The sequence below is a fragment of the Tinamus guttatus genome, unplaced genomic scaffold (genome assembly GCF_059628265.1).
Source record: "Tinamus guttatus ecotype Peru unplaced genomic scaffold, ASM5962826v1 Tinamus_guttatus_pri_ptg000048l, whole genome shotgun sequence".
NCBI lineage: Eukaryota > Metazoa > Chordata > Aves > Tinamiformes > Tinamidae > Tinamus > Tinamus guttatus.
Window position 1 is genome coordinate 14,483,592 of NW_028288582.1, and position 71,810 is coordinate 14,555,401.

General features: G+C 40.3%; 2 protein-coding genes across 3 annotated transcripts; one reads left to right on the forward strand and one right to left on the reverse strand.

Moving 5' to 3' along the window:
- Positions 1-7,451: 7,451 nt before the first annotated feature.
- GPR65 (G protein-coupled receptor 65) lies at positions 7,452-8,562 on the reverse strand. The gene has a single exon (XM_010224972.2). It carries the CDS (start codon positions 8,400-8,402, stop codon positions 7,476-7,478), a length of 927 nt encoding a protein of 308 aa, XP_010223274.2. The 5' UTR covers positions 8,403-8,562; the 3' UTR covers positions 7,452-7,475.
- Positions 8,563-18,908: 10,346 nt separating this feature from the next.
- Positions 18,909-50,892, forward strand: GALC (galactosylceramidase). Of its 2 annotated transcripts, none has more exons than XM_088539724.1 (17): positions 18,909-18,977; positions 19,225-19,293; positions 20,892-20,955; positions 22,893-23,006; positions 25,550-25,689; positions 28,024-28,062; positions 32,496-32,623; positions 39,641-39,796; positions 40,701-40,825; positions 42,098-42,225; positions 42,656-42,745; positions 43,879-43,968; positions 45,105-45,249; positions 45,786-45,966; positions 47,439-47,602; positions 49,289-49,365; positions 50,310-50,892. In XM_088539724.1, exons 4-17 carry the CDS (start codon positions 22,913-22,915, stop codon positions 50,451-50,453), a joined length of 1,701 nt encoding a protein of 566 aa, XP_088395850.1. In that variant the 5' UTR covers positions 18,909-18,977; positions 19,225-19,293; positions 20,892-20,955; positions 22,893-22,912; the 3' UTR covers positions 50,454-50,892. The 2 variants fall into 2 exon arrangements, with proteins under 2 accessions (XP_088395850.1, XP_088395849.1); XM_088539723.1 differs by lacking the exon at positions 32,496-32,623 and adding an exon at positions 36,127-36,257 and having other exon boundaries at positions 18,910-18,977.
- The last annotated feature ends 20,918 nt before the right edge of the window (positions 50,893-71,810 follow it).

A 71,810-nucleotide genomic window follows, 5' to 3' on the forward strand; every position in this document is an offset into this window, starting at 1 on the left:
ACTAAATGCTTAAATTTGTCTCTGATGTTCCATGAAACTAAATTATCCTCTAAGTGTGAATGCTACATGACACAAATAGTGGTGAAATGTGCTACTCACACAGAGCATGGGGAGTTACAGCAGCTGCAAATCTCAGCCTTGCCTCCTCAGTCTCACCACTTCACCTCCTTTCTAAGGATGTGAGTCAAGGCCACCCCAACTGGCCCAACAGGATGAACTGTATATCCCTCAATGTCTCAACCCGACGGTGCCACATGTAATTAAATTTAGGGGAAAGAGAAGATTAGGTACAGACCTCTCCTTTAGACAGCAGCTCTCTGGCTTTACTATTTGCCATTGTATCTTCAAAGGAACACATTGCTCTACCAAAAGAAGTAGACCTAGGAGACATTTTTTTTTCTAGTACATTAATGTATTCCTGAGACAGGGATGGGGTCTATATGCAATCGGGCATAGGAATTTGAGATAGGAATGCTCTTGATGTGGTTTTTCATGCAAGATGGGAAAAAGAGCTATTTCTTTGCAAATTAGCTGTTAAAAGGGAGGAAGTTTTTAAGGATTTGAAATTAAATTTTAAGTATTTAAAATCTAATTGCTGAAGAGGATAAGAACATAGTTACTCGGTCATAGATCTGAGGATATTACCACCAGCTCTAGAAGAAAGCTCAGGAAAGTCATTACCTATGATAAATAAAATTCAATATCTAACCTGAAAGGCAGTGCGCCACAACTAGGTGACCTGTAACTAGGTGAGCCATAACAAAAATGGTGATAAGGCATGAGCTGCATTCCTGACTTATTTAATTCAGTTTCATATTTAATGAAAATAAAACGAATTGTGAAGTTTTTACATACATTTTTATGTGATAGGACATTGGGGTAGTATCTGGCTGAAACTGCTTTTATACAATCTGCCACTATCTCAATGTTTCATCCTGAACAGATTTTGACCTTAACAGAAAAAAGAAAAAAAAAGCAACAAAAGCAAAAAAAAAAAACAGAAAAAGAATCTTTTGTCCCTACTATCAAGCCTTTAGCCAAGTAGTTGCTATAGCAATAGTATTTCTCAAAATGCTATATTTAAAATACCAGCTCCTGAGAGCTACCTCGACTCTCGTGAGACGTGGTCAGCCATGTCTTGCACATAGCTTTGTAATATTGGTTTATCCCCCCCAAGCTTTTAACACCTAAGCTGATACAAGCTTTTTTTATTATTTGCTGCTGCTTATTTTTTCCTGAAGCCCCGGTCCAGAGGGGAGCTAATGCACTTCTAGGATATTACAGGATATGAGGTGAAATAGCTTTGTCACTATTAATTCACAGTTGAATGGGCAAAAACTGCCCGTGACAGCTCAGGCTGGTGACCTCTCAGTGAACATCACCCTTGTGGCACAGCAAAAAAGAAAAAACAAAGGAACCGTTCAGATGAGGCCAAAGCGCTTTGCTGCCTTTCCCACTGCCCTCATGCGCCGAGGCACCGTGTGGGTTCAGGCCGAGCCGCTGTCTCGCAGGGCATGAGGCCACCAGGAGCTGCAATCTCTGGCAGAAGGACAATCTGAGCAACTGGTGGCCTCTTGCCCTGCATGAAGCAGCTGCACCTGGCTTCTGTTAGGGCACGAACATGATTCACTTTCCTTCCCTCCTGCCCATGCTCATGGCAGTGCCTTTGCCCTTTCCCTGTCTCTGCAAGTGTCTAGTCTGTGGTCCCATGGCTGTCCAGCACCCCGGCGCTCCCTCCTACCTTCCCTCTTTGGGCTGTAGAGAGCAGGGAAGCCCATGAGCAAGTCACTGCTTTACCCTCTTAGAAAACAGGCCATGAGACAAGAGATGACGCCAGTTATACCAGGAAATAATGTATAAAGTGGCACATGGTGAAGTTGTGTTGCAGTGCTGCTTGATTTACTGTCACAAAATGAGGAGTGAGAACTGCTGAAGATCATCACATTGCATGAAGATCATAGAATCATAGAATGCTTAAGGTTGGAGGGGACCTCTAGAGGTCATCTAGTCCAACCCCCCGCACACTCAGGGTCACCTAGAGCACGTGGCACAGGACTGCATCCAAGCGGGTTTGGAAGATCTCCAGAGAAGGAGACTCCACTACCTCTCTGGGCAGCCTGTTCCAGTGCTCTGTCACCCTCACTGTTAAGAATTTTTTTCCTTAAGTTCCTGTGGAACTTTTGGTGTTTCAGTTTGTGGCCATTACCTCTAGTTCTGTCAGTGGCCACCAGTGAAAAGAGGCCAGCACCATCCTCCTCACTCCTTCCCTTGAGGTACTTATAGACACTGATTAGATCCCCTCTCAGCCTTCTCTTCTCCAGGCTGAACAGGCCCAGCTCCCTCAGCCTCTCCTCATAGGGCAGATGTTCCAGGCCCCTGATCATCCTTGTGGCCCTGCGCTGGACTCTCTCCAGTGGCTCCACATCCCTCTTAAACTGTGGGGCCCAGAACTGGACACAATACTCCAGATGTGGCCTCACTAGGGCTGAGTAGAGGGGCAGGATCACCTCCCTCGACCTGCTGGAGACGCTCTTCTTAATGCACCCCAGGATCCTATTGGCCTTCTTGGCCACGAGGGCACACTGCTGCCTCATGGTCAGCTTGTCGTCCACCACGATGCCCAGGTCCCTCTCTGCAGAGATGCTCTCCAGAAGGTCGGTCCCCAGCCTGTACTGGTGTCTAGGGTTATTCCTCCCCAGGTGCAGGACCTTGCACTTGGCCTTGTTGAATTTCACCAGGTTTTTCACCGCCAAGTTGTCCAGTCTGTCCAGGTCCCTCTGGATGGCAGCGCAGCCCTCTGGGGTATCGGCTACTCCTCCCAGTTTGGTATCATCAGCAAACTTGCTGAGGGAGCACTCTGTGCCTTCATCCAGGTCATTGATGAATAAATTGAACAGGACTGGAGCGAGGACTGACCCTTGTGGGGCACCGCTAGCTACAGGCCTCCAACTAGACTCTGCACCACTGATCACCACCCTCTGAGCTCTGCCATCCAGCCAGTTCCTAATCCACCTCACTGTGCACTCATCCATCCCACACTTCCGGAGCTTGCCCGGGAGGATGTTGTGAGGGACGGTGTCAAAAGCCTTGGTGAAGTCGAGATAGACGACATCCACTGCTCTCCCCTCATCTAACCAGCCGGTCATTCCATCATAGAAGGCTATCAGATTAGTCAAGCAAGGTTTCCCCTTGGTGAAACAATCAGAATTACACTAGTGGAAACAGGAAGCGGAATATTTTAATGGTGTGTCAAGTTCATGCTTCCCTTCACCTCACTCAGCTACTCTGCACTTAGATGGGTTGAACAGTCAAACTAAAACTGAATAGGCAAGAGTCTCTGACCAGCTTCAACCACATGAGTCAGGACTAACCCCAGTGAGAGGAAGAACAGGGACATTGCATCAAAAAAGCGTAATGATCTGCACTAGGAATACAGTGAGCAGGTCAAAATGTCCTAGGAGAGGCAAAGTAACTGAAATCTGAAAATCAAAACAGCTGAGTCACTCCAGTTCACAGGGTGACCCCTTATGAAGGTGAGCTATACTTTTTGAGATGGGCTTTGGGCAAATGGATTCTGCTCTAGAGCATTACTGATATATAAGCTCACCTCTGCTGTTCCTGTGCTGACAGTAATACAATTTGGTGCTGATTTTTCCTGCCCTGTGAATGTAAACTAATTTACCACCACAGCCCTTTCAGTTATCCGTGTGCGTGTTTTGTTGGTTGGCAAGTAAGATATAGGAAGAACAATGACTCCCTGAGGTTAATCATTTTAAGCAATGTCCACCAAGAAAGACAGAATTTCAACATGTATTCCTTCAAGTCATTAAATACACCTTTGGATTTTATAGGCACTTCTCTATAAGGAATCTCCTTGCTTTAAAAAAAAAAAAAAAAAGGCATGCAATTGTCTTAATTCAGCCTCAACTCCATGTTACACATGGGAGTAACACTGAAGGTGTAACATGGAGTTCAGGCTGAATGAAGACAATTTTCATCATCCTTTTGTATGTAACAGGCTGCTCTCCTATAACGTTGTGTGATTTTAAAAAGAATATAAATGCTTATTTCCATATGGTAAATCTGGTCCAGTTGAGACAAAAAAATCTGAAGAGAGACTGAAAAATCTGCATACTTTTAGCTATGTAAGAACAATCACACAAATGCTCAGATGATTTGAAGTGCAGCACATTGTACCTCATATGTCAAAAAGTCTTATCCCTCCAAAAGGCTGAAGTCTGTGCAGGAAAACTGGTCATTTCAAAACAACCTAATGGATTAGGTACCTATGTTTTAAATACCTATGTAAATAAAGTGATAGCATCCCTGACAACCTGAGCTTGTTCATGAAGCCTAGCTTACTTGCCTGTTGTCTTTATTTTCCTTTATCTTGAAGTGAATTGAGATGCGCAACACAGAATTAATATAGAAAGTGATTCTATAAATAATGTCTCTATACAACATGACCTGATCCAAGATACGGCTTTCATAAGCAATGGCAGAAAATTTTAAACTTATAAAATCTCAGAGGTAAAAGGGAAATGAAGATCTTTGCATGGTGCCAGGGGACAAAATTTAGCCTTAGCTTCCACAGTCTCTTCCCCTGTCTCCTCGGGATGTGGGCTCCATGTGACCTATGGCCAGACGGCTGGGAAAAAGACAAGAGGATTCCCAACGGGGGGCTCCCCTTCTCAGCACACGATCTGCTTTTAAGCTCAGGTCTCATGTTCCTGAGGTCTGTTTCAGCAATGCTGTGATTGACCTTCTACCTCACAGGTCCTGACCTTGCCTTTCTGACTTGACTTCCTGGCTTGACCTCAGACCTGCTTTGTCACTACGGATTTTTCCACTTATGAAGAGACTGTTGGCTGACCCTAGTTACCACCACTGAACTTGTTCTACCTAGGTGATTGTGGCTCACCTTGTTGTAGGATTATACTTTGCCCAGTACCTCACCAGTGCTGCCACTAGACACCTTTTTGCAGTCCTCTGATTATTGCATTCTTGGGTTTGTTCTTATTAACCCACCCCAACACAGCGGGAAGAGGTTTGATGCTGATATGTTGCAAGTGGCCTTGTTCTTTTGCTGATGGTGACTCACAAATGTCTTCAGAATGAGCAGCAGTTTGCATTATCTTGTGCCTCCTAGAAATCAATATTTGGGATGAATCTTGGACACAGGGTACAACAAAGTTGCAAGAAGAAGATCGATTCCTCTTTTATTCTAGTGCTGCAGTGAAATTTCACATTCCATAACAAAAGGCATTATATTCTAACGTCAGCATAGGAACATAGCTGTGGTCAAGTAACCTGCACTGCTAATAACATGTAAGAAGGGATTACAGGAGAAAGCACATTAAAACAAAACAAAATCCAGCAGACAAGTAAATGGAAACAAAGAAGGGAAGGGAACACATTATTTTGGAGAAGGTGTCCACCAAAGTAGTGACAAGCATGTTTATGAAATTCACAGGATCATAAGATAGCTCTGGCTGGGAGAGACCTGGTCTCTATTTCAACCCCATATTCGAAGCAAGGTCAGCTATGAAGTCAGACTGGGTTGCTCAGGGCATTACCCGGTCAAGTCTTGAAAGCCTCCAGGAATAAAGAGTGCACAGTGTCACTGTGCAACCTCCTCCAATGGCTGGCAGTCCTCACGTTGAAAAGTTTCTCCTTATATATAGCCCAAAACTTTCCGTTTCAAATGTATGTGCATTGTTTCTGGTCCTCCCACCTAGCAGCATTGCAAAGAGCCTCCATCATCTCTGTAGCCTCTGTGTAGGGTATTGCAAGGCTGCCATGCAGACCCCCTGAAATCTCCTTCTTATTTACAGACCAAAGAAGCCCAGTTTCCTCAGCTTCTCCTCACAAGTTCCCCTTTCAGAAAGTATAAATAGACACGACTGTGAAATTGTGAAATCAATAAATGTGGCTTTTTGTGATGGAAAAACTTACAATTTATATGGATAAGTATCTTCATAAGAATTTCCATGTGCTTGTGACCACTGTGTGCTAGGGAAAAAAAAAAAAAAAAAAAAAGCAGCATCCTTAACTGCCCTTTCACCAGCTTCAGGGATAAGTGCCGACCACTCAACAGTGAATTATACAGCAATTGTAGGGGCCTGTGCAGGTCCAGAGCCCTCAATTAACATCTGTACTTTTACCATGTGCTAGCTTCAACTCTTCTAAAAGTGTATTCTTTTGCTGTCATTCTTATTGTTTGCTTTTATCTTTTTTTTTTTAACCTGGCAGATTAAGCTCTAGAAAATTGTAATTGAGGCATCCATTCACAGTTAAGTAAATTGACATAAACCTCTTGCTCTATTGACTCAGCAAACATAACTACACTCCAGATTTCAGTCATAGTCAGCAAGACTGAAGATTGGTCTTTTATCCTGTAGAGATTTGAAACCTCACGTTTCAGTTCTTTCCTCTCCCCTCCTGCAAATACCGGGGAAAAATTTCACTAAGCAATCGGTGGCTCGAGTTTGAGTTTCTTAGCAATGAATCTTCGACTGTGTGAAACCCAATATTCATACTGTAATAAAACCACATGACATAGAGTCATTCACCAGAACATACATTTTCCAAAGAATACAAAAGCTGAAAAGCTTATGAGCAGGTAAGTACCTGTCTACATGAGGCAGACCACTTTAAGAAGTAGCTGATCTTAAGGGTACGCAGCAGGAAGACCTGAGTCACTTCTGAAACACAGAAACAATCCTAGCAGCGTAAACTGCACCATCAAATTAAAAAGGATTTATTATATACCCTCTGTAGCTGCTCCTTTGTCAATCACATGAATGATTTCTGTATGTGTGTGTGTGTGTGCACATGCGTGCTTTATTAATTTCTGTCACAGTGCTGATTTAAAGGAAAGCCTGCCAACGGCTCCTTGCCAGGTAAGATTTGGCTTTCTGTTAAAAATGGAAACAAATGACTGTGTAGAGGAGTCCAGACTTCCTCCTGCTCAGTGAATGCTCATCACAAGGAGCTGCTAGCAAGCTGAGGTAGGAGGAGGCCTCTGTGAAGGCTCATTGGTAATTTTGTCAGTACGTCATTTCATGTTTCTTGACCGTAAGTTTGTTTATTGACATTGATTTATGTACCATGTCTCATTTAAAGATATGTTTTGATGCTCCACTGATTTCTTGACCCTGTAATAAGCCATTATTAACTTCAAGAGAACGCAATAGTCTAACCTCCCTTTCATCTTTAAGATCATGCACTCGTTCTATCTATATGGGAAACCCTCCAATAAAATACCCCTCTTTGCCCAACAACATAACTAATTTCCCTTAGACTAGTGTCTAATCTGCAGGATATCTCTTAGCTGCATGTGTTATCTTTATCTTTATCGTTGCTTTGTACTCTCTGACATTTTTGAGGGAGTCTCACCGGAAATTCTGGAGGTGATCGGTGCACTGCTCTTCATAGCAGAACTACACAGAGCATTGCCTTTTGCTTGGTTTCCCTCATGCTTTCCTAAGGCAACATTTGAGCAAATTCAGAATGTCTTTTCTTGCAGTTTCACTCACGAAACAGTAAAGAATAGGATCAGCAATGCAATTCAAACTTGTTAAGGCCTGTGTGATTCTGTAAATCTTATACATCAACTGGACAAACTGTGGATCAGCGCCATAAGGTTCTTTGATGCTACGAACAAGCAACACCACATGATAAGGTGAGAAGAAAACAATGAAAGTAACTGTGATGTTCAGTATTAGTTTCCTGATTTTCTTTTTTTCTTCATCTACTGTGGCTTGATTATACCTCACTGCTTGGTAGATTCTATAATAGCAGAACAAAATGATCATCAAAGGGGCTAAGTACCCCGAGCATATCCGGAATATATTTAGCTGTGCCTGCCACCATTCCAGGGGGTATTTATCGTAACATAATGTGTGATTAGTGGAATTGCAAGGATCATTGAAGGTTTCTTTGTTCACCAAGATGACTGAGTTCACGATGCTTTCCAAAACCCAAACAGTTATGCTGACAATGACGGAAAATCTTCTTGTACGCAAATGCTGGAGTTTCAAAGGGTGAACTAATGCCAGGTACCTGTCAACAGAGATGCAAGCAAGGAATGCAGTGCTGGTGTAGAAATTCATATGCATAAGGAAGGCGGAAATCTGACAAAGTAAGGCAGAGAGCCTCCAGTCATCTCCATGCCAGGCATAATCAATCCACAGAGGCAGAATCAGAGAGTACAAGAGGTCAGCCAGGGACAGGCTGAAGAGGTAGACTGCTAACTCATTCTTCTTCCTCACCTGAACGCAAGATGTGTAGAGGAATATGCAGTTGATGGGAATGCTGATCACCATCACAGTGCTATACACGAGTGAAAACAAATACTTATCCAGAGTGTGATCATCATGGCATTTTGTAGTGTTGTTCATTGTCCGCCCTAAGTAATCTCTTTGGCCTATTTCCAGCCCAGATGCAATAAAAAACCTTCTGTGGTCTGACTAGGCATCATCTGTTAGTTTTCCAGCATCTAGCTGTTAAGATTCCATCCATTGGATTATAGCATCTTTCTGTTACCAAAAAAAAAAAAAAAAAGAAAAAGAAAAGAAAAAAAGTTAGTTATACCAGCAGCATTTTTACCAGTAACATTATTGCTCGTTTTAATGTGTTTCCTGATGGCTATCTGGCTATCTTTTTTTAGAAGACAGATACTGTGTGCGTAGAAGATCACAGTTTTTAGACATTTCTGGAGGGACACATGCAGAGAGAAAAGAATCCAAACCTCTCAGGAGAATAAGGTCAATCAGGTGCAACTCTGTATAGCAAAAAGTGGACACACAGCTGTATCACTTTCAGAGGGTTAGCATCTTACAATTCCAGCTCCTAGGGGAAAGTTGAAAGAGATCAGAAAATATATTACAGATAGTGGAGGGGACCAGATGAGGGTTTGGGCCATGCCAAGCTGGCAGATTTGTTCTTCCCACTGCCCTCCTCTTTTCTGAGTCAATGGAGAGAAGAATTGAAAGAGAGGAGTTTAGGTATCTCCTTATCTTGGGCTTTTCTCAGAAGAGCAGAACATGTGGCTGGTATGTGTCTCTAATGCTAATCATTCTTTTGCTTTGTCATATCCTCACACTTTCCCTACTTCCTCTCTCCTAGGCAAGCCCTGAAGAACTTGCAGACAAATACACGATTCCAGTAAAGAGACTGCATTTCCTGGGAACTGTCATGTGAAACATGGGGTCACGGGTGCACAGGAGAACCTATTAGGGTGTCACTTAGCCTGATGTGAGACAGAGAATCTCTGTGAGCACAATTTTTCATTTTTTCTTCTTTGCTCTGAGATTGCCTTGCATGAGTTTGTAAAAATCAGCATCAGCACCCTGGATGTAAAACCATCGTCAGTTAAGCCTATCTTGTGCACTATCAGAGATCTGTGGATATCAACAGCTTTGATGTGAAAATACAAGCAAAATGGCAGGCCCAAGCAAAGCCCTGGGACTGAAGGAGAGCTCATGGAATTGGGCAGCACTAGGAGAGATGACCTTTAAGTAGGAAAGGGCATAAAACCTTAGCTATGACAGCATTTGTACTCACTACCACAGCTCTGATATTCAGCAGTTCTCTCCTCTAAAGACTGAGGCTTCATTCAAGCAATGGAAAAATGGGCGATATTTGTTGTGGTCCCATTCTACTGCCAAATAGAATTACTTCAGAAAATTCTCTCCTGAACGTGCCTGTGACTCATCTGCGGTTTGCACCTAGACTGTCAGCGGAGGAGGTGCAGAAGCTGCAGCATGAGTAGGTTGCAGGATAACTCTGTCTAGAACTACTCCCACGTGGGGAACAGCTCGAAGTGCCAACAGCTCTGGCGGCAGGGGTTTTCCCATGTGGTAGGCAAACTCTTCCTGCCCTTTTTGTGTTTGAAGTGCATATATGGAAGTTTGTGGATTTGTCGGAGAAACCTGAGAAAGTTTACTGCGTGTGGACAGGTTGCTGCACAGACCTTTCTGCTGTAGTGGAACTTTCACTGTTATTCAGAAAGAAAAAGGAGCAACGGAAGAAACAGCCCAAAAGCATTTACCAACCACTGCCTTATCTGCCCAAGCTGGCTGACTTTTCACGGGTAGAGATAAATTTGCTCATGGGATTGAAAGAAAAGGAAAATTCTTGAGAAAGACTTGTCAGTTTGGTCTAATGAGCAGCTTTGCTCTCTTACCTAGATGATGACTGATAAAAAAAAAGAAACCACAGTGACTGCATTAAAAACAAGAGTAAGATACCTGTTTTTTTACCATGTGGTTAATAAAACCACATGTTAAATAGGACACGGTAGGCTTATCAGTATATATAAGTATGCCATCCAATCTGAAGATTGGCCATTTCTGACCAAAAGTGATGCAAACCTGTGTAGACTGACCAGATGTGTGAAAGATAAAACATGCATCTCTTTTCCAATTACATTTTTGCATCTTTTTCCTGACAGGTCTTTTGATATCTGGCAGGGAAACGTGCCCTTTAAGAAGCATGTATGCAATGCAGGGAGCACATGGGGCAGTGCTTATACTAATCATATGATCAAGAAATTGGAATTCCTCTCCCTCCCTCACAAACTCTCTCTCCATTGTTAATTTACTGGCTACATTACAGACATTACATGCTTACCAGATCACGACTTGTCTCCACATAACAAAGCACAATTCCTCCTACAGTTAGCTCTATCGGCTCTTTATTACCTAGATCAAGAAGCTGATTTCTTTATGCCTCCCATCTTCTTTTTCTTTACCTTTCTTTCTTAACATGCTATTTCTACAGGTTTTTCTCTAATAATGTCATGAGCCTACGTCTATAATACTGCATCAGTCAGAATTAGACTGCATGTTCTTTGGGTTGAGGCCTTGCTTTGCTCTTCTGCAATCTGATTCAAGGAACTAACAGTTTATGGTATCACTGGATCATGGTGGCCTGGCACACTGAAATTGGAATTCAAAGAACAGAGCTGGGACTAGGTGGGATTCAGCACCTCAGGATTTTTTTCTGTCCTGCATGCTCAAAAGCCCTGGTGCCCCATGGTTTTCTGTTTTTAATAGCATAATCAATAATTTCTATTAGCAAAGGAGCATGATTGGCTAGGAGGCAGCCTAAATTCCCCAGGGAATCCATGTCCTTGCTCCGATGACACATTGATTCTATTTATATGAGGACATGCTTTCAATGAGAACAATAACAAGAAGTGTGTCATTCTGGCACGTATTGATGACCTACACTGGTGTGTGCCAACAACACAGCAAATGCAGTGTATCATGGGGTGTGTTGTAGCTCCACGCACAGAAACATAAAAGCAGAGAGGGCTTTTTGCTCCTGATTACAACTATTTCATCACATTTGCTTGGGACCGTGTCTCAGGGAAAGCTCTCTCTACTGAGGTAGTCGCTTAGAGATTTGTCTTACCTGACTGATGTGAAACATACACAGATTTTTCTCCTACATATTGAGTGCTCCTATCTCATTTTGCCCAGGAGTTTTATAGATACTCTGTGTTTTATAATTTTTGATATTTTTTCCCATTAACTGTTAAAATTTCTCCAAAAACCTATCAAGGAATTTCTGTTTCAAGATTCAAATGGTCTAACATTTATGTTCCAAACTCACTGTCATTCAGAGGCCTTCCCCCTTACTTCTTAGACTTGGTTTTGAATCAGATAGATTTACAACACAAAAATACATAGCATTTTCTTTTTTATTTCCTGTTTACTTCTTTTTCTCAATTAATTCTTTCTGCTGGTCAGACTATGCGATGATTAGTCTCTTTGTTACTTTGCGACAGAAAACTCGCTGTTCGAGAACTCTAGAAAAATAACATGCAGCTAGCAGTCAGAAATAAAATTTAGAGATATAGACTAGAAAACATTATGCTTCAAGGAACGTATGCAAACAAGACCATAAATGAACCCTGTGAACATTTTCAGAGAAAAAATATTCCTTATAGATAATATCTGCATTGATGTATTCTTACAGTATTTATCTCAGATTGAAAAATAACTTTAGATAAGTCTCTCAACATATGACATTTTGCAAGTGACACAGTTGGCATAAAATTATCCTTTCATAAGCACAGTCATAAAATGGGTATTCCATAATATTATTCATAACTCACTTTCTAAGAAAAGAAGAAGGGTTTTTTATCATTTTAGATAAAACAATTCTATAATCTAGGTAACCAGGAAAGATGGAGAAGAATCCATAGATTTTGTGTTAGTAAGAGAAAGGTTTAGTTGTTAATTAAAAAAAAAAAGTCTTGCGCTGGCCAATAATGAGAAGCTTAACAATCTTCAAAGAATTCCCTACTAAAAATGTTGCTAAATGTCCTAAATTTCGAATTTAAGTTCTTAAAAGGGATGAGTTGCCATAAGCAATATTCACTGCAATTTGGTAAGCTTTTGCAAGTACTTTGTAGAGAAGATTTAGGGGCAAAAAAATGTTGCGTGAACTAGATCTGCGAAGCAGCTGCTGTAGTGGTGCAGTTGTAGAACAGCCAGAAGATGGAAGAACAGACGTTTTCTTGATATCTGTTTTGTTTCAAACCAATTTCAATGGTAGATTAATTTGTGTCATTACACAAAGTTATGGAGCCAAGCTGATTTCTTCAAGTACAAGCACCTTCCATAGCTGGATCTTTAATGACCAGATCCCAAAACTTAATTCTGAAAGGCCTCACAGTTTGGGAAAGTTGAAATATACATCTTCAAATAACATGAGCTCTATCCAATATTTTGTTTAAAATGAACAATGCTTTTCGTCATGCAACACTAACTTTCACCCACGGTTCTTTCTGACACTGAAGAAGCCAAAGAAAGTCTAAAAAAGATCAATATATTATTGAATAAAGCATAAAATTCTGTTAATATGACTTACACACGAATAGAAGAAAAATGCATTTTTTCAGATGTAGCTCACACAGGTGAGTATTGTTGTATGCATAGAGAAAAAAAAAGCTGTACCAATTATTTTTGGAATTCTAAGATGCTATTTTTAGTGCAGTTCATTTTTCTGTTAACTGATGAGTACTAGTGATGCACTTCTTAATGCAATACAAATCACAGAATCACAAAATGGTTAAGGTTGGAAGGGACTTCTAGAGATCATCTAGTCCAACCTGCCTGCTCAAATATTGAAGAAGATGAGCAGAAAAGCTGCTGGAATCCTCTGTAAGGCTTACACTGAGGCAATTTTGTAGTGAGGACTGTACAGCTCAGAAAACTGAAAACTCACCCCCTAATATTTTTCTTCTCCCTCTTTCTCCCTCTCTCCCAAGCAATAGATATTTCTGTCATACAGAGCAATACCAATAGAACAATAAATCAAGTTGGGAAGTCTTCTCTCATCAGATTTTTCAAAATCATTCATGCTTTTGCCTCAAATTTCACTTGTGCTGGCATGGGAGGGAAATATTCCCTCCCTCCAAGCAAGCTCTTCCAGGCCCTTTCAAGTCCCTTAGTTCTGCTGTATGATGTGAACACCAGAGCAAGGGAGAGGCAGCTTGAAGCCCTCATGCGAACGCAAGGTGTCCATCTGCACACTGACTGTCCTACACCTACCTTGGTGGCCATGTGCTCCAGCGTAGCGGTTTCATGGTGACACCATCGGCAGCGTTCCCCGGGTCTGGTTCTGCGCCGAGAAACAGCTTCATCAAATACAGTAACAGGAAGCTGCACTTGGCAAGCCAATGAGGCAACAGCTTTCACGTCTTCTAAGGGTTTTTTTCTTTTTTTTTCTTTTTATATCTGGTTAATCTTGGGAGAAAGAGGGCAACATAAATGAGTGAACGACAGCACCAAATGACTAGGACTTTTTTTTTTTTGGTTAAGTCTGCCAAAGCTATTTAGAAAATGATATCTAGCTACACAAACACAACATACTGCAAACCTCTTACCTAAGGCTTAATGCAGCCTACAGAAGAAAACAGCTCCACAGAAAGCAAGCACTGCTTTACTTAAATCTGTCCAGAACACAGAGATGCTTTTGGCAAAGGGATTTTACCACTTGCCTCTTGCAACAAATTCACCCCCAAATCAAATAAGAATCCATTAAAAACATATGATAATGACTTCAGGAGTTATCTGAATAGAATTACTTATTTTCAGAATCTGCATTAGTGTCCTTTCTTCCTACTGGTAGGAGCAAGCTTGTGAAGAGCTTTAGTCAATTAAGGATCCTTAATTAAGGATAACAGAATTTTATGCACTTCAGCAGTTTTCATGCTTATATATTCTTATATAAACTGAATCTGGGGCTAGATGGTGCTTTCACGGGAGTAATTCTTTTAACAGATAATCCTATTCAATGAGACCAGTGAATAATTCTTAAATCAGCATAGATCCTCTTTTCCCTTGGTGATCAGAATAATTTAGTATGTGGTCTGATTTTCTCATAAATACTGTGTGTGTTGGAATGATTCACTTCTGCTAAGAAACTAGGCACAATGACACTTCAAATATGTATATATTGGGCAACACAAGAACTGGCATACTAAGGAGAACTGAAACTGATGGCCAAGTTTAAAAGCTCTGAAATTGAATAAACAGATTGCTCTGAAAACAGTATCAGGACATACTTTAACCACCAGATGCACCTATTTGCTTCCTTTTCTTTCCAGCCAGAGCATGACCCTTTCAGCCACAGATTTTCTCATGATACGCTTGGGTCAATATGAAATCGCAGAATGATTATGGTTGGAAAAGACCTTTAAGATCATCGAGTCCAACTGTAAACCCATCACCAGCATCCCTGCTAAACCATGTCCCTAAGTTCCTCATCTACACGTTTTTTAAGCACTGACAGGGACAGTGACTCCACCACTCTCCTGAGCAGCCTGTTCCAAGGCTTCGCCTCTCTTTCCATGTAGAAATTCTTCCTAATGTCTAACCTGAATCTTCCCTGGCACAACTTGAGGCCATTTCCTCTTGTCCTATAGGTAGTTATTCTGGAGAGATCAACCCCTGCCTCACTGCAACCTCCTTTCAGGTAGCTGTAGAGAGAAATAAGGTCTCCCTTGAGCCTTCTCTTCTCCAGACTAAATAACCCCAACTCCCTCCAACGTTCCTCATGAGGTCTTTGCTGCAGCCCCTTCCCCAGCTTTGTTGCCCTTCTTTGGACACTGAACACAGCATTCGAAGTGCAGCCTCACCAACCCCAAGTACAGGGGGACGATCACTTCTCTGGTCCTGCTGGCTACCCTGTTTCTAATACAGGCCAGGAGGCCCTTGGCTTTTTTGGCCACCTGGGCACACTGCTGGCTCATGTTTAGCTGGCTGTTGACCAGCACCCCCAGATCCTTTTCTGCCACGCAGCTGTCCAGCCATTCTGCCCCAAGCCTGTAACGCTGCATGGCGTCGATGTGACCAAAGTGCAGGTCACAACTTGGCCTTGTTGAACCTCATACAGTTGGTTTCAACCCACCAATCCAGCCTGTCCAGATCCCTCTGCAGAGCCTTCCTACCCTCATGCAGATTAACTCTTCCTCCCAGCTTAGTGTCATCTGCACATTTGCTGGGAGTGCCCTCAATTCCCTCATTCAGCTTGTTGATAAAGATATTAAACAGACCGGTCCCAACACTGACCCCTGGGGAAACACCGCTCGTGGTCGGTCGCCAGCTGGATTTAACTCCATTCACCACCACCACTCTTTGGGCCCAGCCATCCAGCCAGTTCTTCACCTAGCGAAAAGTCCATCTGTCTAAGCCATGAGCTGCCAGCTTCGCCAGGAGAACGCAGTGGGAGACTGTGTGAAAGGCCTTATTGAAGTCTAAGTAGATCAGGTCTACAGCCTTTTCCTCATCCAACTAAGTAGGTCACCTGGTCATAGAAAGAGATCAGGTGGGTCAAGCAGGACCTGCCTTTCATGAACCTATGACGGCTAGGCCTGATCATCTGGTTGTCCCCCATGCTGAGTAATCACCCTCAAAACGATCTGCTCCATAAAGCACAGGCTGACAGGCCTGTAGTTCCATGGATCCTCCATATGACACTTCTTGTAGTTGGGCACCCTACTGGCAAGTCTCCAGTCACCTGGGACCTCCCTTTTTGAACAGGCCTGTTGATAGATGATGGAGAGCAGCTTGATGAGCACTTCCATCAGCTCTCTCAGAGCCATCAGCTGGATCCCATCTGAGTCCGTTGACTTGTGAGTACCCAAGCTGAGTAGCAGGTCATTGACTGTTTCCTCCTGAATTATGGGGACCTCACGTACACCATACATGTCTTCTAGCTCAGGGAGCAAAGTACCTTGAGGATAACTGATCTGACCTAAATATGATGTAAAATAATCAAATCATTCTACACTTGAGATCTTTTCTAAGCATGTGTCATGACCCCCACCAGCCTGGTGAAAGAGAGATTTATAGCAACTTGGATGGGAGATAGCTTAGATCCATTTCTAAAATAAATTTCAGTCAAATCTGAACGTTCTCTAGTCATTAGACAAGAGACTCTTTTTATCATTTCCCATCTGCCTTTTCCTGACACGGTCCTATTAGGAACTATGTCTGCTGGACTAGTTTTGCTCTTCTGTTCATGGTTCCTACACCGAAGTGAGGCAGAAGTAATTTTTATCCTTATTGAAAATAGAGAAATTTAGTGGACGCATTTTCATAGCTCTACTCTGTAAGAGTTGATGGTGGGTCTGAGGGATCAAAAGATGTTAGAGGGAGAAAACTCTATTTTATATATCCCTGGAAGTAAAGCTATATGTAAAAACAACAACAACAAAAACCTATTGACTGCATCACTATGGAACAATTTTATTTATGATAAGAGCAATACTTCTTTTTCACTGTTGTTCTGAGATCTAGATATGCCCAGTATCTCAAATCATTCCTCTCAGTACAAGCGTTTTTGTTTAATATGGGGTTTCAGTGGTATGAGAAAGAACATCTGAGATAGATAGAAAAGCATTAACATGGGAAACTATCTTATCTACAAAAGAAGTGATGAACATTTTGTTGAAGTCCTTAGTAATTTTAGTGGTTATATTTGGGTTCACATAGGCTCCAGATCATATATTATAGAAACAAACACAGTTTGCAGATAAAAAGCAAGGTTGAGTTTCCCAAACCAGAATAAAGTTCTTGTACTCCCATCACAAGCTATTCCTTCTACAGAAAGAGACTCTAAGAGTGTTATTCAGCACCAACTGAGAAGGGTGGGGGCTCTTCAGCACATCATAGGATGGCAATATGACTGTGGAAAGCTGACTCCTTTAAGCTGCTTGGAGTGAATAAGAGAATGAATTCCACAGACGAAGTCTTCTACTGGGATTATGTTGACCTACTCATTTAAGAAATTGCCAAAAGTAACCAGTTTATCTGTCATCACAACAGTATTTCCTGTGCATAAATTCCAGGTGTGCAAAGCTGTACAATCTGCTGGAATAAACATGGATTAGGAGCCATGAGCTGGTCTGGATGAAGTCACTCCGTCCCACTGCATGTACTAATGACATCGTGCAGCTTGTTTGGGTGTGAGCAAGTTTAGTAGATATTGCCTGATATCGCCTGATATTGTAAAATGCAAATTGCTTTACGAGTGTTTGGTATTGCTAAAAAAAGAAACAGGAAGCGCCAGTCAGTAAATGTCATCACCCAGACGCTTAGATTTCTCATCAACATGGTCAAGTGAGGCAGTGGCTGGTTTAACAACATCCTTCACGGAAAGAAATGTGTGAAATGAAGGCTTTTCTGTCACTCGGAAAAGCAGACTGCATGATGTCAGTGACAGCTCCTCCTTGTGTCTCAGTTCTCCCTCAGCACTTCAGCTGCCGTTTCTGCAGAGTGGTGATGCCAGTGGTCAGAAAACCCTGCCCTAGGGATTTTTGTAGGGTGATCACTCATCTCCTGAGTTCTTCTGGGCAGTGTTCTTGAGCAGTGAGCTGGGTGAAAGCCATGGAAACCTGTCAATGCCTCTCTAGCCAGTAGCATGGCAGTTGCTGGCACTACGTGCTGCCAAATAGATGTTTCTGCCTCGTTAGCAGTGCAAGTCCAAATCTACTTCCAGGAGGCCTCCCCAGGTCCTGATGATGCTGCCGTTGACCCTGGTGCTAACTGGTATTTCCAGGGGAAGCCCTGGGGCTCTCCTCTGTGGGACGTGCCTCCTACACGGGCGCTCCCTGCGGCACTGCCTGCTCCCCAAGCAAGACCAAAGGTCTTTCCTGCAGCCTGTGGGAGTTTCCTCACAGAAAGTGCCTGTGTTGCCTCTGCTGCGAATGATCTGGAGACAGCCTGAGCAGGGGCTGAGGACTGACTGGGGACAACAGCGGTTGGAAGGGGCAGGTGTGGGGGAACTGAGCTGGTGGCAGTTTGGAAGGGAGAGGTTTCATGGGAAACAGCTCCCGGAAAGACACACGTGTCTTCCAGAGGCCCCCAAGAGGGGAAACCATCAGGGTTTTACAACAAGGCCGCTCGTTCAGTAACAAACGAAGACCCGCTGCTCACCGACACTTCCCAACACGCGAAAAACGCCCGACACGCCCCGAGGCACCAAACCCAAACCTAAGATGGACCCTAGGTGGCTTCGCTTTCTCTTTCCTGCCCCATTCCAGCATGGCGGCGCGCTTCCCGCACCCGAGCCGCTTCCCTTGCCCTTTCTCAAAATGGCAGCCTCCGGCTTCAGCCTGCGGGCGGGGCGGGCTCGTTCCCCGTAATAAACGGCGGCGCAGCGCCCAGCGCGCCGTCCCTGCCAGGTGACGGCCAGGTGGGGCGGTCCCGGGGCAGGGGGTGGCGGCAGCAGCGGCGGCGCCGCCGGGCGGGGAGCAGAGCGGAACGGCGGCGATGGCGCGCGCGGCCTCGGCTCCGCTCTGGGGCTGCCTCCTCCTGCTCGGCTGCCGCTGGGGCCCGGGGTCCCGCGGCAGCGCCGCGGCCGCCGTCCCGCGCCCCTCGGCCGCCTACGCGCTGGACGATGCCGGCGGGCTGGGCAGGCGCTTCGACGGCATCGGCGCCGTGAGCGGCGGCGGGGTGAGCGGCGCCTGCGGGTCGGGGGAAAACGGGGCAGGGCGGCCAGGTGCGACCGTGGTGGCATCGGCGGGGCCTGGGACCCCGCGAGGGAGTCCGGGCGGGAGCCGGGACGGGGCCCTCGAGTGCGAGCAGAGCTCTGGGTGCTGCCCTTGTTGCTGTGCGTATAGGTACGTGCGAACGCCTGGAGTGACGACCTGCGCTTGCTTATAAGCGTTTGGGTTTTCATGTTTTCTTCTTTTCATTTTAGGCCACTTCTAGGCTGCTGGTGAACTACCAAGAACCTTATCGCACCCAGATTTTAGATTATCTGTTCAAGGTAATGTTTGTTTTGCTGCTCTAGTAGTCTTGGTCTGTGCAGAGTTTCTTACTCTGATGGTGGGACAAGGCACTTGAGAATGAATGAGACAAACTGCTTTGGAAACCGTTGCTTTGATAGTGATTTTTGACTTGACATTTGGACATTGTGGAAAAGCAGGTGAAAGAAATACACTGTGCCATTGCCTGCAGGTTATAGAGCAGCTTTTCAGCTGCAGGGTGGTGTGGTCACGTAGGACCGGTGATCATGATCATGAGCTGTGGATCTATCAGCTTTAGTCTGGTCAGTAGTTCACCCCTTGGGCTGGTAAAGGTCACTTAGCTACTAATCTTGTAAACAGCTGTGAAACACAAGTCTGATATATGTTAAATACTTTTTTCAGTATTAGTTTCTTATACTGTTGTGTTTAACATGCATGCATTTGCAATGTAAATATTTTAGCCTTTTTTATTCTTTCTCCAGAAGAACAAGTTTTTCTACCTCTTTGCAGAGTTTTCCCTGGTGTAGGAAGTGCTGTATACAAACAGCAAGAGTAGCTAGTGGCCTGGTATGATTCCCTTTCTGAAGACAGAGAGGAGTTACCTGCTTTAAGAATGTCGGTTGCCTACATCAAATATCTAATAGGTATTATGATGGAACTTAATTGTGCTGAAGTAGTTTTGATCAGAACCTGAAGTGTTTTGCTGTTGGTTTAGATAATCAAGCATACTTTTTCAAATTAGTACAAAGATTCCTCTTATTCCTACTTTCAGCATATCTTGATTATCTGTCTGGGGTTAATCAGTTAGCATTAAATTCTTTTTTGTCTAAAATTTCTTTTTTGTGTTTCTTTTTTCAGGTCATAACAGTTGTGTGAAGTGGGTCTTTAGGACCATAAACAATGTTGACTTGTTGGACTGCAAAGACTTGTGTAATGTGAAAACTGTTGCCTAGACTCCCTGTTTCAATAGGATTTCAGTAGTTCCAACCTGGTCTCTAGTATAAGTGCAGTACTTTAGGGGACATATTGGTTTGTAAGCTGCTTTAGTTGCAAAGTGTAACTTGTGGAGTTACCCAAGTTAATATAAAATAAGATTATTGCAGTGAACAGTAATGGCTTGTCTTGGTTTTGATGCTATAAATTGCTCTGTTGAAAGAGGATGTCATGTCACTTTTAAATAGCCATAATCCACAGGACTGGAGGGAAGTCATTTACTGTGTGGTTTAAAAAATGGATTGTAAAGATGTTGCATATGAGAGGGGAGCAATAAATGTATTTTAGGAGACAGAAGTGTGTTACAAATCTAGGTTTTCTGAAGGAATCAATAGGCACTTGGTCCAATAAGATGTAGCAGAGAGGTCTTGAGAGTTTTTAGACACGTTCCTTTACCAAAACCTCTTGAAGTATTATGAGATACACAGGAGGAAGCTTTGCTTCGTTCTTTGTGTCTTGTAATCTGTCAGTTAACTTTTGTTTCCTTTGGGAGAGAAATTTCACATATTGTACTTGTACCTGTATGTTAAAAACAAACGCTGGTGAATTTATGTCAATTTCAGTATTGTACACTTCTTTATAGTTGTCAATATAGGAATCTGTTTCTCTCTTCTTTCTTCTCTAGCCAAATTTTGGTGCTGCTTTACATATCCTGAAAGTAGAGATTGGAGGTGATGGACAATCGACAGGTATGGATTCTGTGGGAGCAGAGTTTAACATCTCATTCCACTGATGTAGTAAACAATGCCTTTAGTTTAATCTCCTGGTCCTGTACACTTCACTTTAGCAGAAGTATAGTGATATGCCCTATAGTATGCTTGGAATTGCACAGAAATGCCAGAAATAATGTGTTAGTGCGTAGAACAGAAATTCATACTCTGGAGACTTTTTGCTCCGTAACTATGGTTAAAGGTTGTGTCCTGGAGCAAAATGAGATATTTTTACTCCTCTTTTTTCCTCACTCCCTACATCAGGGAAGCTCAAATAGCATTGATAATTGCTGAAAATTTCCCAAGCAATATAAGCTGTGCAAAATCTGTTTAGGGCGAGGTAGTTTGTCACTCAAAAATGTAAATATCTAAAACTAGATGATTAGAAGCAATTGCATTTCTTCTAATTAATGAGCCACTCCTTTGTGGTGCTGACTGATGATATACACTGTTTTTCTTGGCTCCAGTTTAGAATGCAAATATACTCATTTAATTTGCCTAACCTTCTATATTTTCATGCAGAGTAAACAGTGATGCATGGTTAGTAACAACTTGTCTCTTTGTGATGGAAAGCTGAGAAGCAATATCTAGAGTACTGTTCATAATCCCTCCCTTTCTCCTCCTCTAGAATCTCCTTTCTAGAGAATCAACATAAAGCAGACTTGGTTAGTAAATAGAAAATATAGCATTTTTTAGGACTTTTTTTTTTAAACTGGATCTGTCTAGTTATGTATTTTTCAATTACTATGAACATTTTCTAAAACTAAAAAAGTATAACATTGTTTAAGAACTTAGTACTCAGTCAAAAAATTCTGGTCAGAGGAAAATGAAATTTTATTTACGCATGCACCATCCTTGTCAAACTTTTTCTGCTAGCTGAGGGGGATGTTAAGTATGTGTCATGACTTTCTAGCTTTTAGAAGGAGAACAGATGTTAGGAAGCATCTGCCTTGTCATGCTCAACTTCAGATCTTGTTTTGACTTCAGCATTGTGATCAGGAGTCTGGATTTGGAACTTACTGGTTGTTTAATGTCTGACAAATAGAGATTGCAAATAATCAAGCGTAGTTAAAACAAAAATAAAGCAAGAGTCCTATTTTATGTGATGAAATTACATTGTTGTAATTTCACAACAGTGTCCTTTCAGCAGTCTTCATAAAATTCATACTCTGGTTATTTGCAACCTTTAGGCACCTGGTTTAGCATGAATAATTGTTGCAGTTGTGTGCACAGGTATTAAGTGACTTTTATGTATAGGGACTAACTTCCCATGAAAAACCACTGCACTTTTCTAGTTTGTTTACCTCTTCTCTAATAAATTCATTGCATAGCCCTTAAATCCAAAGGCTCTTCCTGCAGTCACAGAAAACCACAGAAATGATAAATGAGATTGTTAGCTATAAAAATTCAGTTTCTTGTCACAGCAAAACTTCAGTTCTCTTTTTTCTTCTGGGCTTGTCTTTCACAGAGAGAACAAACTGTAGACAGATTTCATCTGTTTATTTTAGATACAATTGATGCTTTTATTTGCTATGTGTATTTTTTTAACTCCTGATCCTAATACTGTAGCTTTCATAGTGGTTGTAGCTTTCATAATGTTTTTTTGGATGAAGATAATAATGAACATAGATTATATGGCAAAGGTAAATTCCTTAAAAAAAAAAAAAAAAAAAAAAAAAAACATAAACCGAAAAACACAATTCTTACAGTTGTGTTGTACTTCATCTAAAAATGAAGGGTAATGTTTCTTGCCTGTTGCCTCCCAGTATTCTTTTTGGTTTGAGTTACAAGGAATGTGTGAATCATATTGGAGTTATGTGCTTGCATGCTCTAGCAGCGAGCAATGCAGGAAACACGACAATATATAGAAGCTAATGACACAGAAGCTAATTGTGAACTGCCTCTTTCCTTCCTAGATGGTACTGAGCCCTCCCACATGCATTATGAAAATGATGAGAACTACTTCCGGGGCTATGAATGGTGGCTGATGAAAGAGGCTAAAAAGAGGAACCCTGAAATTAAACTGATTGGTAAATTGCTTCAAATAGACTTCTGTGGTGTTTTTTTAATTTTTTTAAAATTAGTCAGTTGCATACCTGATTCAGTTAGCTTATTAGTTTTAATGGACAGATACCCTTATGTTGCAGCAGAACAAGTAGAACTTAAAGTATTTGGTCAGCTTGCTTTTGTTTTGTTTAAAGATAGTCTGTTTAGCATAACATCCTGTGGCACTCTAATTACATGCTTCTACTAAGTGACATTAATGCTTAGGCTTTATCACACAAATAAAGCAATCAGCATAAAATGATATGTCACAAAAGCTGCATTTCTGAATAATAATAAATAATGTCTAAAATAGTTTTGGAAGGTGGGGGAGAGACAGTAAAATAAACTTACAGAAAAGATGTAGCATAAACATAACTGTATAAATACGTTTATATGTTTTTATTACAAATCTATGACCTTGCTCCTCCCATCCCACATCTTGTTGGATTTGTTTGTATTTTGTTCTTACCTGAGTTCTGAGAGGACCTTCCTCTCTGCCCGAGTTGTGCATGTCATGTAAAATAAAGTACGGAACATGAAAGAAGGGGAGCAGTTTTTTCCTCTTACTACAAAAAGTGTTCAGTAATGAGCCTGAATATAACTCAGCTGGTTTACAGTGAGATGCCAGATGGCATGTACTTTCCTTCTGAAAAAGGAAGTGAGATCTTTCTCACAGGTCATGATAGATCTCAGTTCTAATGAATCTCAGGCACAAATGTCAGCACTTGCTCCCATTGCTGATTTAAACATTTTTTTTTTTGTTTGTCCATCTATAACTTTGAACTATTTGTCCCAAGCTAAAGGCTGGGCTTTTCAATGTGCTGAAGTTGTCAGTCAAATTCTAGTAAACTCTTCTCATAAATTCTAAAGTTAGCTGATGGATCAGATGTGCTGGGATACTTGCATTTGTCTTAGCTTTTAAGGCAATAAAATTCACCTTCAAATTTAAATACAAGTGTTCCATGCTATTGCTAATGCCTTCGTGCTTCCCTTTTGTATGTGTTAATAGTGGTTGCAGAATTTACTGTAACCTTAAGTAAGTGCTTTGGTGATAGCAAGCCCTAATTCAAGATGCTCAGCCATGTAAATGTTGATGTTTTATATAATTAAGAGAAGATGCACTGCGTAATTTGATTGTGCCCATCTAAGTTATTTGGTCTTCATCTTAAGATGCTCTAATGCTGATTTTTCCTTATGTAGTTTAGCAACCAGAGAAGAAATAAATGTGCCTTGCAACTTTCTTCTGATTTTCATATAGTTAACTTGATTATTTGTTAAGTGTTTTACTATGAAATGCCAGTATGAATGACTAAGCTGCACAAAAGAATTTGTCCCCATGAAAGCTTTTAATGTATGCACACCTGTAAGTAGTGAAATATCTTGATTGCTTTAGACTCTTAAGAGTTTATTTTCAGGAAATGAAAGGTTGTCATTGGTTGTCTTTGTGAAACTTTTGATCATGTGATTCATCTACATATGCAAATTTCCTGCTTTTGCAAGGATAACTATATTGCCTTATCCCCGAACAAAACTCGCTTTCTGTGTAACTGTGTGTGCTATTCTGGCTTCACCAAATTATTTAAATCATGTGGTATGCAGTTAAACCCATTCCTTAGCAGTTCAGTGTCAGCAATGTTTGAAAAAAGCTCTTCCCAGATAAAGAACCACCATGCTTCTGTCTCCTAACGAGATATGCTGAACAAAAGCATAGCAAGTATGTGAAAAAGATGAAGGTTTCATTGGTACTGGCTGTTGTGCTTTAATTTCTGGATTATCTAATCCCACCCCTTCTAGACAGCAGGTTCTGCTTTATGCAGCAGCAAATCATAACTTCATGCAGGTTTTGCTGGTTGAGTTACTGCAGATAAATACCATTAATCTTACCATTTGAGATTGTTAAGATCCTGGCTTGGAGGAAGCTATTAGTAATCAAAGGAAGGAGGGTTGGTCTGTGAGTGGGTTTGCCTTTGAGCCTATGGTGTCTTAGAGTATCAGCTGAAAGCACTGGAGAATCTGCTAAGGGAAATCTACTGCTCTGCAACATCTAGTAAACTGCTGATCCTCAGAAATGCTTCTTCATGGTACAGATCTTTTCTTCCTTTATGATCAGATCAAACTTCTTTTGAAAGTTATATTCAGAACAGTGCAGTGTTTGGTGTTCAGCATTGATTCCTTGTGTGTAACTTATAAACTGTTAAAACCTTCATTCTTAAAATAAGCTGTTATCTTACAATCGCAAGCTCTTAGGCCTGTTAGAGCTAATACAGCACAACAGAGAGCTTGGACACAGTGAACTATTCTCTAGTAATGCTGAGTTTAGTTTTAAAAAGAAATTTGATTGTAATTAATGTCACAATCATTTTGAGTTAAAGTATGTTTTATTGTATTCCTGTAAGTATATGAACTTGAAGTGCATATGTGCCCCTTCTGTTAGGCAGAGCAATCTACAGCTACTTGGTGAAGCTTAGCAAGTAGTGAAGAACATCTCCTTAATGACCTTATTAATTTGCTGCTTCTGTTTTAACAGGATTACCATGGACATTTCCTGCATGGATAGGGAAGGGTGAGAACTGGCCCTATGACTATCCAGATGTTACTGTTTACTATATTGTTTCCTGGATATTAGGAGCTAAACAGTATCATGATTTGGACATCGATTATATTGGGGTTAGTAATGCAAAATTGCCTGCATAATTTCTTTTTAATTTTTGTTTCCAAGTGCTTGGAGGATTATGGTGGAGTGGGGGAAGGGAAAAGGAGGGAGAACAACTGTGTAATTTCAGGGTGTTTTTGCCTCCCAGTGCAGGTGGAAAGGCAGAGATTGTGTTACTTGACAATTACTTTACCTATTAATGCAGAAACAGTGCAAAATAGCAAGATTCCTGCCTTCCCAGTTCTAGAACAGAGTTGCCCAAGAACTTGAAAATTCTGAAATCTGCTCGAGACACTGGCTTGTCACTTTCTGCTGTGCTTGTTCTGCCTGAGTTTCAGGGATTACCAGCTGACAAGGCAATTTAAGTAACAAATGTGAAGGTCAGCTAACATGACTTCTTTGTATAAAATATGGCCACTGTTTTGCTGAAGGGCAAGCCCATATGTCTTATTCCATTTAACCGTGTTATTTATAGCAGCTTGAGGTTTATGAATTGCAATACAGTGTAATTATTTTATGGCGTTGCAGCACAGTATGCAGGTAGTAATGTCTGAGAAAACTGCCCTAACTTGGATGTGAGAGGAAGGATGCAGACAGTCTGGGAAAAAAGTTGATTAATAGGCTGCGAATCAACTTTTTTCCTTAACTAAGAAAAATCTAGGTGGATAAGTGTCCTCTAAAATCAGTTCTGTGCTTACTAAGTCATTGACTTCAGGCTATTGAATGGTGAAGTGAGAATTGTGTAAGGGCAGAAAAGGTAAAACTCGGAGTGAAGCAATGGTTCTTATCCCTTAAAGAAAATCTCCATACTGTAATGGGGAAGGTATGTGTGATACCTATCTCTGGATTGTGTTTCCCTTGATGCTGCAGACTTACCTCATCTATGTAAATCTTGCACTCTGGGTGAAACACTGATGTTCTTGAAAATCAATTAATTTGGTGGGGGTGAGGGTGCTGATTCAAATTTTCTTGTTGCTGGGCTCTTATCGTAGAAGGTATGGTAAGTTCTGGGTTCCCTGTTGTTACTTGGCACAATATTTGGTCTTTTTAATTCTATATTTCTAAGAAAGATCGAGTTCTGCTTTCATGGATAGTGCTCTGTTAGTGCATGCTATCTGATTTCTTTGTGGGTATAATGTGAAGCACAGAGAAAACAGTCAAGTCTTCAAAGACTCAGAAACCGTTAAAACATTTTAAACCATGTTGTGCTTCTACACTGTAGCCTTTACGGCTCTTCTGACTTGCAGGATGTGCTATGAAATATATAGCATGAGTTGTTATATGATCACCTGAGCTTTTCAATAGATAACTTTCTTTTTCAGAAATAAGCCAAGCATGTTTGCATTTGGGGAAAGCTGTAGAAATATCCTTTTGGTGCCTTCATCCTACAAAGAAACAGCCCTCTAACTTTCTGATCTCCACTGACTTGCGTGTGGTTTTTGGAAGATGCAAGATCCACACTGAGAGTCATTGCCTAGAGATGGCCATGAGGAAACACTGAACTCTAGGCATATTTGAGAGGCAGGCTTTTCACTAGGCTCAACAGCAAACAGGCATCAACATCCCCTTGTAAGAAACTGTCCAAGGGTCTGGGGATCTACATCTCTAGAAGGATGCTTCCAGCTTTTGCTGGTGAATATGAGGCATTGTGCTCAGGTTGTGGTCAAAGGATAAAGTAAGGAGGCTCCTGAGACTGTATTTTTTTGGCCAGAGTATTTGGTGAGAAGAAAATTTGACATTTCAGCTCTTGAACTTTGATCTATTTCAGTAGTCACTCCATAAAAGATGGAAATCCAGAGCAGCAGAATCTGGAAACTATTTTGTGTGTTGGTTTACCTATGCAATGAAGACCATCATCATGTTCAAATAAGAATATAGTCCTGTGTGAATTGGGGAATTAGGAGAAAAAAAACCCACCTAAAACAGTGTCTTTGAATAATCTCTTGAAACTGTAGATAATCATTCAATACCCAGGAGGGCTAGGATGAGTGTATGGCAGCAGGGCCCATTCTGTGGGGCTGCACCTTGAGCTGTGATGTGTCTCCCAGTGACCACCAGCTGTTACTGCACTGCAGTGTGCAACGCTGCTCTCCCTGGGCTCTTGCAGCATTACAGGTTTTTCAGCAAAAAGGCAGACAGTGGATTTTGCAGTCAGATAAACAAGCACCTGTTCTGAGCTTTCATGCAAAATTTTTCTCCGGGAGAGCTAGCAACCAGCTGGGGCCCTCTCCTCTAGCAAGCTCCAGCTGTGGGATTCATTACTGATGGCGTCAGCTTGTGGGTGAAGTCTTTCATTATGTTCTCACACATCCTGTTTTGCTAAATAGCTTTTTACTTTTGCTTTATAGATATGGAATGAAAGGTCATTTAATAGCAAGTATATCAAGGTATGTATATTTTCCATATGTCTCTGAAGTAAATGTGTTATTTGCAGTTTGGCCTATACAAACAGTTAACTTATCTGAGTTTGCCTGGAGTAGGGACCTTAATTGATTGCTGAAAGTACTTCACTTACTGAATTCTTTATTTTTTAGAGTAGTTACAAGTTATGGAGTGCTAACAGGATTTAGATTTCTGGGGTGTGTTAATCTTTTTTTCTCTTCTTCCTCCCCTCCCAATCCAATTTGTACCAACTTGGAGACAATTATGGAATAAGTTAAAGATCTAGAACTTAGAGTTACACTTTAGATAATACCTTTACTGCCATTAAACTCAATGTTCTTGTTATATTATTTGGTTGCCTTTTCTATAAATGTTATGTGTTGTAACTCTGCAGAGATCATCACACCTGGTGCTCAATAACACATATTTCATATATCTAATTTTAAGATATTGCTAACCCTCCCTCTTCCTCCCTCTCCCCCCAGACTTCTGTTTGGGATGTGGATATGTTGTTTTGAAATGGAATTTTAAATATGTTCAGTTCCTTACTGCTGCTTGGAGATTAAGATGCAAATGCATTACCTCTCCTTAAAGCAAATTAGCTGAACGAAGCATGTGGAATGATTGCTAATTTTTTTTGTAGAACTCAACATGTATTGGATCCCATCTGCTTATAGTTAATCAACTAGTTGCTATTACAAAGAGGTTTCAGTTCTTGCAGTCGTGCATGCTGAGTGATGTTAGTCACTTGGTTTTGGCAACTTGTCTGCTTATTTTGTCCAATGATTAATTTTAGTAGAACAGTAGAGGAAATTATGTATAACATTTAAACATGGCCCTCCAATTAGAGCAAAAAGTTGAGTATATTTCATGAGGCTGACATTCTGCCTACTTGCGAAAACATAGAATACAGTGTACTTGGTACAAAGAAAAATACCATTTCTCCGGTTGTGTGAGGGGGTTGTGTGTTATTGTTAATATGTTATTGGCCATGTATATTAAACTAATTTACCAGGCTATTGTCAACACAGTGACCTATTTTCCAAGACTTACCTCTTCTGGGACCAAATTCTGTTATCTGTGCTTCATTCCACAGCTCCTTTCATAAAGTTATTTTTTTAGGCTCCCATTTCCTTAGCCTACTTGACCATAAGTGTCTTTTGGATTTGGTTAGCAAAAGTTCAGTGATAAAGCTCTTGAAGGACTTGCAATATCCATTCTGAATAAAACACAGATTTACAGAAGTGTGAGACAGAGAATCTTAGCACCTCTGTCAAAGTGTCTGATTCTTTGGGCATACCCAGTAACAAAACTCTGGATGTGTTCAGATTTGCTTGTAAATTTACTTAAATTCCTGTCTAAACTGATTCAGTGTGTATGCCTAGAATCTTCTTAAAATATGCTATCATAATGTGGGTGCCTGACCTTTTTTTAAGGTTAGCAAAAGAGTTCATAGTGCTATCCCTTTATTAAAAAACAAAACAGAAAATAAGTTTTCTAGTGTTTTTAATTTCTTGTTTTTTTTCCCAGCTTGGGCTATGCAGGTTTCGGGGTTTTTTAGATTGCATTAAAAAATAGCTATAGGATAATGGAGAAATCACTGAGGATACTAATAGTCTCTGAAGGGTAAACCTAATTGTAGGTAAGTTATGGTGATGGTGCAGAGGAGGAATTGTGTGTGCACGTTTGGTGGGAGCGGGCTTCAAGTACAAATCCCATATTATATGTCAAAACCAGGCAGACATGAAAGTACTTGTAAGCAAGCCCAGAATAAGAATGTTAGAAATATGGAAGATAAGTAAATACTTTTTTGAACTGTGATTTTTTTGACTGCATGTTATATTACCTGGAAAGCCTATGAAACTTGGACTGTTTGTAAAAGGAATTATTGAAGAGATTAATTTCACTAATGTATCACTTGATTAATGTATCACTAATCAGCTTTTTAAACTTGTTTCTTGGCTTCCTGTGCACACTGTGCAAATAGGAGTACTCTACTTTGCAGCACAGTCCCATATAATGCTGCTTGGAAGCCTTCTCATCTCTTTGCCTTGGTTCCCTAGTGCGGGCAGAATGAATGTGGAGAACAGTTTGTTTGTGGAAATGCAGCACTGTACTGGTTAGCTTTTCAAGTACTGATTGGGGAATAAGCTTTTAGCTTTAAAGCTAAAACTTTAGTTTAAAAAAATCATCCTAAAACCACCGAGGTATTTACTAAAAAGTGTCACTTTTTCCCCAGTATGTTTTTGGACATATGGCTAGTATATGATATGGCTTTTCATTTAATCTGTTTCTCTTCTTTCTGAGCAATGTGATAGTTCTGTTTGCAGTCAGCCATTTAGAAAAAGACTTACTTAAATGTCTACTGTTATTGCCTGTAATGTTTGAATGAATTATATAATTAGCTTGAATTCTTGTTTATCTTATGGAATTTTTACTTCTAAGAACAGCCAGTTGAATTACTTTGTCCACCAAGGCTCTAGTGCTGTTTCTTATTAAGTTAAAGGAAAACAGAGACACTAAAATTTGAAAAATAAATTTATAAACAACTGAATCATTTCTTTTACAATACTGTCATCTTGGACTAACCCTAAAAAGTAAAGAATATTTTTAAAGACTTGAGAATGGGGTAGGGGAATGTGGGAACCCTTCTGCATATGTTATGGAGTTTATGTGAGTGTCTACAGTTCTGTGTCTTGGACATTATTTTTCTAGGCAGAAGTTCTGCAAGACTAAACTTGTTTTGCTTGAACCATCTCTCTGGTTAGGTTGCTTTCTGACTGTATAACCTATAAATCTTGCTTTATGAGCTTTGGATGTGTAACTTTGTCCTGATCCTGGCTTCTTCAGAGAGCTAATGGTCATCTTCCTCTCTTAACAATCATTCAGTTATTTGAGTATTGTTGTCGTGTCTCTTCTCAATCTTTTGTTCTTAAACACTGGTCTTGACCACCTTTCTTTTTAGGTCATAGGTTATTGAATTTTCTCTTATGTGGGGCCATTAGAAATAATCCAAAAGGTTACTGAAATAGCTGCACAGAGAGACTACAGGCTTCTGCTGAGGTCTTAACTGTGTAAAAAGTCCTTCCTGGTTAATCAGTGTATTATGAATCCTGCCCTGCTTATGCAACCCGCTCTTTAGCTCATCCTTCTCTGAGCAGTAAGATGGTGCTATTTTTCCTTAGGGAACTACTAGAATCCTCAATCATTTCAGCAGAGCTGAAGCAGAGTATCCCTCGCTTTGTACAGAGCAGAGCTACATCTATTAGAACATTTCTGCTGTGCCAAGTCAAAATCACTTACAAATAAATTCCAGGCTATTCTTGTAACTTGTCAGATTCTTCCTTGCTTGAGATCCTGCACAAATTTGAGGGATGTACTTCCCGCCAGTCTTGAAGAAAAATATTAGTGTCATATCTGTCACAAGGTTTTCTGAATCTTCCTTTAGAAATTCTTCCTTTTTAGTGGATTGACCACTGCCACTTGTCTATTTGCAGTACATTGTAAGGTAGGGTATTCAGTCTGGACTTCAGCTACAAAAATATTGTGGGAAACAGCTTCAGAAACCTCAGCTCCCTAGGGTTTTTGTTAGTTAATTTTGTCTCTAAAAATCATTTGTTTTTAGAAGTGTGGTTGTTCCATCTGTACATCTTCTACAATCTCTTTTTGTTCTCCGTCACATCAAACACATGCATAGTGTGTGTGTTTTGTGAGTGTTTTTTGTTTTTGCTTTTTTCCCTAATGCTCTGAATCTTGAGGCCTGTTATCAATGCTTGGACTTTTGCTTTGTGTCACTATTTGAGTTTACATCAAAATAGAAATACTCTTTCTCCTTCACAGTGCTGGAACATTATTAGAAGAAATCATTTAAAGAATTAATTTCTACCAATTTTCAAATGACTAGGAAAAAATCTTCTTTATGTGTCCATGCATACATGTTTGCAAGGGCTTCTCTATTTCAAAACTTCAATTGCATTTTCTTATATGCTTTTGAGGGGGGTGGATCAGGCTTAACTTTTGCTCCGGATCACTTGTGGAGATATGTCTGTCTCCACACTCCAGTCAATGTCATTATTAGGGTAACGTAGCATGATTGACTTTCAGATAAAGCCATATACAATGAATTACTTAAATGCAAAGAATGGAGTCAGTATTTTGAGAGTGACTGAATGCAGTGTTTGTGTTTAGGTATGTGTGGTGTCAGAAATAATCCAAGTCTTTTCTTTGTGTAGTGGTATCTCAGATGATCCTGCCATTTTAAAATAATGCTTATGTTAACAAATTTGTTGTTATGGCTTTCCTTGAAAAATGCTTTTTTCTTATCATTTTTCTCTGAAAACATTTGTTCCCGGTTACTCCTTAAATTGTTTCTTATCTTATATTTCATGTTGTCTCATTGATGAAGGCTGTAGTTTAAGTGGTGTTGTCTATTGCTAAGGTGCTTCGACAGTCTTTGGACAGACTGGGTCTAAGGAACGTTGGCATCATCGCTGCAGATGGAGATTGGAGCATTTCAAAGGAGATGATAGTTGATCCCTATCTTAATGATGCTGTTCAGGTAGTTGGGTAAGTGTGGGAGAAGAGGGGAGGAGTGTTGCACATTGCTTCTTTATTTTTGTAAACAATTCTTCACCTCCATTTTCAGAAATTCTGTATCCTAATTCCATATTTTCTACCTAAACATCATTTGTGATCATAACATTAGTGGTGACTGACTTTCCTGCTCTCCCCTCTCCTTTCTGTTCAGTGCACATACAAAGTTTTTTTACCGATGTTTCATCATTTCTTTCAAGTCTTAAATTCCAGTTCCTCTTTCTATTTTAGCAAATTTTGGGAGACCTTTAGCACATCTCTAGGAGTTGCAGTTCTGGCAAATGGTAACTTGATTCGTGTTCCCTTGTTCCACAATACACTTTGTTATTACCTTTCTTTAGTCAGCTGGCTTGATATCTGTTCTATTATTCTTGCTTTCTTGCCTATCTCTGCTTTCTTAAAAGTACGAAAGCACATTCATAGTGCAAATGAACTAAGCATGTCTACATTTCTTCACTTGTATTTTTGTTATCCTGCATGCCTATCTTCCTGTGATAAGGATGTGGTTGTGATCCCCAGTGTGATGTTTATCCTCATTAAGCTGTAAGGGTGTGTTTTGCACTCGTACTTGTTAAAACAAGTGTACAAAAGGCATTGCAGGTCAGTCAAGCAGAGATTTTTCTTAAGAAACAGCTTTTTTAATGTATCCAGCATATAAACATAATTACCTAAAGGTGCTTGCTTGGAAAATACTAATTACAATGCCAAAGTGCAGCAAGTAATTTCATAAGAAATTATAATCGTTGCATTTATGTAACTTGCCTAGAGTAGGCAAGACTTGCACCTCAGCAATTACAGTGCTTTAGCAACTGTTTTAGTTATGATTTCCGTGCTAATGAAACGTGCATAGTGAAAGCACTGAATGCGTGTGTGCACGGAGAAGCATTCTTCTGAGAAGATGGGCTTAAATGCCATAAGCTCTGTGCTGCCTCAACGTTGTCTTCCATCATTAAGGGGTGTGTGTGTGTGTTTGTGTGTGTATATTTAATTGCCAATGCCTACAGCAGATTATTGGCTAATGAAATGGAAAAGTTGGTGTATATTTAATTGGCAATCTTCAAATCTTGCCATTCCTATTTTAGTTACAATACATTGTGGATACCTTTTAGGGTTTGACTAATGTGGTAAAGAAGCACATATCAGGCATTCACTATTTCTCTTGAGAGAGATTTCTATGAGCATGTGATATGTCTCTCTGCAAGATGGTGGCAGTTATTTATAAAACCTGGCAAGCTGAAAAAAAGTTTGAGTTCATTTTTTTTGGCATGTGATTCTTTCTTGAAAAAGATGGGATTATAATAAACACATAATGCAAGTTCTTAATCCTTTATTTGTTGGACCACTTTAACACGTGGAGTGTTGAATGTGTTCTTCAGTGTTCTGTACTGTGTCACAGGAATAATAGAATAATAACAAATTCCAATGCTTGAAGCGCATTAAAAGGGATAAAAGACTTGAATGCTATAAAGATCAATTAATGGAGATACCAGATGTAGGCTAGTTAGCCTGCAGGCCTCATGACTGCAGTGTCATTAATGAAGTACATGGGTAGGTATTGCTGCTTCCCTTCCGCCCTCCCACCCTGATCATAAGAAATGAAGTTGGACAACTTTTTGTGCAGGAGTTTTGCTATCAGTTAAGAAATTTGGGTTAGCACAAGGACAGCAAAATGAGAATAATGCACCATCTTATCTAATGCTAACTTTAAGATACCAACTGCAATGCTGAGTTCATGTTGACCTAGAAAAAGATAATAGTGGCTCTGCATATGTCCTTCAGTTAGTAAGCTGCTAAAAGTTCACTCTATCTGTACGTCTTAGATATCCTTTATCTACTTGCTTGCCAAATCTGTGACTTTGACCATTTTCCTAATTCGTCTTAAATTCTTGTTACTGTGCTATGTTATGCTTCTTTATTTTGCCTGTAAGATTATCTTCACTTCTGTTTCACATGTCTGTGTCTTGATTTTGTATTTACACAGTATATCTTAATGTTACTCTTCTGGGATGTATCTTAAAACGTCTTCATTAATAATTGGGCCCTGGTTGGACTTTGCTGCCTGCGTTGGTGGGAGACCGTGCCAAAGACGTTGCCAAAGTCTAAGTACACAACATCACAGGTAGTCCTTGTGTTAGAGAATCAGTGAGGCTTGTCAGGCATGATTTGCCATGGTAAATTCATGCTGTTGTTTCCAGTTATCCTGTTGTCCTTTATGTTCATGGTAATGGCTTCTAGGAAACCTTGCTCTATGATGTTCCCAGGGCCTGAGGTTAGTGGCTGGCCTATAGTATCCCGGGTCCTCCCTTCTTGAAGACAGGTGTGATAATTGCTTTTTCCTAGCTATCAAGAACCTCTTTCAATCTTTAAATACTCTAGTCTTGGTCTTTCTGCTGCATTTATAAACCAAATATTACCTTAGTCCAGTTTAAAATGACCAGGGAAATACAGCATAAATATAGTATTGATGTGGTTTTTGGACAAGGATTTTAAGACTTTGAGAAGGAAATCTTGACATTTGAGACTACATCTGCCCAACTGCCACACACAAACTAGTTCAGATTTTGATATGCAGAAAAGATCTTAAAAGTACTGTTTTCTGTAGTTAGTAGTTAATATTGCCTATTGGAGAAGATTACATAGTGTAGAAGTATGCAGAATGTTCCAAGTTACTTGGGGACTTGATGTTAGCTGAATTACAAGTACATAGTGCAGCAGGCAGTGTAGAGGCTTGCTCTTTGTTCTGGGTGGACTTGTGGATTTTAAGAAACTGCCTTTTTTAGGGTCACTTTTATGTAACCCTAGATTTGTCTGAATGATCCTTAAAGCCTTCAAGTGTCTCTTGGGAAATAGCTTGCAGTTTTGAAACTTGAAATGAAATATAGCTGAGTAGTAAGGTGTAAAATATGTGTGTCTGGGTTCTCTTTTTTCCTTTAATTGCATTAGGAAGAAATGGTCTCAGTTGTGTTGCTTCATTGCTAAACTGAAACAGCTGATCAGTTGCGAGAATAGGTGAAATAATCCTATTTTATTCTTAATTAAATGTTTGTTTTGCTTTTATAAAGACTACATGATACTTAATTGTCCTTGCTTGTAGCTTAGCTGTTAGCATTGCAATGTCTAAATGGCTGATCTGCACATAGACTGTCTTGCATGACATGGGATACGCTTTGCCTTCGTTTAACTTCATCTGTAGTTTTTTGTGGGGAGGAGAACCTAATATTTTTCATTTTTCCTTTTGCTATGCATGTACTTTGGGGTTTGCTATGGTAGATGGATAACTTGTCCTTCCTGGAAGTCTCTTGTGCTTGACAGTTTGCCTTTTGTTTGGTGTAAGGGTTTTTGTTGGAGTTGATGGGGAGGAAAAAAGTTGGAATGTGTTGAAGTCGAAATTGGTGTCGAAGGAGATACTGCCTTCTGCAATAATAAATATTTGAAACTTTTTTTTTCTCCCGTCTCTGTTCTTTCCTCTTTTAAAGCTGTTAAGATACACGCTGGATAAGCATGGTCTGCAGCAGGTGAGGATCGTAGCCAGCGATAGACTGTGGGAGCCCATTTCCTTTGCCTTGCTGCTTGACCCTGAGCTCCACCGCGTGGTCGATGTCATTGGGTAGGGGGCTCTCGTTTTCTTTCTTGGTGGCTTGTTCTCAGTTTGTCTTTATTTGCTTATTTATAAATAGCTTTACCTCTCTGTTTTAATATGCAACCAAAAGTCTTACATTACAATCTTTCTTACTAACTCACAGCAGGTCGCATTGGCTTTTTTCCTGGTGGTGACTTGGACCCTGTAGTCACAAATCTCCCATCATGGACAAGAATCCTGTTGGCTGCACTTTTGATTAATTTGTTTTTAAACTAAGCTAATGTCTTGTTTCTTAGTTCCTATTTTGTTGTGGTGGGAGAAGTATGTTTGGACAATAGGCAGCAACAAGCTGACTTGTTTTTTCTGGATTTCGCCAGATAATGGTAATATTTGGCAAAGTAGTAAACTAATTTTGAGGTTGAATATTGATTTATCTGCTGAACAGAAATGAGTAAGACCTGCTAGTTATTCATTTATTCACAATAATTCTGAATTATTAAGATGCTTAAACTTGCCTAATCTAATCAGATGCTTCAAACATATCTGTTTCTGCTTCATCCAGAGTTACCTTTTCTAGTCGTCTTGGCATATCTGACCCATGGTCGGTATATAAAAGTTTCACCTCCAAACACAGGCCATCTGGGGCTTTTAAGATCGTGTACAACATGTGCACGCGCACATACACGTACACAAAAAGAAACAAAAACCCTATTTTGTCCCTGAAGAACATTCTGAACAACAAAAGTATCCTAACACCTCCTTGCAGGTGGAGACTTGGTCCATGTATAGATCAACAGGTGAAAGTGCTTAGAACAGTCTGGCCAGAGGTAAATCCATGGATGTCTGGAAAGTCCCTGCTGTGATTCAGGTTTAACAGGGAGCTGAAACACTCTGTAGTGGAGAATGAGCTGGTTACTGGGCATTCAGTGGTGCACTTCTCTTCAGGGTTTTCTTTTTCATAGAATCCTTAAGGTTGGAAGGACCTTTAGAGATCTAGTCCAATATATTTTTAACTGCAGAAGTATTTCAAACAGCCAGGAGTTTACATTACTGTACATAAAATCAATTTTGGACTCCATGTCATTGTGATCTGTAAACCCTCATCAGATAAGCTCAATGGGAAATTAGTTTAATGTGGTTTTGGTTTAGCTTTCTGTTATTTTGTGCTATTTGCATCCAGGTTTCATTGTCAAGGTATTGGAAATGAGAATGAGCTCTGAAGAGATGTTGTGAAAATACTAATAAAGGCTTACCCAGTTAGGAATGACCATGGTCAAAGTCCTTTAATATAATATTTGAAAAAAGCTTTTCAGAGCTATTCTGCCTGCATCAATTTTGCCAGTGAAATGAAGTATAAACAAGTATTGTGGTTGTTCTGAACACATTTAAATGACAGTGTAGCTCTTAAACAGTGTTTTCCAGGGATGGACTTGCATCCATCTACAGTAAAAAAAGACATCTACAGTAAAAAAAAAAAAAAAAAAAAAGGAGCAACTCTGGAATTTGCCTTAATGGTAACAGTGTAGACCAATTAGTTCAGTTTTGCTTGTTGTACAGGTAAAGATGAAATTTTTCTTGCTCAAGGTAATGGAGGAAGGAAAAAAAAAACACATTTCTTCTTTCTGCTGCTAATCAAAAGAAAATAGGAAGTGTTTAGAGAGTGACAGTGACATTAGGAGTAGCAGTAAGAGGCAACATTCACTGTTTGTACATAAAAGCACCCCTGTTCTTAATTAGATCTGTTCTGAAGAGATTTTTGGCTGAATGCAAGTGTTATAGAAAACTAGGCCTTTTGGAGAAATTGGTCAGAGCTAAATTATGCCCAAGTGAACCTCCCAAGAAAAGGTGACGTGAAGTGATAGTTTGATGGGCTTATGGAACCTGCAGTAGTGTGCTCTTAGCCCTTTAAAGATCTTGTTCCTGTGTGCCTGTAGGGGATAATAAATGGGAAAGATGGTCATGTGAGTTACCAAAATTAATTGCTGAAAAATGTTGAGAACGAAGCCTTGAGGTTCTTCTGTCTGTAGTGCTATTCTGTAAAGCTCATTGCAATGGTGATATTCTATAGGCTAATCTTATTTCTGTAACCTTGCCATGATGTATTAAAGAAAAACAGTGAAATCCCTGCTTGTTCCTGCCCTGATTTCCCCCTTTTTCCCTTTGGTCCATTGCTATCATCAAAACAGAATCTGTACAAAGGATTTTAGTGCCTCATTGGTACACTGCAGGCAACAGTGCCAAGCAGCATTCACAGCTCAAAAGTACAGTTAAAATTAATATTACTTTAATATATCTATCAAATACAAAACTTTTGCCCAACCTAAAGAACAGTGGATTTTTTTCACATGGGAGTTTTTTGTATAAAAATCTTACTTAAAAGCACTACAAAAAGTATATCTGGTAATTGTTACTATTTTGAAAATATTTTGTTACTCTTGTAACAGGCATTCTGTTGAGGAAGTACTCCAAGACCCATTGAAGTGGAAAACAGTCCTTCTGCAGGCTATCACTAGTATAGTTGTTGGGCTCAAGGCCCAGTCTGGAAGTCAAATCAAACCATTAACCTAGAAAAATACGGTATTTTCTGTGTCCCTGGCTTACAGATTTGTAAGTTTGTTAAATTTCAGGCTAATAGTACAGGAAACTTGTGTGCTTTCATTTCCTGTGCTGTTAGTTTTGGTTTTTGTGTGTGTATTTAGCTTTGCCATGTGTTGTTTGGGGGGAAAATTGTGACCTTGTTCTCTGCAAATTACTTTTTTTTTTTTTTTATTTGACACACAGTGAATCCATGTTGCAGCTAAGGATGCCCAGTGGTCTTCACTTGTAAAAATCTGCATTCTCATGCTAAGGAAAGGCTTGCAAAGAAAATGAGCTTTTTAGTGTCACTTAATTTAGGTTTATGATGTCTTTTAAACTTTTTTAGTCCAACCAAGGTCAGCTTAATTAAAAGGTGAACAAAACTAGTCAGCTTTACTTAGATGATGACTTAGGATTTTTACAAGATTAAGGTTTTAAAAGAATAGCTTGTAATATATCATTTGATTTATAATTATTTAGAGCTTTATTTAGTGCAAAGTATAGCATGTTTTTCTTAAGACAGCAGTGATGAAAGCATTTGAGCTAAAATTTAGGATGGAGCTTTGCTTTAGGAAACTGTAGGACTATGTTTAAAACTAGGTCTACTTATGCACTGGCATGCATTGGAGGAAATCTTGTAGTGATGCAAATGAGATGAACTACTTAGTAACAGAAAGATCCGTAGTATTAATTTTTAGTTTTTGATAATCCAAAGCACATGATTACTTTCCATTTTCTGTTTGGAGAAGGGAAGTTTTCTTGTTTCAGAATTTGTTTATTTTTTTCTTGTTATGACAAGTATTCTTTATTTTTTTAAAAAATATTGTGTGCAGGGCTCACTATCCTGGAACAAAAACAGTGCCAAATGCTATATTAACTCAGAAGAAGCTGTGGTCTTCAGAAGATTTTAGTACTTTCAACGATGAAATAGGTGCAGGCTGTTGGGCTCGGATCCTCAACCAAAACTACGTGAATGGAAACATGACCTCGTAAGTGCTATTTGCTGTTGCTCAATTTCACAGCCTCATGCTCCAGAGTTGTCCAAAGTACTTCACCATGTATCCCTTTGCCATGGTAAGGAAAAAGGTAAAGGGAAGCTCTGTCTGCCCTCAGTGTCTGTGCAAAGGTGGTAAAGTACTGAGCCCAGGATAGAAGTCCCACAAACTTGTGTGTTTTTGAGTTCCTGTGCATCCTTTGGCTGATGCAACTGAGTTTTGTGTCTTTGAGAATCTGAGGATATTTATTAAAATGAGAATGGTCATAAAAAGAACCCTAACAGTGCAGGGAAAAAGAAATGGAGGGAAATAACTTTAAAACTAAGCTATGCATATGATTCTTAGTCTTTCTTAGTTTATGGCTGTCTTCAGTGAAAAGCAGCAGGTAGGAATGTAAATAAATCCGTAGGAACAACTTTAGAAAATGGACCTTTTACACTCATCAGTTCACAACAGATAAATAATACAGCAGCTTAAAGCTGTATTTGCACATTTAGGGGTGCATGGATCTGGTTCCAAGGCCCAGCTACAGAATTTAAATGAAGGCGAGTCAAAAGACCTGAAGTTGTTAGCTTGTTTAATATGGTTACAATTGCTGGAAGCTCACCAGGCAAAGTAGTTGTTTCCTCTTCTTAACGTAGAGGAAAGGGTAGTGGAAAAGCGCAGAAGAAAGATTATATATTTATATATATGTGTGTGTATATTTATCTTTTTTCCCTTGTAAATAGTAAAAACTAGGGTGGAAATGAACTAAGAAAAGGCAGTTTTTTGCTTTCTAGAATATATATGGATTTTCAATTTAAAGTGTTTGGTGAGAGAATTAGGTGGAAAACAGAGAAGAGGAGGTGACCATGTAACACTACCCAGGTGAATGAAGCAAAATCCCTATTTTCTCCAGAACCATTGCATGGAATTTAGTGGCTAGCTATTATGAAGAGCTGCCCTTTGGTCGATGTGGACTGATGACAGCACAAGAACCCTGGAGTGGCCACTACAGAGTAGAAGCACCTATCTGGATTACAGGTAAGGAGCAGGGTGTGTGTGTGTATGTGTGTATATCTGTGCGTGTGTGTGCATATATACACACACACACAGGTGTATATATTGCAAAAATGACCTAAACTACAGCGTAAAGGTCTAAGTACTTTATTGATTTAATGCTTTTAGTGTGTATTATTTTTTCATACCAAGTTAAACAAGCTCTGTGAAACTATTCTACCAATTAGAGGAGGGGAGAAAAAAAAAAAAAAAACACTCCTTTATCAGAAGGGAGGAAAATGAATAGCAGGGGTAATCTAAATACTTGACCTTGGGGTGTATGCACAAATAAACCAACTGCTGCCTTTTATAGCTGTCACTGTTAAAATATTTGGATCTGAAATGTCAGGAAAGGTGTGTGTGCTTTGCCTGCTTCTATTTTGTTATTTTTTGTATGTTTTTTTTTTTTTCCTTCCCTAATTAGACATTTGGCATGTCTCCATTTGAGGATCTGGAAGGAGGCACTTCTGTGTGCTTTGGAGGCTGCCTGTGCAAGGCAGCATTTTCTTGTACCTGGGGGCATGGGAGTGCTTCTGCACCTACCTGTGAGCACTTGCCTTCACTGGCAGTTGCAGAGTCCGTCCATAATCTTTGTCTTTGCTATAGGTAGAGCAGGTGGCAAAAGCAATGCTGCCAAGAAGAATCAAGGCAAATGTCCCTAATCTTTATTCTTCCATTAGTATATATACTGTGTATGTAAAAAATAAAAGCAGAAGTGGGGGGAGAGAGAAGAGAGGAAGGGAGTGAAGAACAAAAAGCCATACTGGGCTTCAGAAGAGAGACCGAAGAGTTCCTGTTTCAGTGGTGCTCAGGCCTGCCATACCCCTCTTCAGTGCTTTCTCTTATGTGCTGAAAACTACGATATTTAGTTATTCCTCATATTCCTCATATGCTTTCTCTAGCTCAACCGTTTTCTTGGTAAAAATGAAGTGTACATGTGAAAGAGAAACTGATAAACATCCACATTGCATCTAAAGGATGAACTTAGTACCATGATAGTGTTTTTTATTCCTACCTAAATAGTTGCTAATATTTTCCAACTGCTATTTTTGCCATTAAGATCATGTTTTAAATTGTGCCTAAATATAATTCTTTAATCTTTCTTCTTGTATAGGTGACCTTTGTTTTGGAAATTTCATTGCTTTCTTAGCAAAATAAGAAGCTTGAAAGCATGCGTGAGAAGTTTAGACTATAAATGTTAGTTATTATTTTTTTTTAATCCAGACTTAGTCTGTCTTTTGTTTTGTCTTATTTCAGCACACACAACCCAATTTACTCAACCAGGCTGGTCATATTTACAAGTGGATGGACACTTAGAAGGAGGTGGCAGCTTTGTAGCTCTGACTGATGGCCTGGGAAACCTTACAATTATCATTGAAACTATGGTAATGTGCTTCAGCAACTCCAACAAACTAGAAAAGATAAAGGAGTATGTTGCTATGGATAATTTAGGATTTACTCAGTTCAATTTGTGTGAAGATTTTTGATAATAGTTATAGTTTTGTTAGTTGGGTCCACGAGATGTCCTTTTTTTCTAAACTTTGAATGGGCAGCTATCAAAATGTTCCTGGTGGTCACTGTATCTTTATATCACAAATTAGCCTTAATTTGATGACTTCTTGGTAGGAAGCTATGCTCTGTTTTAAGCAGCATTCTAAATAACTTTATTAAGTTATTATAATGATAGTTATCATTAAGATAGAAGGAAATAGATAAGTTCAGTTTTCAACTCTTTATGTTTTATTTGTTGCTGTCGTCATTGGTATCTGGTGAATTCCAGAAATGTGTATTCCTGCTGTTACTTTTTTCCCCCAGAGTCATAATCACTCTCAGTGTATCAGGCCTCTACTGCCTCATTTCCATGTGTCACCTCAGAGAGCAACTTTCCACCTCAAAGGATCTTTTGTAAGTAGATACAACAGTGACTGGATGTATTAAGTGAGTCGCTATCTAGAAGCTATTGCACCTCTGGCAAATTTTAAAGCATTTTACTCTTGCTTTTACCATGAGATGTATTGTCATAACTGAATCTGTAGAGCTATTGCAGTCTAATCATCTGTATGCTGAGGAAAATAAATCCCTAGAATAGAAATGCATTTGGGATTTTTCTTCAGGATTTATTTCAAGGCTGGTTGCTCTTCCTTTCTCCCTTAGTTTGATTGACTAGCATAGCCGGGATATTTGTAGTTGCTGTCAGCTCCTTTCCAGGGGAAAAATCTGCCATCATTTGTACATTTTAAGTCATGTTGCTCCATTCCATAAGGAGATATTCTGAGTATCTCCTGGGTTTTGTTGTTTCACTAAACTGAATTGCTCTCTGAAATGTGAATGATGAGCATCATTCACTCATCATAGAGTAAATTTGAGTGTGTTTTATTAGTAGCTGTTTTGAATAATTGCTCTCAGAAGCTGGGAGTGTTTAAATATTTGGAATTTGTTTTCTGATGTCATTAGCTTTTCCTCATTTAGAAGGAAAGGTATACTGTAGCAATAAAAGGATTTGATTTGATTCTACAATTCCCTTTAGGAGAAGTCAGACAGCTTATCTAAGACTCTAGATTGCCTTGTTCACTGTTCTGTGTAATTAAAGAAATAGCAGGGATTGTCTATGTAAAATCAGTAACTAATGTAGTTGATATGGCACTGTCACAAGAGTGTGGATATTTATAAACTCAGTGCAAAAATGAGCAGCAAAGAACTAGGTTTCATTAAAGCAAAATTAGCATGAGACTTTCATGCTTGTTGTTAGTAGGTCTAGAGTTTGTCTTAAAGGGATGCTGTCACTGATTAATAGTAAAGGTATATGTGTGATCGCATTGGCTGCTATCTTGGTAAGCAGTATTGCTGCATGTTGGGACAAAGACTTATCCACGTAAGTCATCTGCAGAAAGTTAACGTGTGTAATGGCTGCCTGGATAAATGGAGTGGAGGCTTCCCATGACATCTGTAGACCTAATGAAATGTAGACACCCTTAAGGGATGGATATTTCTAAAGGTGGATGTGAAAGGGCTTAAAATTATATTATGTTTCATTGCAGTATATGCTGAAAACCCTTCAGGTGTGGTATTCTAGGCTTGGCTTTGAATCTGCCCAGTCTACTTTCTTCCAGCAACTCCATCCTGTAAAGGTAAATGGTTCCATTTTAATTCTCCATAGTAATCTTGCTTTTAAGAACTGATAGTGGAAAAATATTCTTTCTTTGATTTAGAATATGGAGCTACAAAATAGAAAGTAGCATTCCCATATATCAGAATAATTGCAAGCAACTTGAATCAGGCCCTTCTGAGTGTGCCTTCAGAGAGAAGCTTCATGGTCTTCTATGTGTGTTCATAAATATAAATGCTGAGTAGGCTGCTGATATGAATTGTGCAGGGGCTGATGCATCAATGCTTTGTAACAAGTATGTGGTTTGACAGTAATCAATTACTTGGTTCAAATGTGTTAATGATGTTACCTTTTTTCATTTCCTGCCCTACCTTATTCTAAACCTGTGCATTAACAATATAATAAAATGCCAGCCTGGCAGACCCAGGCATTATTTGTCTAGTTTAGCCTTGTTCATGCTCATCTGCCAAGGGTTAACGCTGGAATGAATTAGCCTTGGAGTTGGTGCTACAGGAAGATTTGCAAGATCATAGCTATAGTATTTTTCTGACCTGGTGGCCTGATTAAGCTCCCTACTTTCTAGCCTCTCTGCATATGTTTTGTCATATCTTTGGGATCTGCATGTTTTCTGGGTGTGTTTGGAAGAAATATTCTGGAGTAAAGAACCCCTTTTGAAATTATATCTGTGTGTTCACTATCCAAAGTAGTGAAAATAGAGTTCTTCACAAACTTGGTAAAAATGCACTTTCCCATGTTATTTACTAATGACTTTGATACGTTTTGCTTTTTAAGAGTGAGGAACATTGTCTTGCCTGTGACTTATTTAAATCCTGCCTATAAATGAGCATTCCTACAAGTCGATCTGTCCACCTTCAAGTGTTTCCTCCCCATTTGCTGAAAGTCCTGGTCTTTCATGCCTTAACTACATAATTAAGGCACATCTCAATTTCTCCCTTGGAATACAATTTTATTAGCTCTACTAAACTTATCCGAAGAAGGTTATAAAGAAGCTGGGGGAACGGTTTGGATATAGCTTGGAGGAAAAAAACACTGAGACAAGAAGATTAGATTTTTGCCTTAAATCTCTTCTAACTCAGAAACTTGGAAATATTGTTTAGTAGTTTGATCTCTTTTGCAGCTTGATCTCTTTAATTCCAGGTCTGGAGGGGAAGCTTTTCTTTAGATCTAGACGTGGATGAAGTCTACACTGTAACCACGCTCAAGACAGGGAAGAAATGCATTTGCCCAGACCCACCACCATCTCAGCCTTTTCCTTCTAATTACAAAGATGACTTCAATATTCGTAAGTTTGAGTTCTCTGGTCCAGAAACTTTAATTAGACATAGTCTCTAGATAGAAAGGCTGCAACCATTATGGTATTTGTCATCTGTGTGTGTAGAGACATGAAGTAATATATTTATTTTTGTTTTTGTGTATTTATATCTGCTTCTCTTGACAATTTACACCTGCATACTTCACTTGCAAGAAGGTGCATTTAATACTGTGACTTAACCATGTGGCCACCAACAGTTCTAAATTTCTTGATTCGAATGATAACTGTAATGAAGTAGCTTTTGGAAGTAAGGAAGAGAAAAAGGCCGTTTGATTTTTTTTTTTTTTTTTTTTTTTTTTTAATGCATATGTAAAAACTTGGGCCTGCTTCAAAACAAAAACCAAAACCCAACAGAACCTCCCAGCTCCCAAAATTCAGATCGTTTTGGAGTCTGTACTATGATAAAAGTGAATCGAAGGAATGGAGACTCTCTTCAGAGGAACTTTCTGAAAGCAGGATGGATTGAAGAAAAATTTTTGTATTTATCTCTCTTGTTCTCTGAACAGGTAATCCACCTTTCAGCGAAGCTCCAAATTTTGCAGATCAGACGGGGGTATTTGAGTACTTCATAAACACTTCTGATCCAGGAGATCATGTGTTCACTCTCCGCCAGGTGGTAGTTGAGCGACCCATCACTTGGGTCTCTGATGCAGATCAAACCATCAGTATCATAGGAAATTTTAATTGGTATGTAACCATGCTTTTCTGGTGATGCCTAGGAAGATGTCTTCCTTATGGGTGTGGGCTTTGATGGGTTCACATGTCCCCAGCCTTACCCCTCTTGGACACAGGGTGTTTGTGTTCAGGCTGTAGGCATGTAGAAGTGGTGACTGAAAGGGACTTCCAGAGCCCAGCTTGAGGCAGGGCTATTGCTAGTAGACACAGATTAGCTGTGTCTTTGTCTAGATGAGTCTTGAAAACCTTCAAAGATAGAGATTTCCTCATGTATATTGGTAACGTTTTCTAGTGTTGAGCAAGTAGAGTCATAATTCAGTGTTCACCGAGTTTCAGTGTGTTTTTAAATGGGACAAAAGATTGATTTGGTTTAAATTACAGTAAGTGATCTTGCTTGTCCAAATGAAGCTTGATTCCATAGTGATTTGATTAACATTGTATCAAGAAGGTAAGAAAAGGAAATACAAGGGAATAGTTTAGTAGTTAATTCAGTTATTTGTTTGTAGACTGCCATCTTGTGAGTGGTCCCTGGAACTGTGAATTTGGCTATCCTACTACAAAGCACAGCTACATTTCTGCATGGAAAAGCTCTGCAGTTGCACTCCCACTTTGTTAATGTTTTGTTCTGATAACTATTGAACATACAGCTAGTTGTATCTATATTAATACCATTTTATTCCAAATCACTTCAGACTTGGGATTCTGGTTTTTTAGCTTGTTCACACATTACTAAGATGAACATTTTTAGTTTTTGTAAGGGCCTTGTACTGCAGCTTTTTAAAAAAAAAAAAAAAAAAAAAAAAAAAGTGCAAGTTTTCCAGGTGCCACTTGATTGATGGTGTATTTTTTTATTCTTTTTGATGGTTATCCTGTGCCCAGCTTGGTGCTTTACAAGTGTGCTCAAGTGTTGCTGTTGCACAGGAAAATCAAATGAATTCAACTTAGTATAACTATTTGTTACTGTTTTTGATATTCATGTACAAATTATATTCATAATTTTCTTGGGTAAGGCATCTGGATTGCCTAAGACTTGACCTGTGTTTAAAAACCCTGGACAAATGAACATCAAATTTGAGCAGTTATGAATTAAAATCTTGGAGTTAATGTAGTCATCTAAGGAAGTAGTTTAACACATTATGAGTTTAACTCATTGCAGACTTCATTTATTTCCTTTGGAGATGCAGATCTTTGAGTAACAAGTAGACAATCTCTGTCTGCTTACAAGATGCTTATTTTTTGTTACTCTGAGAAGAGGAATTCTTTAGAGGATGCTCTATAAACTTTTGGGTGAAGGACTACCCCAGTCTAGACAGGCAATCAGTGAGGATAGATCTGTACATCTCCTGCTCCAGGTAGCAATTAGGGTGGCTAAAGCTTTCCTCAGAAAGGTTGCTTTTTGAGGTGGTTGTGTAGAGAAAGGCTCTCTCTCATCTGCCTTCTCAAAATCCATTCTTAGCTTGATAAACCCTATGCTTTGCTTGCAGGGAGAATTTCACAGTCACTTGTGATGTCTACATAGAACAGCCACATGATGGAGGGGTGTTTGTTGCAGGAAGAGTTGACAACGGTGGCATATATGTTCGCAGCACCAAGGGGGTTTTCTTCTGGGTTTTTGCAGATGGCACCTACAGAGTCACTGGTGACCTAGGTAAGCAGCTGTTTACTAAAGCACATGCTGATGTATGGACATCTCACCTTGAAAATACTCTAGAAAACTGAAGATTAAAAAAGCGCAGATTTCATACCGCAAGCTGCTGTCACTGTGAACTTAACCTGCTGTGCTCTAATGTATGTGCTCTGTATGCAGAGGGAACACTTGAAGGCCACTGGCTCACACAATAAGCACCTGCAGCTTTTGGGAGTTTTTTGTGTTGACAAAACCTATTTAATAGTTCAGGTAACTTACCTTGCTTTTTGTAAATATGCTGTCATAGTGGCGACAATTTTAGAAAGGTTAGGTTCTTATACTATACCTAAAAAGAAAACGCCTTTGAAAGCAGTGGCCCATCTCACTCAGCAGGGTAAGTCAGGATGGGTAAATCTGTTTTAGATGAGTGGCCTGCTGTTCCACAAGTTGTGCCTTATGCTCTCTCAGCTCAGTTCAGTGGGGACAGAGCATGTCCTGCTTGTGATGCTGGTGCTCATACGTTCACCTGTGCACCACTTGGCAGGCACGTGAAAGACTATATGTTTTAGTATACTAGAGCGATGGCTGTAAGTTCATTTTTAACTTGCTTTGAAATGGTGGCAGCTTTTGTTGGTATAAATGTCTCTTCCTGACACTTCATGAGTATAAATTATAACTTCCAGTGATTCCTGGAAATACAATTTAATGACTCATTTCACACTGCACAGCTGGACCTTAACAATATTCTCTTCCATTTGGTAACCATTCTTCATTTCTCTCTCCTTTTTTCAATTTTCTTTTCTTCCCTTCTTAATAGTGAGCAGGTATAATAGAAAAGGCGTCACATCGTCTCTAAGCATAATATTGCAACCTGGGAAGCTTCACAGTAATCTAACTCCAAAACGATTCAAGTTTCAGCTGTATAAAAATATACATACGTTAAGGATGGAATCAAATATTTATTTTTAATAGGACATGGCAACATTATCCAATTACTTTCTCAGGCTGTCGAGTAATTTTCCTTACTGAAATGAGGGAAAATTGATTAACCAGCTCATTATTTCAGATTGGGATGCTGGTTATGCAAAATGATTATTTTCTTCACAGCTATTTTCAGTGTTTTTATTTCTAGAAGATGGTTAATTTCATATTCAGGCTCTGTACTGAATAATTGAAGATGCTACTTGTTTGCTGCCTTTTTATTTTCCTCCTAGGTCTTCCATCCAGATGTCAGTTCCACCTGATTTTGCTCAGCTTAAATTTTGACTAGGACTAAGCAACTTGCTAATGTGGTGTCTCAAACTCAGGAAAGCAGAAGCTGTTTAAAATGGAACTAATGCATAAACAAGAACACTTGTGGAACAAGCAGAGCAATAGCCTCTGTCACAGTGGCTATTGGAACTATATTCCTATTATGGAACTATATTCCTATTATGGGCTCCCCTTATTTTAGTCCCTAGTAGCTTTTTAACCCTTACAGATTTCAGTGGTGAAACACTCCTGACAAAACAGAGGAGTGGCATTGGCAGTGCAGAGTTCAGGTCTGTGTGATAATCCCCTCATGTGGCAGTTGAAACCCATAAGCTGCTGGTTCTGAATACCTCTGAAAATGGAGTATTAGTTTCCTCCTGCTGCTTGGTTCTTAGCTGTCAGCCTTACAGCAAGGGTGTGCAGTGGCACTTTGCTGACCTCAAGCTTGTTTTGCAGCTGGGAAAGAGATCCTAATGAAAGGACTGTCTGGAGTCCGGGCCAACGCATGGCACACGCTAACTCTCAACATCCAGGTAAGGAGATGCAGGTGGCTAGAACACCAGCTGGCTATCTGTTTGCATCAAAATGCCCTGTCTGAAATAAAGATGTTTCTATTGGTTATTTGAAACTAATATTAGAATGTCTTAACAAGTTTTGCTGGCTGTAATTTCACAGAGATCGTGAGAAACTGGAGAGGGTATAGAAAAGAACCACAAAGATTAGTTGAAAGCTGTTAACAGGTGGGATAGAGCTGAATCTCTTACTTAGCATTATGAAAGATTTTAACCTGATTTTTTTCTCTCTCCATTCTGAGGACTGTTAGAGAACTACTGCAGTAGCCTTTTGTAGGGATGTTACCCCCCCGCCACCCTTGTAAATGGAGCCACTTAAGTGCTGCCGAGCTGAGAGTATTGGAATATTTTTGCACTGCTGTTTAGTGGAATATGTTAGCAAGATACATCAAGTGACTTTTACTGAAACTGTTTTTATGGCAAGGTTATACTTGAAAGTTCGTCTGTCCTTTCTTCTTCCTGTTAGGTTAGTGACTAAAATAAATCTCTTGTCCTTTGACTTTTGATTAAATCTGTAGAATAAATGCCTACTGTGTCACATTCCACAGAGGACTCTGCAATCAGGTAGCTCTAGTTTTGCTGCTCTCCTGAAGACAGCTGGCCTGATGCAGATGCAAGAGGAAAAAACAGTTTATCTTTTAGATTCTTCAATAAATTTGCAAAGCTTTTGGGTGAAAATGAGCCTTTCATACATTCACTGTGAATGCATCCATTCTATTTCGCATGGCCAAGAGGCTCTGGAGATCTGGAGGCACCTCTGCATGGAAAATATATGAAGTGTAATTGAAAGTTCACTTAACGTTGTTCTGAATTTAATCACCCTTGTGCCATGCAAAATGGCTCCGTGCCAGTCCATTTAGTCCCTGGGTTTTACAGAGGTAACTTTCTCTCCTTTCTTTTGGCAGGGCACTTCTGCCTGGGGGCTGTTGAACGGTTATCCCCTGTGGGAGAACGTCACCGTCGGGAGCCCGAGCAGCGGCTGGGCTGCTATCGGGACGCGCTCCTTCGAGTTTGCCCAGTTTGACAACTTCCATGTTGAAGCCAGCTGAGGTGGCGGTTGTGCTGGGAGAACCCAGGTTTCACATTGCTCTGGATTAGAGCCACTTCAAACTTCGAGGACAATTTAATGCTATATGGAGATTGATCTGTTCGCAGGGAATCAGCATTCTGTCCTTACTATTTTAGAGGTTTACTTGAGGAGTAGGTGTCAACGTGACTGTAACCCCATCCCCTGGTTATGGGGTTTTTACCCTTCAATTTTTAGAGGAATATTTTAGATTAAGGTAATGACGGAGACCACATTAGAGATTTAAATATTTTTGAATGGCAAGATCTTAACTTCCTGGGCTTTTTACATAGCTTTAGAAGGATGCTGTGGTTTTAACACTTTCATGATTGTGTCCGTGCCTTTCACTCTCAAAGAATGAAATGCCAGTAAAGCCTAATGAGCCTGTGGCCCCATGTAGTTGTAGGCAGTGGTTCTCAAATTTCCTTTACACAGTGTACCTTTTTTTGTTTTTTTTTTCTACACTGCAGTTGAAGACTAGGCAATGTAGCACTTCAAGTGCATTTGATTACTTCTTCCAGTGTAATTTATGACTGATCAGTCAATGCAGGATGTGCCTTAACTTCAAGCTACCTCTTCTGCAATGAAAGGATTGAAATGAGTTAAGTTTAACTTGCACTCCTTGGGTTTTTCTTTGCACTATGTAAAGGATAAACCTCTGTCATCAACTTGTGCCTGCTGACATGCAGAGCATTTACATTTATGTCAGATAATGTGTGAAAAATCAGCCTTTTGTTCCTAAAGCTGCAGGTGATAGATGGATCTTTGACCTGTGATGGAGCTAACCTTAGAGCAAAAAATAGTTAAAGCACAGCTGTATGTAATTTGTATGTTTTGTTTAATCTTGTTGTTCCTAGGTATAAAAGTCTTTGTCCTTAAGAACTTGCAATCTATCCTTATTCAGATTTTTTTCTAGGCCTCAGTAGGTAAGGCCTGGAGGAAACTTCAAATCCGAGGATCCTAAGGAAGCGGCGCAGGGGAGGCGGGGAGAGAGCGATTCCACTCTTTTGTGGCTCACTTCTTTGGTTTTCCAAGCTATGAAAAAACAATACCTTAAATTGTAATGAAAAATAATGAACCCTTAAATGGGTTTTCATCACCTTTTACCAAATTCTGCTGGTTTCTGAATTTATTTTGCTGTTTTTCTGCTGGTCAGTTTGAATGAAATGGATGTCTTCTGCCATTACAAGACATGCCTCCTGTGTGTCTAACTTCACATACAGTGCCAGGTCCAGACTAGGTAGGGCACTCTGGTCTGTATGAAGTTCTCAGCAGCAGGCAATATGATATCTTGAGAAGCATATTTGCAGTATATTTTGATTTATACTGACATTACTCTGATTCACATTATTTTGAAGACTGATTCCTGTAAGCATTAACTTCAGTATCTCTTAATCTAAGATAGATTTAATATAATCAGAATTATTACTGGAAAATTATTATAAAGATTATTTTTCAAATTCTCTTTGGAAGAAGAGATTGCCAAATTCCATGTTGGAGAGATGAATGATTTCCCCCTCCCAACAATTATACTGCCAGCCCTATTGATTGGTCACAGATCTGTATGTATAAAGCTGTATAGCTCCATGTAAAGCTGCCATGCAAATATGGAAGTAACCTTGAACAACAGTACAGTAAAACACTAACCTTAACCTTTGTAAAAAGGGCTCTGAATATTGAGCAGTTACCTATTTAACTGGGTGAGAAATTAAAGCCAGTTTTCTGCTTGAGTTTCATCCTGATATTTGATGTATATCCATACATCAGGTCTGTTGGTTACCTTTTTAGCTTCAGGAGGAACATCTAGATGGGAACTCCAGATGTGAAGGAAATCGGATTTTAGGCCCTCATTTTAAAGTAATTTAAATATAGGAGAAAATTCTCCAAAATAAACTGTTTTAGGTGGGATAAATTTGCACAGCAGGAGTTTTCTTGAAGACTTCTTGGTAGCTTTTGTGGGCTGTAAACTGTGTTTGTGTAAGGGATTAATATTGGTACTGATACTCCGAAGGAGAGGTTCAGCTCTTTGCCTTTTGATGCACTAGTTTAATTGTTTTGTTGTTACACTGTGTACTAAATATAATGTATTTTTTCAATGAAGTGTTGATTTTTTCTAAAAATCTTAATTTATGAAGTTAGAGGATTAAACAGTTTTGAGCAGAGTAGGCAATTTAATGATGATATGTTATTCATTTTTATATGTCTGTAATTCTTCACCCTTCAACAGTTTGTAATATGCCTGTCAATAACAAGCTGTCAAGTCTTTTCATGGAGGGGTGGATTTATGTTGTTGATTATAAATACTAATCATTCCAAATGGTCAAATAAAACACCTAAAACCCCTTGTTTGTGCCCATGATTCTGTAAATGGGTCTTGGTAACCTCTGTATGACAGTTGTCAGTTTTTCTGTTTGTGGTTCATGAAAAAGATGCTTGATATCAGGTTAACTGGACTAGAAGTCTTTCTGACACTCTGAATATCCAAGCAGGCTTCCTTAACAAACACCTCAAAACCCTGTATGTTAATGCTTGTGCTGTTCAATTTTTCTTTCTTTTAAGTCTCTTTTATAGTTGAATTACGTAGCTAAATAAAAGGGGCTGAGAAAGAGATAAGGGAGTTGGTTTTGAGGGCCAGTCTTGGAAAACTACTCAATTATTGAGTAAAGTCCTGCAAAAATTAGACTTTAAATATGGAAACAATTGGTGCTGCAACAGGTGTATCTTTAGAGTTTAAGTAAGACTTTTTTTTAACCCTGACTCTCCTTTTGAATCTCTTCTGAAACTTCCCCCATTGCTGCCCTTGCTTAAGCTTCCATGCTAAAGGAGAGGAGCGGAGCAGCTCGGCAGTGCCAGCCGTGCTGGTGGCTGTGAGTCGCCCCAGAAGCCAGGGCCGCCACAGCCGGGCGCTCGCAGCAGCCATGGCCACGGCCCAGTGCGGGCTGTCCCACCGCGGCGGCGCTCCCGTCGTGGCCCTTCGCTGCTGTTACGCGAACACCAGCGAATCAGCCGTGCCCTCCTCCCTGCCATCCCACTGCTGAGCTTAGCCAACACCAGCAGTTCTCTTGTTTTGCACAAATTTGAGCAACACTCAGGGGAAAATAACTTTCCTTTAAAATTATAGGAGACTGTACTGCTTTTGAACCACTACCTGTGGTTCTCTTGGCAGCCTGTCATCACTATCAAAAATTAAGGATTTGGTTTGGAGCAGGAGGAGAAAACCTATATGCAAATGAATTTACACAAATTAAATCTGATATTTAAATATTTTCATCAGTTGTCCTGAGCACTGTTTTGCATCCCTCTTACTCCTGCTTATTTTTCTTTTCCCCTGGCATTTGGCAGTATGTAACACCTTACAATTACACCCTTTCAAAGCTCCTTTCCAAGAGAATCCCTATAATAAATGGAAGCAACCTACTTAGCTTAAAAAAATAGGTTGCAGTAGATCACAAACTGACAGTGTCTCTCAAAAATATCTTAAACCTGTAATATCTTAAACCCCTGTTCTGGGGTAAATCCTCATGCAAAGTTTGCTACTTTTCTATGAATCTACCTTTTTCTGAGCTTTCTCCACTTGTTCTTCCCCTGTGGATTCAAATCTTTTGCATGGTAGCAGAAAACTGGTTGTTTTCACATAATGGTTTTCACTGACCTTCCTGAGATTCCTGTGTGGAGCCCATTTTCTGGAGGGATGTGCACACCACTGGAGTGGCTGCTGTCAGCGTTGCAGTTATGGACAACTTCAGCAGAGCCTTCAAAGGGCACAGAGCTTGGAGACCCAACTACCCTCCCTCCCATTTCTGGGTGGGCCTCCTGTAGGTAGGGAGGCAGGTACGTGAGCACGGGGGTGCTTTTTCTAAAGTTTTCTTTGCTTCTTGTTCTGTAGTTAAAGAGGGAGTATTCTCCTAGCTAAAGGTTGTCCCCCTCATGTCTACTGAATTCATGTAAGACTAGTACATGCTTTGGGGGAAAGTTCTAAAAGAATCTCACTTTAAAATACTTGCTAAACTGCTTGCAGCAGAACCAGCAGGTGGTAGTTCTAAGATTTTGGGTATGTTATGCTTGGGCACTTAAAGAAAAGAAATACTACATTACAATTAATGTCAGGACTTCCTGAAACAGTGGAATAAAATACCAATGCTATCTGATATCTTAACAAGGCCATCGTGGGTGTAGTTTATATGGCTCTTGTGCATGGCTGAAAGCTTTAGCAATCATCTTGTCTACATTGGTAACGCATCAAAAGTTCGTATCAGCAAGTTCCTCTTGGCACTAAGTACTCCTTCCATTTATTAATGAGCCTGTGCTCAGGTGTCACTGAAACAATAAAGGTTTTTGTTCATAGGCTTTAAAATAAAAACCTGGAGATAATTGAGCAGAGGCAAATGTATGTTGCAGAAATGCTGCCAAACTTTCACTGTATGCCAAGATACTTCTGTTTTCTCACAGTGAAAAATACGACCCTGAAACAAGCTTCTTCCCTAGCGAGTTGTAAGTGGATAAGGGTAGAGAGAGAGAGAGATTCCAAAGATCAATTTTGTCAGCAGGCCCCAAGTAACTTTGCAGCTAGTGGATTAAACCTGTCCTTCACTTCTACCGCTTATTTCCAAAGCAAAGCTTAAAAAACAGGTATATCTCTGAAAAGTGGAGACAAAAGTAACCTAAGAATGTTTACTAAAGTGTAAGATGGAATGACTTAGGAAAAACCTTTTTTCTTGGTATTGTGTGTGGCTATCTACAGTTGAAACTTTCCTTGGAGTGAGAACAAGAGTTATTTCAGCTTTAAAGTGTTCACGGATGCTCTTCAAAGTCTGGGACTGTAGCAGACGATGGGCCAGGGTGATGCAAAATCAAGGTTTTGCAGGAGAAAATGAAACCTGCTGCTCTAGACTAATGTTACTCAGCTTTGCTCTGGGAGCCCTTGGTAGCCTCTATCTCAAACTGTCATCACCAAAAGGACCTTAAAAGAAAACGAAGCTCTATCCTTTAGTGTTCCACAAAAATAGGAGGAAAAGCAAACATTTAGGTTTAGCTTGCATTCCTTTGTTAAATTCCTGCTGGGAAGTGCAGTCATCTTTCTTACTGTATTTTTATTAACATTTTAATTGAAATGCCAATAGAAAAAATAAGGCTTTGTTGTGGCTAAAATAAACAACTGTTGTTCAGCTATCTATAAACACTCTTGCTTTTTTCCAAGAGCATGAATCCTCCTGCTGCTTGCTTTTTGTGTGTTAAGAGCACTTGATCTATGATCAGGAAAGGTTAAAAACCCCAGCACTGCATTGTGCTGCTGGAAGTCAGGCCTGTAGTGTGTGAATTGGTGCTGCTTTTGTGTGCAGAAGGTGTTCTGTGCAAGCAGAGCAGCCAAGCTGTAACAAAAGGAAAAACATTTCCTTTTCCACTTCTGCAGACTCTTTTGGGAGGTTTGGGAGCCTTTGGCAGGTACGTCAGCTCTTCTGAGATCTCACAGGAGAGACTCTATCCTCATAGCTTGATTGCACAGAGTTATTCGAGTCGCTTTAAAGAGCACACTGCAATGACAAACAGCAAATCCTATTAAGGATGTCCATATTCTTTCTAATGTGATTGCTCCTGTAGTGGGAGCAATAAATGGTAGTGTTCACTGGCAAGAGATCAGACAGGTTTTGTGCTGAGCTGAGGTGCACGCTAATGTCTCGGCGCTGAGATCTATAAAGCTCCTCTGGGATGAACAATGTCGTTGGCGTAAGCTGCTTGTTTCCTATTCTGTCTGAGACGGCTGCTTAATGATTCAACTTGATTTTTTTTTTTTTTTTGCTTGTCTTTCAGTTGATAGTTTGTCCTAAAGTGCGTTTTGTCGGCATTGTAGGGGATTCACTCAACTCAGCAAGGCAAAGTCCAGCAGGAGAAGGAGCTGGAAAAGATCTTGTCGGTTCATTCGGCCCATCTCCTTGCCAAATGAAAATTATTCCCTGTTGTACCTGTTTCAGCCTTTCCTTAATTGAGAGCTGAGGCAAAAGGGAGTGCTTCCATTCTCCTTTGTAGATGGCTGTTGATATAAAACATGCAGAATCACTGCTTTCTTTTCTCATCGGTGTAACAGAGGGCAACTTCAATTTTTTTTTTCCTTAATTCATGATAAAAACAAAGTTGATGCTTCAGAATTTGTCCTGTATCTGTTGAGTTCTAATATTTACCTGTGGAGCCCTTCATGAAACTGGTTATTCTGGTAGACAAAATGCCTTAACTAGTGATGTTTGCTTTCATAGCGATATGTCAGTAGTGAAATCCCACTTCCCAAGTCAGTAGGAATGGCTGGTGCCATCCTAGATTTAAGTGCCATCGCTAGATTTAAATCATTTCCTTTTAATGATAGTTCTAATAGATATCCTCAACAACAATTTCCTCCTAAAATGTAGATATATTTGCTACATCTCTTCATTCCTTTTTCTCACTCAAGTACTTATATGAAAGGGCAATACTCTTTTGTGCATTTCAATCTTTTGGTTGTTTAAAGCTATTTTTCTTGTACTTTCTACTTCACTGCATTTTCCTACTTGAGTATAGTACAGAGAACAGGTTTTGACTTTAACCTGATTTTTGTGATTAATAGAACACATGTGAACTGGGTACTGCAAGGATGGGTTAGCAGGATCTCATAGGCAAACAAACACTGGTCTAGCTGCTAAGCCACCAGAGACCTTATCTGCTTTCCTCTCCTCCTCCCCACAGCTCCCCCAAGTCTATGCCATAGAGAGGCAGTAAGATAGCATCCTCTCTGCTGATAGTAAGGATTTAGGGTGCCTGTCTTTTCCCGCTCTCATATGGTGAAGTGAATGCTGTTTTTTCTCTGCCTTTCCTCTGCCTTCTCCATGCATCTCAACCTTCTGGAAGTCAGGCTGATTCTCAAGCACTCTTTCATTACAATTAGGTGTTAGTGTTAACGGCCATCTTCTTTTGGGGCCATATTTCTGGTTATCCTTCCTCCTTTTATGACCAAAATACTTGTTTTTGACCTTTTTCTTTTCTTCCTTCAGGCAGCCTGATGCAGACAGGGTGCTGACTTGCTTTTATCACATCAAAGCCTGATTACAGCAATTCTGTGCTTACCCCCCTCCCTCGAGCACATACAGCATCCACAGATGCCTTTGAAGACTTCTGCTGGGGGTGCTCATCTGTACTAGGTCATTTCCAAAGGCAGCTTCTTTGGAAAAGTAGTTGGTTGCTGGAAGTAATTTGCTGATTATAGAAGTGATGATGATGGTTTTTCTGTCCTGTGAAGCTTCCATTGTCTAACTGGAAAGTGTTTGCCTGCCTGTGTCTGCTCGCTTCAAAAGATTATTGACCAGCTCCTAGTCTTTTAATCCTGCAAGAGCTACGGGGTAAATGTTAACAGTGCCCTCTACTGTGGGTAAATTGGACTGTGTTCTATCTTTCTACTGATTTGGGCATTCTGTTTTGTTTCCTTAACTGGGGACAATGCTTTAAGAGCAGAATATCCTGTATTTTATCTGTGAAAGTGTATTTACTTTTCAATATCTACTGTTTTGCTTTTAAATAATTACATATGTGCTGCTGTGTTAGCAGTAAATTATTTCAATGTTTAAATTCATCAAGCTTCTCACAATTTCAAATGAGTGAAGAATAAAAATTTTGAGCATGTCACTTGGAACAATAGTTGGATTTTTCTATCCTCTAAGTGCCTATGCAATCAGCTATTAATATAGGGAGTCTGAAGATTTAAACAGTAGGTATTACATGTCACAGTATTCCTGAAATGATATTCAGATTCAATCCACGCCACAGCTTCCTCGTTAGCCAATGGACACAGTACAGGGACGTAGCGGCACAAAACAGAACTGAAAGACAACTGCTGCTTTCACTTATTTCCTACAAATGCTAAATATATTACTAGGGGAAAAACTCTGCATTATAAGAAGTGTTTCCTGTCGAAAGGGTAAACAGGGCAAACCTCTCATTATACTGAGGCTGAGGTCCCATGCAGTGAGATAACTTCTGTTTGAATCCTTCAGCTGAAGTTGTCTTAATTCTTCGTGTTGGAGATCTACAGTGGTTAAGATGCCAATCGTGCTCTATTCTTGCCGGTAATCATACTACGGTTACGGGTCTGTTCCTAGAGTTTTTGGAATATTTAAAAGTTTCTCCCTGAATTCCATGCACCATGAGTATGGAGATGTCCTGTGGTTCCTGCATCCAGCAGTCTCAAAATGGAGGAAATGGGCAGAAGTGACGGAATCGGTGATTCCATCTGCAGTTCACCAGCAGCCCACGCTGCCCTCAAGGAGACCTTCCTGAGGAGGCAGGGCCGCAGGCCACGCCCCGGGGGGAAGCGTGGGGCCGCGGGCTGCGCCTCAGGGAAGTGCTCATCCCGTGGAGCCATGTAGAGTGGAGAAGACACGTTGGAAAAGGCCCTGCCGTAGGAGGGTCTTGCTATAGAAATGCATAAAGGATCAATATAAAGCCTTTACAGAGTCATCGCAGAGTTGTATTTGTCCTCTTATGCCTATTGTGTTTTAACAAATAGGAGGGGTGGTGTTAAAACATCTTTAAAAAAAAAAATCCATAATACACCCCCCAAAATGCTCATCTGCAGGGTATCTTCTCTCATTTCACAGAGATCTGATGTGATTCTCACCTAGTCAAAGAGCATGTCCAGAAGGTTTGAGGGGGAAACTGAAAACCCAGTCCGCTTGTTTGCAGTTGTGATCTCCTTTTCTCAATGTTGTGTTCCTGAAGTTAATGAACACAGTTCACGTTATTGCCTAACTATAACTTCTCCTTTCCCTCTTGAGGACTAATCCCCCGTGAAAAGCCTCTTGGTCCTAACCAAACCCAGATAAACAGAAATGCTATTTCAGTTCAGTGAGTGTGACTGACACAATATTTGAAAACACCACTCAGCTTAGCAGCCAACAGGGCCAGCTCATACTTCAGGATACAAAAAAAAAAAAAAAAAAAAAAAAAAGCTCATTACAGCAAGTCTGATCTGTACTCGGAAAAATCTATAGCGGTATCACAAAGATTGGTTTCCAAATGAAAAATAGAGCTTGACATGAACCTTAGGACTTTTTATCTTTTGTGACAAGTTTGCAGGGAAAAGGAACTTGTGTTTTATGCTGGAGGCACTAGATGGCAGTAGAAGTATGACTAAGAACTGCTCGTCTAGGGCCTGCCTCTGTGCCATGAAAATAAGGAACCGGGGGAGCTTTATTTGGGAAGAGAGATAAGGTTGAGATTGCGAACAACCTTCTGTGCACAAAACCCATGGCTTCCCTTACAGCGAATACTAATTCACCTTTTAATAATTTTGCATCTGCTGTAAGCAGATTAAGCTATAAAAAAACAAGCACTTTGTAAAGCATCTATTACCTATAGTGGTTCATCTGGATCAAAGTCATTAAAACAAGAAAACACCCCAAATGCCCAATTGTTGTCAGTGGTGTAGCTTTTGTGTCGGTCTCGGCAATCTTCAGCTCGTGTGTTCAAGATATGAAAGGTTCTACAATGAGCAGTTTTAGTACGCAGTATGTTTGTACTTAACCCATAACTGAGCTGCTACAGCCTGTATCCTAAAAGCCTTTTATGTGCTACAGCCCTGGTCCTGGGAGACATCCCTAGGCACATGCATGTCTATGGCTGCGCACTGGCCTGTCTGTCTGCTGAGGAGGATCTGCACGTGGATGTTGAGGTGACTGCAGAACCCAACTCCAGGCGTGTGACGATGAATGAGGACTGCACCTAAGAGCTTCTTACAGGGCACAGCTCATATCTCCTCCTTCAGTTTTAAAATACCACATCAATAATTTGGGATAGCTACAAGGGACAGAACCACTGGGAGAGGAAAAGGAAACGTGTTTGCACCGGTAGAGGAACCGTTCCGTTTATCCTTGAACAAGGTGCTACTTTGAACAAAGAGGTCTGGAGATGAGGAGAGGCAGGAGCCTTGCAAGCATCTGCGAAGGGAGGATGCAAAGAGCGTGACAGAAACTGGAGCTGCCCGAGTTTGAGATGGTGAGAAGCTTTGGGTAAAAACAGAGGGGTCAATAGTGTGGAAGCAGAAAGGCAGGAGGGGTTTGACATTAAGTGTCTCGGAACAGCATAATGAGAAATACCGGGAGACGTAAATGAGCATCCGCTCTGATCACCAGGAAAGCAATTCACTCCCTCATGCCAGGTTTTCAAAAGCTTTATGTGTCCTAGGTTAATAGCCATCTATTTGCTTTCATTCTGAATTAAGCCCCACATTTCCTGAGGCGATGTCCTTCCCTGTTTCTCACAGGCCACCAATGTCAGACAGTTCAGCAGTTGGCACAGGAGTGGGACATGCCAACTCAGGCTCTTAGTGATCCATCCTGCTTACAGGAAATCCTTAGTTAGGGATTCACAGTCTTTCCATGCCCTTTGCCTTGCCCCAGAAAGGGCCTGCGTAGAGACTGGGAAGCAGAAGCATTCTGAGGAATTTAAAACAAAGATATAAGATTCTGACACAGAAACATATCACTTCTTTGCCTCCTTCCCTGGAAGGTAAAATGAGAAATGTTTCTGATTTTGTCGGAGATTACAGCAATACCCAGAGGATCTGTGAAGCTGAAGTGGGGGCTGTTCTTCTGTAATCATGCTCTTATGTAAGGCACCCAGTGGGGTTTCTTTTCTAAAGAGTGGATACATCATTCCTGTGGTGGTGAGAAAGGACAAAGCAGGGGACTTGCTGCTTATTTGTCTTAAGTGGCTCTTATGACTAGGGTTTCACAGGAGTTTCTGTAGAGGGGGAGGATAATGTTTTCTGTGGGAGTGTCATGCCCCTCTGTCTAATGAAAGTGATAGTCTTTTTTGAAAGACTACAGAAATTTGGCTTATTGGTTTATTACCTTAATATTGCCTGTCTATTTTTTATGTATTTTTCTTGATGAAATTCCACAGAGTGCTGTTGGTTAGCTTTGCAGTTCCTTAGATACCGCATACTGTCTGGGTCATGGCTCTTTTCCCTTTAGTTTGCTTTGACAGCATATGATTTTCAGAAACACTTCAGGTTTTCATTTTGCCTTTCCTTGGTATAATTTCAGCTTCTAGTGCAAAAGCGAGAAAGAACCCTTTCCATGAGGCAGTAAGGGACTGAAATACAATCATTAAACCTCAATAGGTTTTCCCTTTTGCTTGCAGTACTTTGAAGGCAAATTGCTTACCAAAAAAAGCACTTGGATAAGTGAAGATGCAGGAAAGTGGAAGAGAGATCCCAAGACATCTTACAGCCGGCAGAGGACAGTGGTTATTTACAAGTGTCTCTGGAGCAGGTGAGTTATATGGCCCTGTCTCAGCAAGCCAGATAACACCAGGATGCTGTTCCTGACGCCTGTTTTGTGTAGTCAGCACAAGGATGCAGCTTGGCAGTGTGATAGCAATGTTTTGAATCATTTTGAAGTGTTCTTTGTGGATTATTTAGAGAGTGAATTTACTTAAGAAAGAACTTTTAGTTCCTGAGAGAGAAGGAAGAGCCTAGATGAGCTGCTGTTGTAAATCTGTGGTTGCTAGTTGCTGGCAAACATTTATGTTTCTGGCTTCCGTGTGCTTAATGACAAACCGCTTGTTTGGCCACAGCGCACTGCTGCTGGTGGGCGCTCGGGCTGCTCTGCGGTGCGATACGTAACACGGAGCCGTAAAGTTAATAACGAGGAGCGGTAGGAACAGAACTGAGCTATAACCTGATGCCTCGGAGAGCCATAGATAACACTCAGCAGAGCGCGGCCTTCCCTTGAGAGCTTTAGTATGGAAAATGCCACATCAAATAGCAGGCTCACACCAGTCTTTAAAACAGGAGAACGAGGCAGGCGATTTGGGAATAGCTGGCTGAGGAGCAGCCTCTATGAGTGACAAAATGGTTTAAGTGAGGGAATGGACCTAACTTCCGGATGTAATGAAGATATGGAGCATGGGCCACCTTTGGCTGGCGTTCTGTACAGTTCTCAGATCAGTGTAAGTTTCTGGTTAAGGCTTCATTTGTGCAGTTTGTCCGTATAACTCACTTCTTGCAAAGGCAAGAAGGCTACACAAATGATTAAGGCAGTTTAGGAGGTAGGGTTTCCCCTTCAGACCAGGAGGGCACAATGCCTCTATCTTAATCTGGTGCTTTTAGATCTCCATTTTATGTAGATAATCTTCCAGAGTCATAGGCTGAACACAGAAATATTGTCAGCTCAATGGAAGAGTTGTAACACTGGGGAAAATAAACTCTCATAGAACTGAAACTGGAATGTTTGTGAATTATTGAAGAGTTTTTCAGTCTAGACACTTCTCCTGCTTTTAAGATTTGAAGAGTCTTCTGCTACTGACAGGAGTTCCTTTGTGTTCAAGGTTCCCTATGTGTAAAATGGTGTCAGTGACTTTACCCCATTTTTGTACCTTTGAAATCCATTGATAAAAATGCTACCATAAATCAGAATCGGAAACATTCAAAACTATGCATCTTAAAATGGCTCATGCTGAGGACTGGACGCAATGACTTACTTCTAATAGAAGCAGAGAGTTATGGCCAAGATATCAGCAGTATTCCCCTGTTGTGTAAAGCAGCTCTAAGTGCTTAATTTTGTTTGGGCAGTCCCCTGCAATGGAAAAAGTCTTTCATATTTTATCTACTCACCCTTTTCTACCTGTCTTTGAAAAATGGAATTACCATCCCGTGGGGGGAAAAAAGTACGTTCTTTGCTGGGAGAAAAAAACCTTTGGAAAAAGGGGAAAATTCTGGTGAAAAAATTCATGACAACGTGCTTTTGGTTTCTTTCTTGCTCCTCTCAGGGCAATCAGCTTTCTGAAGAAACGAGGAGGGGCAGAGAAACTCAGATTCAGCCTCTCACAAATAAAATATGATGCCTAAGAGGCACCTGGTACAAATAAAAGAGCTACCAATGAGTTCCTTGTGACATGCTCTTGCATGTAGCTTCAAAATTTCTTCTACAAGAGCAGACAACTACCAATGGACAACAACAAAGCCACCTCATTGCTGTAGCATCCTCTTGACCATAACACAGGTAGCTGTCTTCTGTGCCTGTGGTGGGAGTGGAAGAGGAGTCCAAGGCAGTGACATCCCCTGGGATTAGAGAGAGCATTTTTGTTCATGGTTATGAGACTTTATTTATCACTGGCACTGAAATTATAGCTTCACTGACTTTTGTCCCTGAGCCTCCATATATTACATAGAGGTCAGGAATTTACCTCTAGGGGAGTTCAGCTTGAGAGGCAATGTTAGCACCATTATGTTCACAAAGAAATGTGCAGAAGTGAGATAACAAGTCTAATCTGCTTTCTGAATTTGTAGCTTGAGGGCCGCAGCAGCTCAGAAGAGTCTTTTTCATTGTGGTCCTTTTTTATATCCATTTGATGCCTCTGGCATGTCTCCCTTTCTTGGATTCAACCAAAACCACCAAAAGAAATGTCTTCAAGCTTGAGGAAATTCCTATGCATATTTCATGGCTCCTAGATGATCTAGGCAGCCCTTCCTACTGCTGATTTGAAAAAAATATATTATCATTCTCCAGCAGATCAGGTTTTTTCAAACAATTGAAGCAATATTGAAAATTCAGAACACAGCCTCGCAGCCAGGCTGAGGGTTCTGTGTTTGGAAGAAAGATTCAGATCCTTGTTCTCTCTGATTTAGTCCTGGAAACGAAACTGGCTGTTCTGCTTTCCTGCTATTTGAGGTTATTTGCTATTTTTGGGTACACAGGGGATCCCTCTGAATTCAAACTCATCTTAGTGGTTTACAGTTGCTCTCAGGTGTGTTACTCTTTGAGCTAAGCAAATTTTGAGGTGTTCATAACACTGGACTATCCATCACAAAATGTGATGACTGTTTCATGAAACTCTCCTCAGCACACCCTTCTTATTCAAATGGAATATCTGCATAAGTTGCACCTGAAACCTATTGTAGAAGGATAAAATACTTGAACAATGGCAAAATTTGTTTCACATTTATCCCAGTCGGTTTGATGCATGGCATATGATAGCATGGAATTATGCTATCAGGTTCTATATACCAGTGCAGTGGGAAATCTCAGCAATGACATGAGATGGCCTCTGTGCTCAGCCCTAACCTCTAGAATCTTTATAGACTATGAAAGTTAATCATAGTTCGTAGCTCACTGACAAATGAGATTTATCTGATGGGCTCACTGCATTCTAAACTGACTTACATCTTTAGGGAAGAAACTGATGCCCATATCACCTCTGACTTCCAAACATGCTCAATACCTATGTCTTGTATTCTTTCAGCTTCTCTTGGTTCCCTGTCTATGGCAAACTCCTCTTGTCTTTTGCCTTTCCAGTATGCAAGCAAGCCTGCTTAAATTCCGGATACCTATCTTTCATATCTTTCATATACCATGAGTCTCTAGAATGTAAAAAACTATCCAAGAAATGTGTGCTTTTGTATTTATTAGGTCTGTGTTATGTTGCCGAGAAGGCATTGTGATATTTGGTCTTCATATCCTTTAAAGACATAACACAGGGTAAAGCACGGTAAATGCACTAAAAGAATTCCAATGTTGCTCACAGTGGAGTAAATCTGGATTTCTCTTGAGATATCAGTGTTGAAGAAGATACCTCTGTCTTAACCATTTCCTTTGCTCGAATGTCCTGCTCAGCTCTGTGTTGTTATCTTTTGAAGGATCCATAAGTAAATGCTTAATGCAAGACAGAACCAGTCTGGTTTTAGACTTTGTGTATTTTCCGGAATGATTTTTCTTCTGAGTCATTTCCAAGTTCATAACATATGCAGATAAAAGAATCTCACTAAGATGATGCTTAAGCATCAGTGACCTTTTGTGGGATTCAGATTAAGATTTTTCTATTGCATTGACTGTGGCTTCTTTCTAGCTTCACTTTCTGTATCCTGTAATGAATTTCACTCATGTGACACTGTTTGACAAGGCACCCTGTGTCACTGCCTCAGCTAGTAAAGGGCTGCACCATCCGCTCAACACTGCTTGAATGAAATGGTGCCAATAGCAGCTCTCCTTGTCTTAAATGGGGTGTTCCACCTGTGAATGCAACAAGGCCTCTATTGCCAGGCCTTGCTGTGATCTCTCTGGAAGATGCACAAGTGTCTTTGAGCATTTGAAATAAATGTTAATGCTAGAGAATAGTCCCAGTCTCAGGTATTTCACAGGGGCTTTTCTCTCACCCCAGCTCCCTCAGGCTCCCCTCCCCTCGGCCCCTCCCATAACTTCTGTGTGTCCTTCGTCTTGGCTGTGTACTGTATTTCAGAGTTCAGCTGAGTTTGGCTCATTGATTGTAATTCAATTCACACAGGACAGAAAAATGAATACTTTCTCAGGTAGGGATGTTAGCTGTTATATTTTCTCTAAACACCAGGTGCATAGTCCCTTTCACTTGGAAACACCACAGCTTTGCAAGCTGTTGTGTTTCTTAATAAATACCTTTTTCTTTAGAGGATGAAAACATCTAAACAAAATGAAAGAGAACCTGTAGCTTGTTTCTCTGCACTAAACGTCCAGAACAAAATATTGCAAATGACGGGACCGGGTAGAACAGAAATATGCTATGCACAAAATACGCAGTCACTGCCCAAGCTTTGTAATGAACAGCGAGATGAGTCATGTGCAGCATCCTGGTGCAGGGTTAGAGAAGTGGGGCCAAGGACACCATTGACTAACTCTTTTCTTTTAATGAAAAGCTACTATGTAATTGTTAATATCCAAGCAAGGGAGATTTCTTTCTAAGTCTTGTCTGCCTTCACTAAACACTCTGAAATGCAGCCTACCTACCATAAAGGGATGAAAAGTTGGGTTGATGCCTGGATTCAAACTGATTGTTCATGCACATCCAAACGCTTCGGATATGTTGCACTTGGACAACGGAGGAATGTCTTTTGAAGTCTCGCATCTGCTGTAGTTTGCTGGTTAAAACTGGTGATAATTTTTAATTAATTCTAATCACTTTTAAGTAATCTCTGAATAGGCCTTTTTTCTCTATGAATTTGCCCAATGATCTGTTCATGTGAACAGTTTTCACTGTGTTATTTACAAATTATTCCATAATTCTGTTCTCCTTTTGTAACATGTATTGACAACTGAGAGGACAAGATGTTATTTTTTAATCAGATAATAGACAACCAAATCATTTATTTCTAACATGAAGTAAATCAAAGGCCTTTCAAAATGGTCTGATGCACAGTTCTTGTCATTAGTAATTGTAGTGGCACGTGTTTTCTATAACTGTGTGTGCAAATCACTCCTGACTATTTGCTAAAGCAATAAGGAAGGTTGATATTATGCTAAAAGCAAACAAATACCCATTCAACATTTATTGCCATTCTTTATTATTTTAAGTTTTCTGGAACTTTATTGGTTGCTCTACTAGCCAGATAGGGACAAAGCAACAGATTGTCCAGATGATTCTGTAACAAGATATAATGTTATAAGCAACATCTGGGGCACCAAGGAGGAGAATCACCATAAGGAATAAAGGTTATCTGGTAGGATGCAGGTAAGTCCACAGCTTGGGAGCTTACATTCACCCACTATGAGCATGCATAAAGTTGTTACTGCTTTAACTGTGTCAGTTTAGTACTATACCCAAGAATCTAAGGTTGATTACTTATATTTTGCATTCCTAGTAAATAAAAGGGCTGACAATTGGCACCAGTGGGTATCATTTTACAGAGGATGAAGATGGAGTGCTACAGGATATGCAAAGGGGTGATAGATTTTGGCAACACAGGTCTGCTATGAATGGGGAAACGAGCTTATTACTGACAGAAATTTTATTATACTGGTTGTAAGTTTATTAAGCATTATACCATGTAATTTCTGTCAGCATATTGTATCATTTTCTGAGCCATATAATAATATTACTTTGAACTTCTGGAATGCCTTCCATTTCTGTGGCTCCTTAAAAAGTTTTACCAGTATTAATTGTCATCGTCCCTCAAGGCAAAAAAGTATTTTCATTCTCCTGGGCTAATCAGTATTACCTTTAGCACTGAAAATAACATGAAAGGAAAGGTTCAAATTCAAGCTGAAAGCTTATGTCTGGGGTGCGTTTGGAAAGGAAGAAGCATCTTGTGTTTTAGCTTTAAGACTTATGGTTCTCAAGGCTGTTGGGCTTAGTCACAGACTTTGTGTGACAGTGATCCTGTTGGTAAATCTCTTTTGTCTTAGTTCTCCATAAGAGACTATAATTCCTCTTTTTGTTCATTGTCCCAAATAATTTTTTTCTTAAAAAAAGAAAGGTAAGACAATGTGTTTTGTTCAGTGATGCTGGCTGGAGTTTCTGGGCTTCTAGGTTAATCCAAAAACACTTCCTTAGTCAACAGTGGCAAGGCTTTTCCTGTAAGGTACAGTGCAACGACCATTCATCACACGAATGCAGATGAAGTCAGCAGAGGATGGAATCAAGTCTTTTGGTTGTCTCAGCACATGCCCAGAGCCCTAACACTGCCACACTTGCCCAACTGCAACAGCTGCTGCAGCTGTGCGCTGGCCAGAACTGGGACAGGAAACTTCTGAAAGAAACCCAGGATGCTGTAGGCTGCTGAACTGGCTGTTTTGGTAGATTGTCACTCCACTCAATGTCCCAAGTACCAGTCAACTGGTAAATCCTTTTGGGGTACACCTGAAGGTCTGTTTTTTTTGGAGGTGGTATCACTCAAAGCCTGGTTATTTATAGGACTTATTTTGCCAGTGTCACACTTTGCTGTGAACCCTCAGCAGCTTGTCTAATGATGTGCATTGCCCTCCATGTGCCTGCACTGGCTAGTGTAGTTCTTGTTTACTCTTAGAAAATGCCTGCATCTGCAGCACTGTCCCAATGTGGTATAGCTTTTTTTCAGGGATGGGTGCAGTGAGTGGGCATTGCTTTGTAAAGAGTGCTTTACAAACTGCACCAACTATTTTATGCTTTGTGATGTTTCATTCTTAGCTATAGAAACAACCCATCAGCTCCCAGGTGCAACAATCTTACTTGCTTTTCACGGCAGTCCAGGTGACCTGGAGAAGAATGGAGGAAAAATGACCCCTTGTGCAGATGTGTTATCCTGCTGCTGCCATGGGAGCAAGAGAGGTTTCTGCAGAAGAGGACTATGTCTTTTGAGCCCAGAGTAGTAGCTCTGTTAGTCAGTGCCTCAAGTCACTTGCATAAATACTCTGGCTGCCTGCCTGGGTCCGTGAATAGCATTTAGCCTCATTGCTTTCCTCTCCCAAGTATGCACTTCTGCTGCCTGCAGGGCCTCTATGCATGCAATAGAGAAAAGAAATAAAAGAGGATTAGTATGTGACTTCTGTTTACAATACAACTTCTTATACTGTTCCTCTCTATAGAAATAAATCCCAGAATTCATGTATTCCTTTCTTCCTTCATCTAAAACCATTTGGTCTTTGCAACAAACTTAGAGCTGTAACCATGCCCATGCATCCAGTCACAGAAAGGCACAACTCATTTGAAGCAGCTCAGCAGATAATCATCTTGCAAGAGGGTCACTGACTTCACTCTGTATATCATTTAGCCAGGGCTGGAAGGGTGACATGCACAAGAAATAAAAATAGATTTCTCTCTATTTTTTGTAATATTTTTGTCAAGGGCAAAGACAACCCAAAAAGTTTTTAAATGAAAACAAGTTTCCTCCTTCTTTTTCACCCATGTTAATGCTGAGAATGTCAGGATGGGTTTCCTGGTGTGGCAGGAGCCTGGAAGTGGTGAGAAGGGCTCACACAATCCCAACTGTAGAGGTAACAGTTGGCTCTCTAAGGTAAGTTGGATCTCTTAGAGGATGGGGCCAAACTCTTCTCAGTGGTGGTGAGTGACAGGACAAGGGGTAATGGGGCAAGCTGAAACATGGGAAGCTCCATCTCCATGTGAGGAAGAACTTCACTGTGAGGGTGGCAGAGCCCTGGAATAGGCTGCTCAGAGAGGTTGTGGAGTCTCCTTCTCTGGAGATCTTCAAAACCCTCCTGGATGTCACTCTGTGCCACGTGCTCTAGGTGTCCCTGCTGGAGTTGGAGGCGGGTTGGACTAGATGATCTCTAGAGGTCCCTTCCAACCTCAGCCAGTCTATGATTCTGTGTGATTCTGTGAGTTGCCATTCTCAGGGGTTTGCCTGCCAGGAAACTTTCTGAACAGCATTATTGATTTTACTTACAAATTTGAACTGTGAGCTTCTTCTGGAATTTGTCAGAAGAAGATGCTGAGCATCCACAACTTGAGCTGACTTGAGGGAGAGCTATGGGGATGACCAGTCAGACCATGTTGAACTGTAGCAATTGTATTGCATCAGACTGATGCCATCTTCTTGCGTTTTCTCCAACTTTTTAATCCATCCATGTTACATATTTATCTGCCTCTCTAGAGGACTACTGCAAAACCTTTATGAAAATATTTTTTTTTCACTTTCTCGGTCTTCTAAAAGCAGTACAGCTGTTTAATATCACCAAAGAAGAGAGAGGGAAAGGCAGTGGGACTAGGTGTTTACTCATCAGAAGAGCAGAAGCAAATCCCAGGAATATGGAGTAGTTCCAGTTAACAGCCTTGCTCTTTTCAGAAGGCAGAATTCACCACCCCACTGGAGGGGAAAGTGCACTTGGCAAATCACTGGTGGAATAAGTGAGTGAAGGAGCTTGAACTGAGACTTGAGGCTGAAATACCTGAACTGACAAGAAATAGGTTAGGTATTGCTCTGCCTTTCAATTACTTTAGAGCTGTAGGTGCTGAAATCTGCTCATTAACTGAGACTGTAAAATGCCCACATTTATTTTATCATTGTTCTTTCAAATATTTGCCTGATGGGCTTGTCAGAAGTTTAGCTCTTGCTGCCTGAAAGTCCCACTGGTTCTACTAAAAGATGCTTCTCTGCCCAGCTCTCTATCCAAATGTGAATCCTTGCTTGTTATCTTTCCTTCTTTCTTAAAATATTGTGTCCTGCTTGCCCTCCTGCTGACCATCAAAACCTCAGCTGGCTCTGAGACCTCAGTCCTCATTAGCTCTCCAGGTTACTGTCCTCATGTCTACCTCCCCTGAACTCTTCAGTCACCCAAAACTATTATCTGAATCATTTTTTTTTCTTTGCAGAATGAGCATGAGGCGACTTGAGTTTATTGCAGAGCCTGAGCTATTGTTTTATTAATCACGCTGTAACTTGATTAGTCTTTTACCTAGTGATTTCTGAGTAACTCTCCTTTACTCCTCCAGCTCTTCTCTTACCCCAAGCCATCTCTGAACTTCCACATTTTCCTTCGATACTGGTAGTGCACAGGGACTTCTTGCTCTGCTATATGGGGAAATGAAGTAACAGTAAGTCATGGTTAGTAGACTGTGCCTCTGCTTTCCCTTTTGCACGAAGGTTCTTTTTCTAGTGGTCTCGTGTGGCAGGAGAGGCTCACGTGCATTCCCTGTGTTGGATTGATTCACTTGTGGTGTATTGATAATATGATTGCTCTTGCTTCTTGTAAGTGGTCCCTTCAATATTGTTAGAAATTTCTCAATACTCTAAATTTCCACCCAAATGAAAATGACAGTATGTTTCCATAACAACCTGTGTGACACGTTGCTTGCTATAAAGCACATATGTATCATGTTTGCAATATGTTTCCACTTTCGGGGAAAAAAATCATTTTCATAGCTAAGGTACATTTTTCTTCCTCCCATTATTTTCACCTGAGTGGGTTATGGATTAGCTGGATATTGTTCTTTAGCCTTTAGCTGTTGCCTTCTGTTTGCTAGATAATTACTGATGAATGCAAACAAATCCCTGAGATAGGAAGTACGCATCTAAACCTTGCACTGCCTCCATCATATGTGACTTGATGTTTTTCCTGTGCCGATTATCATCTAAAGCAATAAAAGAGAAATGGTCAACATTTCATGTGGCTATTTGTGAATGTATTTTTTTCCAGGCATTTTTGTCATGTCATGTATATAATCTCTGGCAGGATAATGGATTTTTGCATTTTACTCCTGTACTATAGATTTTTTTTGCCTATACTTGAAATTGGCTTTCAGTGTCCTTTGCAAAATATGCCATGCAACTGTGCAATATATTTTCAGAATTTATTTTGAGGGATAATTTTGGGCTTTCTGTTCTCAATCAATCTGGTTAGAACTGGTGTAAGAGCAGCATGAAGGAGGTGGAAGAATAATAATCCAGTGCACTGGTAGCTGATTAGAAACTTCATAGGAAAAAAAAAAGACATAGTTCATAACTTCAAGCCAAATATCTTTGAGAATGGGATTGAAGGGAATCTTTGTTTTTTAATGTTAACTGTTTCTGGACATTTTGTTTAAAATCTCCACATCTGATTTAGAGGCCTTGATTTAAGGGTCTGGACTTGACATTTAA

Coding starts and splice junctions, on each gene's coding strand:
- GPR65 (XM_010224972.2), bottom strand. CDS start 8,402: ATGAACAACACTACAAAATGCCATGATGATCACACTCTGGATAAGTAT.
- GALC (XM_088539723.1), top strand. CDS start 22,913: ATGCATTATGAAAATGATGAGAACTACTTCCGGGGCTATGAATGGTGG. Junction 28,063..36,126: donor TTAATAGCAAGTATATCAAG/GTATGTATATTT, acceptor CCTCTTTTAAAG/CTGTTAAGATACACGCTGGA. Junction 45,967..47,438: donor ATCATAGGAAATTTTAATTG/GTATGTAACCAT, acceptor CTTTGCTTGCAG/GGAGAATTTCACAGTCACTT.